This window comes from Alligator mississippiensis, chromosome 4, assembly GCF_030867095.1.
Source record: "Alligator mississippiensis isolate rAllMis1 chromosome 4, rAllMis1, whole genome shotgun sequence".
NCBI lineage: Eukaryota > Metazoa > Chordata > Crocodylia > Alligatoridae > Alligator > Alligator mississippiensis.
The window spans coordinates 4,845,851-4,901,405 of NC_081827.1; the positions used below are offsets into that span (position 1 = coordinate 4,845,851).

General features: G+C 54.8%; 1 protein-coding gene and 1 non-coding gene across 2 annotated transcripts; one reads left to right on the forward strand and one right to left on the reverse strand.

Annotated features, from left to right (window-relative positions):
- The first annotated feature begins 13,720 nt into the window (after positions 1–13,720).
- Positions 13,721–48,232, forward strand: TSPAN33 (tetraspanin 33). Its single transcript, XM_059725706.1, has 8 exons — positions 13,721–13,863; positions 38,010–38,067; positions 38,716–38,843; positions 39,997–40,071; positions 41,390–41,485; positions 42,811–42,939; positions 44,346–44,507; positions 45,123–48,232. Exons 1-8 carry the CDS (start codon positions 13,759–13,761, stop codon positions 45,222–45,224), a joined length of 855 nt encoding a protein of 284 aa, XP_059581689.1. The 5' UTR covers positions 13,721–13,758; the 3' UTR covers positions 45,225–48,232.
- On the reverse strand, positions 34,206–34,277 carry TRNAP-CGG (transfer RNA proline (anticodon CGG)). The gene has a single exon. It is a non-coding gene; the product is annotated as a tRNA-Pro (tRNA).
- Positions 48,233–55,555: the final 7,323 nt, after the last annotated feature.

Sequence of the window (55,555 nt, forward strand, 5' to 3'; positions counted from 1 at the left end):
ATTTACAACCGGTCATTTCTATTCAGGGCAGCAGTGGGTAAGTCAATTGACTTCATGACTCCTTGTCATCTCCCTGGTTCCTGCTAATCTCTCTCCCTTTTAATGGTCTTGATGCTCCACTATTCAAGCTATCCTTTCTTCAGCAGTTCTGCTCTCCATTAGCCCTTCTCTTCTATCTCGCAGCCCTGTAGACTGTTTCTAGCTCTAGCTGAAAACCGTAACTCAGGTTCAGCAATATTGACTCGGGTGTAGAAACAGCTGACAGTGAAGTATTGGCGGCACTATCAAGACACTCAAGAAGGTTAGATTTCTTTTTACCAGTTTGAAAAAGAGATGTATAGTTAACTGTGCCGACCCCAGGACTAATGACACAACATCTTTTGACTATTGTGACCATTTTTGTCTAGTTTCTTGCATTTCTTAACTTAATATATTAATCTAGCAAATGAGTTCACATCCCAATAAAGTTATACTTGCTTTTGCTTTTATCTTAAAGTTAAAACTAGAGTTCTGCCCCCTTAACATACTAGGAAAGCTTCTAGTTTCTCTTTAACTGGAGAGAAGTAGGTGTTGTATTTGATGTGATGATGATACACCAGCTATCTACACCCCCCCCCCTCTTCAAAGCCCTGGCTCTGTCCAGGACTGTGCCCGTAAACAGCACTTATGAGGGTGTCTTCTGGATCCCCCAGGGATGAGCTGACCTGAGCTCAGTAGAGACATTTCAACTGTACCCTAGGAAGCAGGACCCAGAGGGACAAGAGCCCAAGCACTGGCCCTGCAGATGTTCAAAGCCAGGATGGGGGCACTTTGGGTAGTTTTGATACTGTTCTCATCTCCCATTTGAATCAGATTGTTCCTTCTGCCCTCAAGTCTCTGTCTATACAACTCCCGACCCTTTAGGATCTAACCCCCAGCAGAAACCTCGCCCCTCACATACCAAGCACAAATGGCCCTTTTGGCAACTTAATGTTTCTGGGTGGTTTAAATGATCAGCTACTGCACAGCAATGCACATGTAGACACCTTACTGCGCAGTAACACTGTGTGTGTGGTCTGACTTGGGACTAACATTAGTCCCAAGTCAATTCACACACAGCATTAATGTACTTTAATGCCTGCACATGTAGATGCTGGCCTATTCCTGCTTACTGTGCAGTAACTTGCTGCACAGTAAATTTAAGCTGGCATAAATGCATGTGTAGACACCCCCAGTGGGTGCTTTCCAAAGGGGCTCCGGATAGTGGAAGAAGGCCTGTAGATGCCAGCGCTGTTCTATGAGTGACTTGCACTTGTCCCCTTTGGCTACTAGAGGGCGTAGGAGCTCAATTTTCCAGCCTTGCTGGACCGTGTGTGTGGTGGAGCATAGGGCGTCAGTGGAGAGAGTGACGCCGTGGCCAGTTTCTGCTCCCTGGTACCCGGCATTGATGTGCTGTGGTATCAAGGGGTTCCTGTGTCCTTGCCTCAGGCTTGGAGGCTGCCGCCACCAACATAGCCTGCGCCCTTTAAATAGAAATAAGAGCCAAGGAAATATTATTCTCCGGGCCTGGCTGCACCCCTGTTCCTCTAAAGGGGTGCAGCCTACGAGCAGCATGCAGGCAGATCAGATCCTCCAATACGTCTTCTCATGCCAAATCCATGTTGTAAACAGTCATGCTGCAGGTCTCCAAAAAGACCTGAGGTCAGGTTAAGGTGGTAGATCAGGGGGTTGTTTTCTCTGCCCTGGGTCTCTGAGCCTACTGTTACATCCAGGATATCGCCGAGTCTGCAGTGAGCACCTGGGTGTAGTGCCTCTGCCCACACCCTTCCCTTGGAGCCCAGTCGGAGACGCCAAGCCCCGTAGACCCTGCTGACTCGAGCCCTGGCTCAGGTGCCCCCAGGTCCCCAGTGGAGGGAACAGTCCTTTCCAGGGGCCAGTCAGCACCGTACGAAGCTGGGAGGACCCCTCACTGTCCCAGACATGCATACACACATGGGGATTTTGCAAGCAGTGTGCTCTTCTGCTGGTATCTGCTGGGGGGACTGGTCTGTGCCCCGGGGGGTGACAAGGGCTTGAGCCAGGATTGAATCCCCTTCCCCTCCAGCAGGCATCAGGGGTTGCGGCAAAGGGAGCCAAGCCCAAGGTAGGATGCAGCAGCCCCTCACGGCTTCCCCGAGGGACTAGGGAGGGGGCGGCTTGGATGGGGGAGCTGCAGGACCCGGAGGGAGCCGGCCCCGGGGAAGGCGCATTGCTTGGAGAGATGAGCGCAGCAAGGGTCCCAACCAGGGGGAGGCCCGTCTTTTTGCCAGGCGTGTCACAAAGTTAGCTCCGTGTCCTTCCCAAGTGCCACTCCAGTCCCCTTCCCCGTCTGACCTGCTGCTCCCTGCCCAATCTGCTACTCCGCTTCCTGTTTCCTGCTCTGTGCTCCCGACCTGCTTTACTGCTCTGCTTTCTGCTTCCTGTCCAGTCTGCCATTCTGCTTCTTGCCCCATGTTCTCCACTTGATCTGCCACTCCGCTTTCTGCTCCCTGTCCCATCTGCTACTCTTTCTGCTCCCTGCCTTCTCTGCTGCTCTGCTTTCTGCTTCCTGCCCTGTACTCCCTACCCAAGCTGCTGCTCTTTCTGATCCCTGCTTTCTGCTCCCTACCTGATCTGCTGCTCTGCTTCCCACACTGTACTCCCTACCCAATCTGTTGCTCTTTTTTTTTCCTTGCCCTATCCGCTCCTGTGCTGCCTGCCACCACTTCCCTGATCTGCCATCTGCCTCCCAAAGCTGGCAGCACCCCTCACAGTCCCAGACATGCGTGCACACATGGGGATTTTGCAAGCAGTGTGCTCTTCTATTGGTATCTGGTGGGGTAACATGTTTGTGCCCCAGGGGTGACAAGGGCTTGGGCCAGGATTGAATCCCCTTCCCCTCCAGCAGGCATCACAGGTTGCGGCAAAGGGACACAGGCCACCCCTGGTCCAGGTACTTGTAAAGCTGACTGAATGGGGTTTTTGCGGGCAGGCCCTGAGCAAAACACCCAGAGGCTTTCCTCAGGATCAGGTGACATGTGCACGGTGCTGTACAAATACACCTGACCCTGCCCTGCAGAGCCCAGGATGTAGCACCTGCCTGCTGCACCGTGCACTCCCCGATGCCCTCACTGCTCCCTCTGTCTTGCAGAGCTGCCCAGAGGCCACATCCTACCCCAAACCACGATCTGAGTGAGCAGGCACCTCCAGCATCAGGGCAGCCCATGAGGGACTGTGCTGGGCTCGACGAGGTGGAGAAGGTGCCCAGTCATTGACCTACACGTGCCAGCCAGTGGTCCCCTGGGAGCCCCTCACCTCCTTCATGCAAGTGGTGGAGAGCACCGAATCTGACCTGGTGGGTTGTTGGGGGGTGGGGAAGGGGTTAAACCTTCGCTCCCTGGAGACCCACGATCCCGTCACCAGATGGAAATAGATCCTCTCGGTAGTAACCAGATAACACCAGGCCGAATCTGCCTTCCCAAGCCACGTCCTGGGGTGCCCAGTGTGACTGGGACAGGATTAAGTGATCCATTTATCTGATGCCCCAGGCACTGCACGTGTGCACGCGTGCATGTGTGACAGGATCCAGTGCGAGAGTGCCTCCTTTGGAAAGTTGCTTTGGCATGTCTCTATTCATCGTGATCTCCAGAAAGACACCAAAATCCAGGTCTACAATGCAGCCGACCTCCCCATTCCCCTCTACGGATGTGAAACGTGGGCGTCTTATCCTCATCTCAAGAGCCTGGAGAAGTATCACCAATGATGCCTCCGGAAAATCCTCCAGGTTCAATGGGAAGATCGCTGCACAAACACCAGCATCCTTGCTGAAGCCAGTGTTAGCAGGATGGAGTTGGTGTTCCTCAAGCACCAGCTTCGCTGGACCGGACATTGCGTGTGGATGTCTGACTCTCAACTCCCAAAAGAAGCGCTCTATTTCCAGTTTAGTAGCGGCCTGAGATCTTGCAGCGGCCAGAGGAAATGCGATAGGGACACACTGAAGGCAGACCTCAAGAAAAGAGATGGTGACGTCAAAAGCTGGAAGGAGCTGGCTGCCGACAGACTCCAAAGGCACCGCAACCTCAACCAAGTGGCAGCCCACTTCGAGGGAAAGTGTCTTGCCCTCAAAGCAGAGAAGAGAGAGAGGAGGAAGGAAAAGGAGCGAAATACTGGCCGACAGGATTTGCAACTTCTGTTGCTCAAGAATTGGACTCTTAAGTCACCTCCGGTCTCATCCATGGGCCGGGGCAGAGATTATCCTTGAATGGAAGGATTGTCGCCGCGGCCGGGTATGTCACTGCTGCCCCAGCTGCAGGGATGCGTGTCGGTGCCAGGCCTGCCCCTGCTAGGCTGAGCTCTGTGCTAAAAACAGACCTTGCATTTCTCCCTGCCAGACAAAACCTTTTATCCTGGGACTTAAGGCTAAAACCAGACAACCGATTTAATGCGGCCCCTTGGTTAGCCTAGAAGGTGCAGATCTACCCTGCTTTTTGCTTGACTTCAGGCTAACAAAGCTAACAACACCCATCTGTAACAGTCCAGCAGTTGTTCGCGTCTGAGGCTGGATGCCACGTCAAGCCATTGGACGAAACGGGCCCCCCGATGGGTTCAGACACAGCCCGGCCCCTCTTCCCCGAGGCAGCCATGGAAAGGAGGCAACAGACCCATCCCAGGAGCCGCACACGGGTACCCATGGCTGTGGACATATGAACAGGCATGAATGAAAGGGACCTGTGTGCAGCCCCTAGTGTCAGTCTCATGGCAGCCTAGATCTGGAAGGGGCCTGAAGAGGCATCGAGTCCAGCTCCCATGCAAGCGCCACGGATGTATGTGACCACGGAGCAGCACCCCCACAACACCTACCTTCGGGCCCCTGGTTTGCTGGTTGGCGCCAGTGTTTTACACCCACAATCCCCTGCCCTCTCAGCAGCCCAGCCCACCTGGCCTGGGGTCTGGTGGCTTCACTTGCCCCCAGGCACCCCAGAGGCTGCCAGGACCTAGGTGAGACCAACCCTATCGGGATAATGACCAGGACAGGGCTCCCTGCAGGTCACTTCTAGCCTGCATGTCTTCCACGAGCTCCTGCCCCCACAGCCATGCCGTAGACCCCAAGCCTGGATGCAAGATGGTAAAGTCCCTCACCACCTCTGGGAGGGGGATGGAGACAGTGATGCCCTTCCCTCGTGGCTGCCATGGCGGGGGCAGGAGCCCTGCAGCAGGTGGCAGACGGGGCAGGTGGCCGATTTCTCTTTGTGAGGGTGATGCTCTTCCTCCATGGTGGCCACATCACTTTCTGCTGGCATGCCCAGCAATGGAGATTTCTGGTGCCAGTGGTTCTGCATGCTGGGGGGAGGCGAAACCAGAGAGCAGCAGGGAGGAGGAGATGACAGGGAGTGGGCACGCAAAGCTGGAGACTAGCAGGAGCTTGAGGGAGTCACAGCCAGATGCACAACCTCATCACTGCCCTGTGCTTTCTGCAGCTAGGGCAGGAAAGTCCCTTTCAGGCCCAAATTCTCCAAACACCTCCTGCTAATGGAGAAGAGGCAGAGAGAATTGCTGCTGATGTGCAGACACCCTGACAAAGACATGATGGGGAGAGAGCTGGTGGCTACTGCCCGTCTGTTTGGTTGGCCTGGCCTGGCAGTGCCAAAAGACCCGGGAAGCTGCACTGCTGCTCCGTATTGAGGGCAAGAGCCTGAATCAGAGCATTTAAAATAAGTCTCCCTTGGACGAAAAGAAATCAGGCGTTGAAGAGCTCGTGTCAGGTCAAGGTGTTTTTCACCATGGGTGGAAGCAGGGGCTGGTTTGATTTTGTCTCTGCTTCCTGACTTCTGAGCAGAGGACTGCTGCCAATAACCTGGCTCCCATCCTAGCTGAAGGGACCTTCTCTGGCTGATTTTTCCCAGAGAAGCAGCAAAGTGGGGAATCCTACCTAAGTATTCACGGGGTGAGACTCCAGGCAGGCTCCTTGGAGGTCCCCAGGCTCCCTGCCCTGGTAAGGAGGCGTTTAAGGTCAATGCTCCTCTTCACATGTAGCTGCATGTCACAGGCAGCTATAATGTGGTCCTGTGAGCAAACGCACCGTGGAGTGGGACCGTGCTAGCTGCAGGTAGTGCGGTGCAGGGAGTGCGAGCCTGACCCAGGGACACAGCTCTCGGGAGGAGAAAGCAAAGGGGCGGTAAAGCCAGCAGCCAGCTGTGCACAGGACCCCTGCCCCCATGCAGAGCCCACCTCCTGTCATCACCTCTGCCCACATCTGGCTCCAATCAGCTCCTGTAGTGCAGACCCAGTCTATCAAACACTGCACTCCCCTCCTGGGCACCCGGCCGTGCCGGCCAGCCACAGGCCTCCCAGCACCTCCCTCTATTCCCAGGACATCACAAGGCCTGCTGCTTTTGTAGTCAGGAGCCCTCGGCTCGGATGCACGCAGGGCAGCAGCTGTTCCCTCAGTGTAGAAATGGAGAGGGCCAAACTAGACAGGGGCATTTCCCCAAGTTCCTCTGACATAATGGAGGGCAGAGTCTGGCCCCATGTCCTTGACCCCATTGGGAACATGTGAGGCCAGGCTTCTCCAGGGTCATTGAGTCCAAGCCCCTGCCCTGATGCTTTAAAATCAACCTGCCCTGGACAGTTGCCCAGACACTGCTTCACCTGCGGCAGGTTCGGGTGCGATGTCTTGTGTCATGTCAGGGTTGATGGTAGTTTTATTAAGAGGTTAGATTGGTAGGGGATGGTTTGGACAGAAGTGATCCTGCCTCAGGCAGGGGGTTAGACTAGACGTGAACTCTGGAGATCCCTTCCAGCCCAATTTTTCTCTGATTTCTGTGATTTTTTTTTCCCTGTCTTGTATGGCAAGCTGGTGGGAGCACGAGAGAGCAGGCAGTTCCCCAAAGCAAGAGCAGAGGTGGGAGGAAAGAGTGTTCAAATACCCTATTTACTAGTATCCCCGTTTACTAGTATCCCCCATGCACCTTTTTCCTAAAAATCAGCCCTCCAAAATTGCGGTGCGTGTCTTAAGAGGGGAATCTGGTTTTCTCCACCAGAATAGAAGCATGGAGACACTGCGTTGAAGAATGGCTGCCCCTTGGTCTCTCGACCAGCAAGAAGGAGGGCAGAGACCAGTGTTAATCCTTTCACAGCCACTCTCATTTGAAAGAAGCCGAGGTGGAAAGAGAAGCTGGTAGCTGTTTTGCAACACAGGCTGTCCATGAAAAAGCCAGGTCTGGGCCATGGCTTTAGAAGCATCTTTTTTTGTCTACATCCTGCCTTCCAAAAAACAAGGCACACGTGACTTTTTGGGCACATGTGGTATGTGAGCAATTATGGCAGCTGCATTAGCTTGACTTCAAATGTCCTCTGCTTCATGCAGGATCAGGGTATAAGATGTCACTTGGCTAAGGGCAGTCATATTAAAGTTGGGGATTTTAGCACAAAATTCCCAGGGATGTTTCTACCAAGCCAGCAGCATCAGTGTAAATTCTTCACTAAAAGCCCCTGGCCTGCACATGTGGTCTAGAAACCGCGTAAAAGGAACCATTTTTTTTTCCAAGGGTTTTTTGCTGTTTCAGGGCTGACTGGCTGAGCAAACCTCGACCTGGTTGGCATTTGAGTTCCTGCTTAGCCTTTTCTTCAAATTTAATAAAAGAATAGTGAAGGGAAAGCTGCCCAAGATGCCAACGTCACCCGGCGTGTTTGCACAGAGCTGCAAAGGAAGAGCCGCGGGGTTTCAATTCCTTTTAGTGAAGCGTGCATTAGTATGTACACAGCTCCCTACTGCCACGGGAACCCAAACGGTTCCGCTTTATGTCAGCCCCTGGGCAACAGGAAGCAGAACTGGCCCGGGAAAAGACATTGAACTGACCTACTGGGACGCAGCGCCCACGCTGGCAGGCAAAGAAGAGGCAGACGCGGAGATGCCAGTCCTAGCAGTGTCACCACAAGCTTTGTGATGTTGCTCGTGTGTGTTGGAGGGGGGCGAAACATTTTTGAAAGCCCTGAAAAAGTCATGTTATTATGCCAGCAGCTCGCCTCTCTTTTTAAAACATTAAGTCCTAACCCTGTTGGCTGCAGATGAAAACCAGGAAACTGGATCCTTGATGTCTCTCGCACCGAAGGCTTTTAAAAAGAGCTCTGCCTTTCTCATGCTTTTTTCCTCCCCACTCCCTGAAATCTTATGAGTTTTAAGCTGCTCTCACAGCTTTTGGCTTCAGATCAGGGGCTCGCCGCGATGCAGAGACCTGCAGATTTTTTCAGAGTTCACATGACGATGCTATTCATAGCAAACTAAGAGCTGGGGTTTTTAGGCTGGGGTCCTGACTTGGAAAGCGTCACAGGAGAAGCAAATGGTGGTGGGAATAATGAAACCTTGAACCTTCAGATTGAGACACGCTCCAAAGGGCACTCCGGGCTGCTCCGCACACCCTGTGTACAAAGTCTCCCACCGCCTGGGTTTGTTACCTCATTGTTTTATAGTGCTGCACCAACCGATGCCCACGTGAGGCCAGGGCTGAGTCATTCCCATTATCTGGAGTGAAATTAAATCCTGCCATAACTGGTTTTCTTTCATTAACTTTTGAAGCACTTAAGAGCGCAGGATCCCTCCCTTGCATTCAGCCCGCTCTCTTCTCAAGCAGGGCCAGAGAGCCGGGGATGAATTCATTAGGCTGATTTGCCTGGTGCGTAGGGAGAGGAGAGGGGAAGATGAGGTGTGAGGCTGAACAGAAATGAATCAGCAAAAGGCAGTCTCCAAGCATGGCTGACGGCTCCTGTCTCGGACAAAATGATCGCGCCTGCTTTGATCTTTTCCGTTACATTTGGGACCATAAATCCAAGATTAATGGCTACAGATCTTCCATATTTCAGGCTTCACAGTCATTTGAGATGATGAGCCCGGCATTCATTACACACGGCATGGGAGAGACGTCGCTCGTCACCTGGGTCTAGGGTCCCGTGGCAGATTTTGTCCACCCCAGAGCTGCTCAGACAGAGCTCAGGGGTGCAGACAGCTGAAAGCGTCTGGCTCACCGAGACCTGCGTTCAGGATTCAGGCCTTCCCCTGCCAGGATGAATGCCAGTATCCTTGCTATAGCTGATGGTGATAGCAACAGCAATTGCTGTGGCAGATCAGATACTCCAGGGCAAGGGAACCTGGCTTTTCATTGCCTTGCGGTGTTATTTATATGAATACAAAATGCTCCCACCGGTGATTGAGAATGGAGATTTCAGAGCCAGTAGCATGGTGCATCCGTGAGAATGACAGCAGGCTTCCCAGACAAACATATACCCCTGGATAATTTACATCTGCTTTGCATACCAGTGGACATGGCACCAAGGCTGGTCACAGACAGACGGGCAGCTAGCCTGGGGTGGCTATATATACTAGGTAGCTACTACCCCATCTCACCCATAGTCAGCAGGGGAGCAGATTTGCCTTCAGCAAATAGTTACCCTTGGATGGATGCAGACAAATGACACTAAATCCAGGGTCACTTTCAGCAGTGGGTTTTTATTCCTCCAGGGGTAATTCTGTACTGAACTGGCTGACCTTATCCCAGGTTCGGGGTTTGGGTTGTTTGTCTGCTGCTGTCCTTACACCTGTAATGTGTGAACGTGGCATCTGGCCAGGGTGAGGCAGTAGAAAAAATATAGCCTAGAGAGATGGGTGAACAGCTAAGTGCTGTGCATTAGATTAATTGGGGAAAGCAACAGAAGAGGAAAGGACAAATGCAAAGCCTCTGTGAGAGAAGAGAGCACGGTGTGCTTGCTCTCTCGGTACCAAGCTGCTTTGGAAAGAGCGCCAGCTCTCCCCTTCCAACTGGTAGGAATGGAAAGACACCGTTACATCACTGCCTTCGGAGCCAGGTTGCTTTCTGTTGCTTGGGGTCTCAACTACAAACTCAGAGAAGCTGAGGTACCAACCCCAATATCAGAAAATGATGTGACCCTTTCCATTTTACTATATCCACCCACTTTCCTCTCCCCGTTATCCTATATGCAAATTCCCCCCCTACTCCCATAGTCACCCCCCCTGTTGCTGGCTGTGTTATCTAGCTGCAAACCAGGTGTGCTACGTGTGGCTACTCCAATCTAGCAAGAGCAACAAGGATCCCACGTGAATGACCTGATGGGTGTGTGGCCCACCACTGCTCCCTGATGGCTAGAAACAGACAGTTCAATGGTGTCTCATAGGCCCCATACTGTTAACAAGGGAAAAAGATTCTCCTTAGCTCCAGGGCCAGGTGAATAGTTAGAGGACGAAGATTTGATTTCTGTCCTTACGGCTGTAGTGAGAGTTCAGGTGACCAGGCTGGACAGCACAGTGACAACTGCTAAGCCCTAGGCCAGTGCTTCTCAACTCTTTTAGACTCAAGGTTACCCCGTAGACACAAGCCTCCCCTCCCCCTGGAAAATGCCAGCTCTGAGCTTTCACCCAGTTTTTGGCCTTGAAAAAATAACAGAGCAATTCTTCTGTTGGAAAGAACTCAGACAGCCCATAGCAGGGCAAATGGGTTTGATATTTGGGATTCCTGTTGGAAGTATCTGGGTTTATCGGGTAAATTGTGTATAGGCTTTTGCACCTGGCAGCATCCTCAAAAGGCTCTCATGGCACCCCAATGCACTGCAACCCCCCGTTGGGAATCATTGCCTTGGCCAGGGGTATTGCTGTGGGGATGGATCAGGGCCAGGCCGTTGCCACACAGTTGGATCAGGGCTGTCGCACTATTTCCATAATAAAGAATGAGAGAAGGGAGGTGCAGGGAGCACAGCATTCACTGTGTTTTATAGGTTCCCTGGGAAATGGTCTGGAACGCTTTAGAAACCCTTAGATTACTTTATCTTAGTGGCTCAAGCATCAACACTGATTAACTCACCTGGCTCCCAGCCCTGCAGAGTTTATTTGTAATTGGAATATTTGAATGAACCATGACTTCCTGAATCCCTCTGCCATGTTTGCGGCCGCTGCCCTTGAAGCCGGACGAAGATCACACCCTTGTTTATCGTAGTTTTGTAGCATAAATCCTTCTGCTACTTCCTGCACTCAGGAGCTGAGATGCAGGCACCCCAAACTGCTAGCAGCACCCTGAAAAGGATGTCATGGCTCTTTTTGATTCTTTGCTGGTTCTCCAAAGCACAATATTCCCCGCGGTGGCAACTCCTTCCCCAGCTTTGGAAATTTGAGAGGTACCTGGTCCAGGGCAAGTGATGAGCCAGCTCCTGATTCTCCACTTAGTTCCACTAGTTTTATGCCTGTGTTACCCCTTGAACTGTACTGGAATGACTCTGATTTATGCTGGGTGAGTCTGTCTGTGTCCTTCCCTAAGAAGGATGTAGAAAGGACACAGAGGAATTGTAATAATCAGTGGTCACAGCAAACTTTCTGGCTGTCAACCTCCACGCACCGTGATCACAAGGATGTTTATGGTTGCTAACAGGCATCAAATGGGGTCTTGTACTCCATTAATACAGGTGGAAAAGGAGAATCTCTCCTGATCCTTCACAGGAGGATGAAGACAGGCATGGGAAGTCCATCAAATGGAGCAGACTGCAACTAAAAACATCCTCATCAGATGGGGAAGTACATAGATGTTTGAGGCAAAAAAACCCAGAACACCAAGTCAGAACTGGAAGAGAGAGCGACCAAATCTAGCACGGCAAGGCTGGGCCTGGGTCTCCATCTCATTTTCACACAGTTTCTTTCACAGTCATGTTGAAAGGTCTCCATTTGGCTCCCATAAAGAAGCAAAACAGGTTTGAAACCCTCCACTTGTTACTGGAACAGCCTTCTTATTTTGTAGCCAGTCCTAGTTTGGGCTGCATTCTAGCTTTTGACAAGATTAATTTGATGACAGAATAGTTAATCCCCTCATGTAGAAGAATAAAGAATAAATTGTCCCGAAGCCGGAAATCCTCTGATAGCTGGCACAACACGATGTATAAATGACTAAGTTAGTGTTTCCTGTCCTTTTTTCCTATATCATTTTATTGCAAGCCTCGCTACATCCAAGGTTGTTGTTAAAGCTTTAGCTCCTGGAGTCCTGTGATTGCATGAGGATTGCAGATTTCCTGGAAATATATTTCCAGCCCTCATGACCTTGAAAACATGAAGGCTGTCATAACAACCCCAAAGGTGCCATTTTAATAGACTCAGAGAGAAGAAGGGCCAGAAGGGACCTCCATAGGTCATCTAGTCCAACCCCCTCCTTGAGGGAGGATCATCCCTATCCAAACCATCCCATAGAAATCTAGCATCTAAACTCAAGGCTGACGGGCTGGGCAGCAGGTCTGCAGAAAAGGACCTGGGGGGGACAGGGGACAAGGAGCTGAACAGGAGCCAGCAGTGTGCCCTTGGTGCCAAGAAGGCTGCTGGCATCTGGGGCTGCATTGGCAGGAGTGTTTCCAGCAGATGGGGGGCAGTGATTGTTCCCCTCTATTCGGCACTGGGGAGGCCACATCTGGAGTCCTGTGTCCAGTTTTGGGTGCTGCACTATAGCTGTGGAGTACGGGAGCTCATCCAGTGCAACTCCCTGCTCAAAGCAGGACCATCGCCAGCTGTCATAACCCAGGCAAGGTTTTGTCTACTCAGGTCTTCAAAACCTCTGAGCATGGAGATCCCACCACCTCTCTGGGCAGTCTGCGTCCACTACAGAAAGGATGTGGACCCATGGGAGAGAGTCCAGTGGAGGGCAATGAAATGGTTCGAGGGCTGGGGGACGGGATTGGTGAGGAGAGGCGGAGAGAACTGGGCTGATTTGGTCTGGAGAAGAGAAGACCGAGGCGGGATTTCATAACAACCTTCAGCTCCATGAAGGGTGGTTTCAAAAAGCATGGAGCCGGGCTGGTCTCAGTGGGGGCAGATGACAGGACAAGGGGTAATGGGCTCCAGCTGCAGCGAGGGAAGTTGAGGTTGGATATTGGGAAGGATGTTCTCACTGGGACGGCGGGGAAGCACTGGAGCAGGCGACCCAGAGAGGTGGTGCAGTCTCCATCCTTGGAGGTGTTTAAGCCCCAGCCTTACAAAGCCTTGGCTGGGGTGATGCAGCTGAGGCTGGTGCTGCTTGGAGCAGGGGTTGGGCTGGACGTGACCTCCCCTCCATCCCTCCTGCGACTCTAACACGCTGGCTGCGGAACAGTTTGGAGCCCCTGTGAGATCTCGGCGGGTGACAGGCAGGTCCCCGGCCCGGGAGTGCCCGCGGGGCTGCCCGGGGCCAGGGCAGGGCTGACTCCTGCGCCCCGGCTTCTCGTCCGCTGCAGCCCCCACCCACGATGCTGCGGGGCTGCGGCTGAACCCCTCCCGCGTGGATTCGGATGCCAGATGTGTATGGGCCGGTTGGGCGGGGGTCGCCCTAGATGACCTCGAGCGGTGCCGTCTGCCCCGGCTTCTCGCAGTCTATGAACATGACACGTGTGGGGGTGCTGTCGTGTTTGCAAGCCCGTGGCTGGGAATGTGCGGCCAGGAAAGCTGCAGTCCTCACGCAATCACAGGACTAATGCTTTCACCGCCCCCTGGACGTGGCATCCTCTCAGCGGCCGGGCGAGGCAGCCGGGTGGAAAAGAGGAGCTGTGTCTTTAAGAACCGGCCCTTTTCCGAGCGAACAGGTGAGAGCCGAGCTGATACACAACGTTCGGAGCGGAATGGAGCGGCGGCCAATGGGGAGGCGGGCGGCGCGGGGCGGGCCAATGGGCGCGCGGCGCGGGGGAGGGGGCGGGGCCTGGCTGCTGTGCCCCGACGGGGCCGGGGTGCGGGCGCGGCGGGCCGGAGCTGCCATGGGGCGGCGGGGGGCCCGGCGGGCGGCCCCGCACGGGGAGGACTTCTCCTTCGTCAGCCCCGTGGTCAAGTACCTGCTCTTCTTCTTCAACATGCTCTTCTGGGTGAGCCGGGCTGGGCCGGGCCGGGTGGGGGGCGTCCGCCCGCGTGTCTGTCTGCCCCTCGGGGGCTGGGGCTCGCCCTGCATGCCGCCTGCCCGCGCGCTCCCCTCGGGCACCTGTTGCCAGGGGAGCGGGGTTGTTTCCCCCCCTCCAGGAGCCGGTGGGTGCTGGGGGGGGGTCTGCCCCACTGGGGAGATGTCGCCCCCCCCAGTGCTGTCTGCTTCCCGCGCTTTCCTGCGTCTGGGTGGGTGGCTCGGCTCCCTGCTTGCGCGTCCTGACGTTGGCGATGCGCGTGCTTCCATCTCAGCCTGGATTTTGCTTTGCTTCTAACCTGCATTGGGTCTGGGGTCAGCAGGGCTCGTGCCGCGCACCCGAGTGACCGAGAAAACGCGTGCAGGAGGTGCTGTGGGCGCAGCGCCGTGCCTCGCTTCAGTGCGGGGTCTCAGAATAACACCTGGAAGGGAGGTGCTGCTGTCTCCAACCTTGGAGGTGTTGAAGACCTGGGTAGACACAGCTTTGGTGGGGCAATGTAGTTGGGGGCTGGTCCTGCAGGGGTTGGACTAGATGTGACTCCCATGGTCTCTTCCAACCCTCGTTTTCTACGATATACGAGTCTACATAAAACACGTCCCAGCAGTGCTAGTTTAACGCGCTGAAAAGACTGGGAGAGCAGTGGGAAATCCCGATGGTGCAATCATAAATGTAGTTGCGTCGGTGTAAGCGGGAAGTCTCGTGTCATGTACAAACGCCCTCGGGCCGTTCCCCAGTCAGTCCGCCGTCTCCTTCTGTGGGGCCGTAGCAAACGCGGCAGTCTGGCCATGGTGCGAGCGCAGCTGGGACTCGGGAACAACAAACAGCGCTCTGTCTAAAGGGTTTGCTGCATCTTTGTGGAGGTTCAGACTTGGGTTTTGATTCCAGTGAAAAGAGAGGCACAAAGAAAGGAAGGAAATGGCTGTTGCATTTAGTAGCTGGAAGGACTCGTATGAACCTCGTGAAGGATGCGTCAGTGTTAAGGGTAGAGGATGTCCTTTGTGGGTGAATGAGCCTCGGCACCTCTTTTTCCTGGGTTATCTAAGCCGTGCTGCATCCCTTGAGACTGCAGGTGGGGTGGGCAGTCAGCAGTGACCTGCTGCACTTGTCTGAGCTGTGGATGTCTTTAGAGTTAAAAATAAATTAAGAAAAACCCTGTCCTTCCCACCCCAGACCTGTTCCTGTTCAGGGACAGCTGCTTAGGAGTCGCTTTCCGTGTTGGCGATCATGCTGCGTGTGTTTACTCAGGACAGCTTAGATTACAGGAAAAAATTGCAGGTTTTCTCCCCTGCTATCATCCCCTTCTTGCAGTGACAAGGCCGCTCTGTCTGCACTGAGTGTCCCCGTTTCCTTTGCACACAGACAGCTTCCTCTTGTTTTTGAGGCTGGCAGGAGAGACAGAGACCCGTTATTGTGGAAGGAAGAAGTGGTCGTCCAAACCAGCATGATCCTCGAGCCCGCTCCTTCCTCTTAACCGAACTGGTTCCCCATCTCAGGCGCCTGTTTAACGTGGGGCTGACTCTGCTGGGAGTGAGGCTGAGATCTGTGGCGGTGGAGGTGGCCAACGGCCTCGCTGAGACCCACCCCACAGGCACGGTCATGGGGCTGGGCGGGCAGTCCATCGTGCCAGGGGAACTTGATGCTTCGGCCTGTCCTTCTAGGCTTCTCAGCCTTTTGAGAGTCAAACACCCATGGCTAGACTGAAATTACCCCTTGGAAAACTTAGTTTTCACATGATTTCTGACTACAGAGCAATAATAGAGCAATTTTTCTGACTCAAAGAGCTCAGGGTGCTTTTGACACTCTGGATTCCTACAGGAAACCTCGGGGTCTGTCCTGTGAATCGTGTTTGCACGCCTAACTGTGCTAGCATTGCAGGGCACCCCTGAAAGGATCTCAAGGCACCGCAGGGTGGCCCACCCCTCTGGTTGAGAATCGCTGTTGTAGGCTCTTTGTAGACGAGCTCACTGGCATCAGTGCTGCTTCACCGTGGAGTGCTTTCGCTAGGTGATCAGACAGCAAAATGTCCCAGGAGGGATCTAGGGGCAGCAGGCAGGCAGATCTTCCTACCTGGCTTGACTGCCAAATGGTCCCCCTGTGTCTGTGCCGCCCCCTCCCCACCCCTCCAAACTCCCAGCGAACTTGTGACTCTCCTCTCTCTGCCCAGTGTGTGCCTGGGCATGGGGAGGGCTTCTCTTGAGTTATTCTTAGCACAGCTCGCCAGAGTCTCAGCTTGCCGAAGGGAAAAGAGCAGCTGTGATTAAGTTGTGGCTGGAAGCAGCAAAGCTCTGGAGAAGCAGAGAGGTTCCCGTCTCTGCGGACAGCTCTGCGCAGAGCTCTCACAGCGCATGCAGATGCAGGTGTGCCGGGATGCAGGTGACTCTGCCTGCTGCCAGTATGGGAACGGGGAGGCTTGCTGCCATCCACCTGGGTCCTCTCGCCCCCTGACGAGGGAGAGGTGCTGGGAAACCCTCGTCTCCACTGACAGCACTGGTCAGAAAGTGGCTCTGGGGTGGGCCTTGCTCACTGGAAATCAGGCTGAGACCCCCTTCTCCCCTCCTCTACCAAAGCAATTGCTGGTAACTGGGAAAACTGGAGTAAACTGGCTTTTACTTGCTCCCTGCAGTTAGCTGCTGTCCCTACTCCTCCAAAAGGGACCTCGCTGGGGTTGTTTATCCCAGTAAAATGCTGAGAAGAAGCAGCCCAAAACGCAGTGGTTGCAGTGGTTGGTCTGGGTGTGATTGAACGCGGTGTCTCTCATTGTGACAGTGACATTGAACCTGTGTAGAACAGGAACAAAGATGGGATGGGAACCGTGGCCTTGTTGTCCGCCTGGCATGCAGGGACTCCTCGCCCAGAGCGTCCAGGGAGCCGCTCTGGGGTCTCCTCGAGCCCTCTGCAGAGCTGTAGTCCTTGCTGTGGTCTGGTCTGGCCTGTACTGGCCCCTTCTGTGACTGACCCTGGTGGAAGGGATCCACACCACCCAAAAGAATTGGGGTGCTTCACCTCTTTGCATTCCCTCCTGCCCCGCTTGGACTGCTCCCCTCTGCTTGGGACCTCCCAGGACCCCATTCCTGGGCCCTGTGCTCTTTAGGTCATGATCTAGCAGTTGGAGTTTGGGGGGCTTGTGAGGCAGGAGGTGGAGGGGGCTATCATGGGGCTCCGCTGCTTTGATCCTGCCCCTCCTCTGCCCCAGGGAGGGTTTGTGGCAATCCTCTTTCACTGACTGCAGTGAAAAGGCTAGCTAAGCTTGTACCAGTGACCCCCAAACACACCAAGCTGCTTTGGCAATGGGTTAGGCATCTAGACGGCTGTGGCCAGCACAGCTCTCATAGATTTCATAGACATTTGGGCTGGAAGGGACCCCGGAGGATCATTGAGTCCAGCCCCTTGCCCCAGGGGCAGGAAGTCAGCAGGGGTCATAGGATCCCAGGAAGATGAGCATCCAAATGTGTCTTGAAGGTGTTCAAAGTGGGTGCTTGAACCACCTTCGGTGGCAAGCTATTCCAGACCTTGGGGGCTTAGACAGTAAAGAAGTTCTCCCTTATGTCCAGCCTGAATCAGTCATGGAGGAGTTTGTGACCGTTCGACCTTGTCATCCCTTGGGGCACTCTGGTGAACAGGCGTGCCCCCAGATCCTGGTGAACACCCCTGATAAACTTATAGTTGTCCACCAGATCGCCCCTGAGCCTGCACTTTTCCAGGCTGAAGAGTCCCAGGGCTCTCAGCCTCTCATCATACGGTCTGTTTTCTTAACCTCTGATCGTGCGCGTGGCTCTTCTCTGCACTCTCTCAAACTTCTCCATGTCCTTTTTGAATTGTGGAGCCCAAAACTGGACGCAGTACTCCAGCTGCGGCCTCACTAAGGCCGAGTACAGGGGGAGAATGACGTCCTGGGATTTGCTTGAGAAGCATCTATGGATGCAAGCCAGAGTTTTGCTCACTTTACTAGCCACAGCATTACACTGAAGGCTCGTGTTCGTCTTGTGGTCCATCATGACCCCCAAGTCCCTTTCGTCCATAGTGCTAACCAGCGTAGCACTGCCGAGCCTATAAGGATGCTGCAGGTTTTTCCTCCCAAGGTGGAGAACATTGCATTTTTCAGTGTTGAACACCATCAGATTCTCATCCTCCCATTTCCTGAGCCTGTCCAGGGCAGCCTGGATCGCCCCCCTGTCTTCTGGTGTGGATGCTTTACCCCAGAGTTTGGTGTCATCAGCGAACTTGGCCAGTCTGCTTCTGGCACCAATGTCCACATCATTAATGAAGATGTTAAATAATACAGGTCCAAGTACAGAGCCTTGGGGGACTCCACTGGTCCCCGCACACCACGACGATTGGCTCCCATCGTCACCACACTGTGTGTCCTGCCGCAGAGCCAATTCCCCAGTCAGTGGATCGTGGTGTAGTCGAGGCCGCAGTTAGCTAGTTTAACCAAGAGGTGATCATGGGATACGAGATCAAAGGCTTTTTTGAAGCCAAGATATACAGCATCAATCTCTTCCCCCTTGTCCAGGTAATAGGTCACCTGGTCGTAAAAGGAAATGACATTAGTCAAGCAAGACCTGCCCGCAACAAACTCATGCTGGGTATCCCTCAGGATATTGCCGTCAGCTAGTCTGTTAAGGATGGCCTCTTTGATAATCTTTCCAATCTCTGCCAGTTCATGCCGTGGCTTTTTCCATGCTTCCATCTAGCAAAACTTTTAAGCAGGGACAAAGCCCCCTAAATCCTTTCCCTGCTCACTGCCTTGCTTTCCCTGCCTGCAAAATGGGGGAGAGGAGGTGAGTAACCAGCCCCTGCCCAGAACATGGTGCCCTCCTGCTACATAGGGGCTCTGTTGGATGCAAGTATTGTCTTGGAGCTGGGTTATTGGAGAGAGGTATGTGCACTGGCTGCCGTGGGCCATCACCTTGAGGATGCACTGCTGGTACAGCCAGGAGGAGGGGGCAGGCGCGGGCAGGCTCCTGTCTCTGGATCGAGGGCAGGTGCCTTTGCTGTGTTTATTTCTCAGCCGACGTTGGACCCCTTTGGTCCCCTCTCCCTGATGCTTCTCCATGGCCTGATCTTGCTGTCACTGGCATTCCTGGCTGAGCCCGGGTTCGGTGCTGGCTCTGCCTAGATAGCTCTACTCATTTCAATCTAGCCCCTCTTTGGGAAGGCTGGTGGCCATCCAGCAGTGCCGGGGTAGCACGGAGCCCATGCTGTTTCTCCTCCCGAAGGGAACGAGTCCTCCATGAAACATGCCTGGGCTGAGAGGCACTCCCCTCCTAACCTGCTCCTTTTCCCACCCATCAGCTGGCAGGAGTTCCTCCTTACCTAGCTTATTGGCTTAGAGTTGGCCAACTTGCAGCATGCATGGCATGAGGGGCATGTGCAGCGACTGCGTGTGGCATGCACCAGATCAGGGAGAGGGTCAGGCAGCACGTGGCAGAAGGGCAGGAAGCAGACGGCAAAGCAGCAAATCAAGTTGGGGAAGGGGGGTTGGAGTGGCACTCGGAGAGGGTGTGGGGCTTAGTACACCTGCCAAAAGTTGGTTCCTACCTGTCACAGAATCACGGACAATGAGGGTGGGAAGGGACCTCAGGAGATCACATCTAGTCCGACCCCTGCTCAAAGGGGAACCAGCCCCAACTACATCATCCCAGCTGAGGCTCTGGTCTAGTTGTATCTTAACAGGCTCCAAGGATGGAGATCCCACAGCTTCTCTGTTCCAGTGCTTTACTACCCTCTTTGTGAGTTTTTTCCTCATATCTAACCTCAACTTCTCTTACTGCAACTTGAGCCTGTTGCTCCTTGTTCCGCAATCTGTCCCCACTGAGAGCAGTCCAGCTCCGTCCTCTTTGGATCTGCCCTTGAAGGCTGCTATTAAATCCCTCCTCAGTCTCCTCTTCTCCAGACTAAATCAGTCCAGTTCCCTCAGTCTTTCCTCATGGGTCACATCCTGCAGCTCCCAAACCACTTTTGTTGCGCTCCACTGGACTCTCTCCAGTTTGTCCACATCCTTTCTGTAGCAGGGGCTTAAAACTGGACACCGGACTCCAGATGTGGCCTCCCCAGTGCTGAATAGAGGGGAAGAATCGCTTCCCTTGACCTGCTGGCAACACTTCTACCTGTACAGTCCAGGATGCCGGTAGTCTTCTTGGTACCAAAGGCACACTGCTGGCTCCTGTTTGGCTTCTTGTCCCCTGTCACCCCAGGTCCTTGTCTGCAGAGCTGCTGCCCAGCCAGTCAGCCCCAGTCTGCACTGATGCATGGGATTGCTCTGTCCTAAGTGCAGGACTTTGCACTTGTTGAGCCTCACAACATTGCTTTTGGTCCAATCATCCAATTTGTTTAGGTCACTCTAAATCCTAGCCCTATCCTCCAGCATATCTACTACTTCCCCCAGCTTGGTGTCATCTGCAGACTTGCTGAGGGCGTACCCCATCACATCCTCCCAGTCGCTGATGTGGGGATGCAGTGCACCCTCAGCAAGTTTGCAGCCGAGGGGCAGGATTCTCACTTAGGGCGTGAGCAGTCCTGAGCTCGGCCCATCCTAGTTCTGCAGTTCCAGGTAAGACTAGATAACTTTTGGAAGTATCCTCCAACCAATGATTCAGTGGTGCATGTGAGCCCCAGCTACGATGTTCAAGTTCTCCGTCTGCCCCCCAGCGAAGCTACAGACAGATTTGGGGCATGCAGCAGCCTAGAGTGTCCCATTTGCTATGGTGAGTCTGCCTGACCTTCTCGCCTCCCTTCCGAGTCTCTGGAGTTTGCCCAGTCCGCTCCTGGCTTCTGCCAAGAAACTGACTCAGGAACCCTAGCAAAATTCAGAGCGTGTGAGCATGTGCGTGCACTTTTTTCCGTGTGGGAGATGCTGCAAAGGAGAGTATGGAGGAGAAAAAGCTCCTACCTAACTCCTACCTCCCCTGCCCTCCCCTGAGAAATGCCGTTAGCACATCCAAGCCAAGACCTGTCTGGCTCTTGGTGCCCAGCCGAGCTCCGTGTGCCATGTCATGCTGAGCTGCCCGTGTGCACAGTAATTACTGCTGGATGCATTATCTCGTTACCTGTTGGGCACTTTCTGTTGCAGCCGGTCTGATCTGCGGAGTCGAAGGCTTGATTATTATTATCTCCTTCCCAGATGAGCAGAACAGCGGAGAGGGTATGGCTCCGAGGGCTGCCCTTCCCTGCTCCACATCAGACACCGCAGACAAGAATTAAAGGGTTAAATCCCAGGCAGGTTCAGAGGTCATGCCAGTGGATGCGGCATTCATTTACCAGGAGAGGCAAGGCCATGCTGGCCAGGGGCTAAAGGAGGCTGGTATAGTAGGGCTGTGGCGTGTGATGATTTCTCTGTTCCCAGCAGGGGGAGTGGAGCAATCGCTGAGCCGGTGAATCCAAGCTTGCTTGTGCAGTTAATTGAATTGTAGTCCCTGGAGAACAGGGGTGTGCCCCAGTCTCAGGGCACTGATTATGGCCCTTTATAGCTGCTAAGCAGGGCTCCCAGCTGAACTTGGTAATGAGCTCAGTGCAGCGGCATTGCCCTCCCCTGGGGCCCTTGGAGGACTCTCCCTAGGAGCTCTTCAGGTGCAGCTGCTTCTCTGCCAGCCGGGTAACGAGATCCGCTCCCGGGAAAGCGAGCTCTGCAGAACTGCGCTGTGCAGCCAGGGCCTGATCCTGGCAGCATGGAGCATGGGCCTACACAAGGCTCCTGTTCTGCATAGCAAGGGGGGCAATCGTGTGCCTCGGAGAAGAGGTTTCCCCTAAGCCCTTGGCAGGAAGCAGCCGGAGGGGATGTATTTCGAGATGCAGGAGAGCGAAGTGGCTGCAGGGCAGAGCCTGCCCGGGTCTTTCCATGTGCTAGGGGTTGCCTGTAGCTCCGTGCCAAGTGCCCAGCTGCTCTCGTCCATGCCACGCTGACACGGAGGCCCTTCTGCAAAGGGGCTGTGCACTCGGTAAGAAGCTGAGCTCCTGCGGTGGGTTGTTTGGAGCTTGGAGGGACTAACCCAGGTGCACACAGAGACCTGCCTTGACAGCCCCTCCAATCTTCCCACCTCGGCAGGCTTCGGACTCTCGTATTTGTGCATCAGGATGGGGGAGGCTGGGAATGAACTCCCCGATCCGGAGGCTGTGGGCTGGTGTGGACATCGCTCTCTCCCCCATCCGTGGCTTTGTTTTGTGTAACGCACCTCTCCCCTCCCAAATGCCTTATTGCTCTCTAATGCCTGGCCATTTTCTGCTGTATTTCCAGCTCCTGGGTCATATTTTTGCATTGTGTTGGCTTCACTAAGTGCTGGGCACTATGCGAAGAGCTTGAAAAGTGCCATCGCTGCCCTGAAGGTGTTATCCTCTAGATCGGGGCGTCACACTGGTTTGGCCCCCAGCCGGATTTGGACTTGGGGGAGAAGGGGGCTCCTTTCCGGCTAGCCCCAGAAGCACCTCCAGTGGTGGGCTGAGCAGTGCTGGGAAACGTTGGAGTCGTCACAACCATTGTTTGCTCCCTGCCACTGACGTGCGTCTTCAACAAGGCCCCGTACCCTAGTGTCTGTCCCTCTAGGAGCCCTGCGGGTTGGATGGCATGGCTCCATAGGCTGGATCTGCCCCGCAGGCCACGTTTGACACCCCTGGTGTAGACAGACTTGCCAAAGCAAGCATGCTGCTTCCAAGCACGGTGCTATGTCCAGTATTGAGTAGATGTCCAGCTGGAGGGGGGTTGGGATTGAGGGGATTTTGGCTTCTCTGTTCCCTTGAGCCTCCTACAAAGACCCTCGGTGAGGGAAGGGGGTAAAATCGCAGCTGGCTGTGGTCACCATTTGGCCAAATGCTTTTGAAGCTCCTCTGGTCCTTGGGAGGGCCTTGAAGGGACCCGACTCTCCGAAAGTGCCTGGGACCCACTCTTTGCAAAGCCAGATGCCACTGGCATCTGAAGGGGGTTGTCCAAAATCATCGGGCCTCTCTGGCATCTTGACCTCCGGCTTCTTCATCCCTCGAGCTTCTCCGTGATGCTGGCGTGTTTAAGTTTCAGGTCCCAGAACAGCTGCCAATGCCACGGCTCCCCTGACCCCAGGGACAGGGAGAGTCAATTTGGGCCGGATCCAACAGTATTTATGAGATGGATTTTACCGCAGATGGAGGGGAGCGGGTCTCCAACGGCCCACCCTGTCAGTCGGCTTTAAATAGTTCCCAAGCCCCCAGACCCCTAAAGAAATGGTTTAGAAAGCAGAGCGGTCTTTGGCCAGAGAGCAGCTGATGGGAGCATGTCTCCTAGAGGATTTAAAGGTATAAAGTTCCTTCTCTCTCCACCACCCCCCCAGCCAGATGAGTTGACTTTCACTCCTCCAAACTGCAGATCAGCACCTGACACCTGTTCCCTCCTTAAATCCCTGTGGAGCAGTGGAGTTTCAGTGGCCTCCAGACCACGGGCTGATTCTCCATAGGGACAGACTTCTTCTAGGAGTAGATATGCTTTTGTGGAAAAAAAATTAAAAGTGGGGAAGGCAAACTGCACGTGAACATCTGAACTTGCGCCCAACAGCAAGGGACTAATTTGTTGCTGCCCATAGATCATAGGCTCGTAGAGCTGGAAGGGACCTTGTCTTCAACGAGCCTCCCGTCAAGGCAGGATCATCCCGGCCAACGGTCTGTGCAACCTGCCCTTGAAAATTGCCAAGCGTGGCGATTCCCACCCCTTCTCTAGGTGCCTGCTCCAATGCCTGGCCACCCTCAGAGTCAAAGTCCTTCCAGTCGCCAACCTAAATTCCCCCCGTTGCAGCTTGAGGCCGTAGCTCCTAGTCCTGGCCCACCCTGTCCTCGTACATCATGGCGCCCAGGCCTCTAATTCTTGTAGCTTTCTGCTGGACTCTTTCCGTCTGTCCACATCTCTCCGGTGCGGGACCCAAAACCGCGTGGACTCCAGGTGAGGCCTCACCGGTGCTGAGTAGATTGGAGGAATCTCTTCCTTGGATTTGCAAGCCACTTTCCTGCTAATACAACCTAGGGATATGCCGGGTCCTTAGTCCGCTGTAGCCCCCAGGTCTTTCTCTGCAGCACCGAAGCAAAGCCAGTCATTTCCTCGTTTGTATTTATGCATGTGATTATTCCATCCCAAATGCAGGATTTGGCAATTGTCCTTGTTGAATTTCATCCTCTAGTCTGTCCTTGTCATTTCCTGCCCTCCAGAGCATCTGAAACTCCACCCAGCTTGGTGCCACCCGCAGATTTGTGAAGCACACACTGCATCCCGTCATCCAAACCATTAACGAAGATGTTGAACAATGCCAGGCCCCTGGAAAACCGCACTCTTTACCTCCCCAAAGCTGGATGTGAGCCATTGAGGACTGCTCGTTGAGTGTAATGGTTCAACCAGTTATGTATCTACCTTGCGGGACCTTACAGGTCCTACTAAAATGACTGTTTCCTTAACTTGTTAATGAGACAGTGACAAAACGGCATGCCTCCCATCCGCTACCATGACCCCATCCATGGAGCCTGTCACTGCATCGTAGAAGGAAATCAGGTTGGCCAGGCACGACTTGCTTTGGAGAGTCCAGGTTGGCTGCTCTTGCAGACCCTGACTAGCCTAGTCTGGCTCGAAGCACAGCCTAAAATGCATAGCAAAGCAAATCCGACCTCCCCAGGATGCTGCGTGGGGTTGTGGATTCTGACTGCCGGAAGGGAAGATGCTGAAACTCTTCAATTTTATTTTAATTGGTTTTCTTTTAAAATAAAAGCCGGAGACTGCATTTCCCAGGCACTCATATGCATATCACAATGTTCCTCTTCTTCCTGCTGTGTCAAGGCTGTGACTAAATCGCTCTCTCCCGACCCCCTGCCTTTCCCCACACACATCTTGTCCTCTTCTGAGGGCTCTTATACTGCCGAAATCTCTCTGGCTTCCTCTTGAGAAGCCCTGACGTGCCTGTTTGTGTTCTCCCTGCCACCTCCAACCTCCTGCCAGCCTAGTTTCCTTGTATCTGTATTTTTTTTTTCTCCTGGACTCTCTAGTGTTACAAATTCTCCTCTGTGCACTCAGGCTGCCTAGGGAAGTAGGCTTTTTGCTCATGAAAGCTTATGCATTTCTGATTTTTTTTTTTTTTTATTTTATTTTTTTTTTGGTTAGTCTGTAAGGTGCGTCTCTACCCTGCCTTCTGCTGACTTCAGACAGCTCATAATTTGGCTCGTTTTGCTTGAAGGCAGATGTTTTCTCTACGTGGGTGGGAGCAGGAGAGGGCTTGCAGCCTGGGGGATCTGTGCCTTGTAGGAGACATAGTGATACTGCAGTCACCTCCCAAAGGAATTGGGGGTCCTATTTCTTCTGGTCTCCCCGGGACGTGTTTGGATTGGTACCCTGAAGAAAAGGGAGAGAGCCGGGTGTGTCCTGCATAGGGCGGGGTGCAATGGTGCAGCTTGAAATTGCAGCCGGGTTGACTTAGGTGAGATCTCTTGGAAAAACTTCTGTCCTCTTGCAGCCGGGAGGCAGCCTGGGGACACTGAGCAGCCTTCATCCCTGGGGATGCGTCCCTGGAGAGCATCGGGCAGGGATGGTTTAGGAGCTGCTTGCTGCAGGGGGTTAGGCCCCTGGATGCCCAGCACCCCTGCTGATCTTCCAGGAGGATGTGGCAAGTAGGAGGAGGGTGACTATGAAAGGCTCCTCAGCAGCTGCTATGAAATCCGGGCATTTCCCTGGACCAGCTTGACCTTGCTTCATGCTTGCATGACCTGCCCTATTGGGGGCAGCAGGCACCAGCCTGGACCGGTCCCTGGGACCATGTGTTGGATAGCTGCTAACTTGTCTTTAGCCAGAGGTGCCATTCACCTTCCTCGGTCTTTCTGCAGCCACGTTTGAGTCCCATATGTGGCTTTGGATGAAGGTAGCATCTTCTCAGCTGAGGGGGCAGGTGGAGGGCAGGGGAGGGGAAGCCGAGTGCACAGCGGGCACTGCAACCCAGGCAGTAGGGGCCAGCCGAAGCCCTTTGCCTGGTTGGTGTTGGTGCTTTAGTGCATGATTAGCCATTTTTTACCATATATTGTACTATAGCATGAAAGTGAGGCCTGGGTGCAGCCATCCAGAGCTGCGTGGGAACAGGGCAGCTGGCCTGCACGGGCTTGCTTGGCAGTCTGCGTATGTATAAATGCTGCCTCTTATCCCAGCCGTAGCTTTGCTGTGGTCCAGCGAGGCTGGAATTCCCTTACGACTCCCTTTGTCCACTGCAGAAAGGATGTGGACACATTGGAGAGAGTCCAGCGGAGGGTCATGAAAATGGTTCAGGGGCTGGGGCACAGGGCTGGTGAGGAGAGGCTGCAGGAATTGGGCTGATTTAGTGTGGAGAAGAGAAGACCGAGGGGGGGATTGAATAGCAGCCTTCAGCTCCCTGCAGGGGGGTTGCAAAGAGGATGGAGCTGGACTATCCTCAGTGGGGGACGAGGAGCAATGGGCTCAAGTTGCAGCAAGAGAGGTTTGGGTTGGACATTAGGAAAAACCTTCTCAGTAGGAGAGTGGTGAAGCACTGGAACAGTCTACCTGGACAGGTGGTGGGATCTCCATCCTTGGAGGTTTTGAAGGCCTGGGTAGACAAAGCCCTGGCTGGGATGATGTAGTTGGGGCTGGTCCTGCTTGGAGCAGGGGTTGGACTGGATGTGACCTCTTGAGCTCCCTCCCAACCCTCATTTTCTGTGATTTATCCCTGCTCCCCCTAATACAGACTAGCACTGCGGACTGGTAGTGAATCTGGCACTGTGGGCTGTTAATCCCCTCTCAGTGAGTCAGCAGAGATCCACTGCCCAGGGGTCTCTGGGACCTTTCTTGTGATTGCCCCTGGCTCAGAGCGGGCGCAGTGGCATGCCTTGGGCACTGTCTGCCATGCTGATGTCTGTGCACTGCATGCCTGCCCAGTGCACGGCTGGGCGAGAAGGCTGCAATGTGCTTGTGGCTGCTGGTGCATTTGAGCTGATGGTTGCAAATGGGGGAGCTTGGGAAGTTGGAGGGCGAAGAGGCAGGTGCAGATCGGCGCCCACCGCCTGTCTCGTGCAGGCCTGTTGAGGTGAGGGGATCGCTCTCCGTCTGTATGCAGGGCAGCCATGAAACAGCACGGTGGGGGTGGGTGTCGCTTCTCAGTGGGTTCCCAAGTAACTCCCTTCCGTGGATGACTTCCCCTCTCCTGCTGCCTCCGGAGAGCCCCGCTGCTCCTCCTGCCTCCGACGCAGTCGCTTGTAAACGAGGCCCTGCTGCCCACCCTGGGACTGACTTCATCCCTCCTCCTATTTGTCCATCTTTCGGGACCACGTTCACATGCTTCCCAGGCCATGCCTGTGCTAGGGAGGTCAGTGCTTTGGTTGCCGTCATAGCAGTCCACCTGCACCACTGTTAGAGCAGGGTTGAGCAAAATACAGCCCGTGGGCCACGTCCAACTCGCCAAGGGATTTTATCCAGCCTGCAGCAGGGCCCTTGGCCTCGCTTGGCCCAGCCACGGGATAGCTCGGGCCATGGCACATGTGGCCAGGCGTGCTGCCCCCAGGCACTCAGTGGGGTGGGGATGGTGCAACATCTGGACTCGGCTTCCCATGGCGGTGGCTCACTCTGCCTGGCTGCTGCTGCCAGACCCGGCCCCGCTACCCGGGCTGCTCTCCAGGGAGACTCCACTTGCCCGCTGCATCCAGCGCCCACAGCAGTGGGTGCAGAGCAGATGGGCCCAGGGCTGGACACGATCAAAAAAGGATCAGAGAGACCATTCTTGATAAACTGGCTGAAGGCAACATCCTGAGGGACAGCCAGCATGGGTTTGTTGCGGGTAGGTCTTGTCTGACCAATCTCATCTCCTTCTACGGCCAGGTGCCCTATCACCTGGACAAGGGAGAAGAGATTGATGTCATATATCTAGATTTTAAAACAGCTTTTGATTGGGTATCCCATGATCATGTCATGGAAAAATTGGCCACCTGCGGCCTCAGCTACATCACAGTCTGCTGGCTGGGGAATTGGCTCCGAGGTCGGAGAATGGTAGTTGATGGAAGTCAATCGTCGTGGTGTGCGGGGACCATTGGGGTCCCCCAAGGCTCTGTCCTTGGACCTGTACTATTCAACATCTTCATTAATGATGTGGACATTGGAGTCAGAAGTGAACTGACCAAGTTCACCGACAACACCAAACTTAGGGGTAAAGCATCCACACCTGAGGACAGGATGGTAATCCAGGCTGACCTGGACATGCTCTAAAAATGGGCAGACAAAAACCTGATGGCATTTAACACTGAAAAATGCAAGGCTCTCCACCTTGGGAAGAAAAACCTGCAGCATCCTTATAGACTCAGCAGTGCTACACTGGTTAGCACTACAGATGAAAGGGACTTGGGGGTCAGGATTGACCACAAGATGAACATGAGCCTGCCATGTGATGTTGCAGCTGGCAAAGCGAGCAAAATGCTGGCTTGCATCCATAGATGCTTCTCAAGCAAATCCCAGGATGTCATCCTCCCACTGTACTTGGTCTTGGTGAGGCCGCAGCTGGAGTACTGCATCCAGTTCTGGGCTTCACATCTTTTTTAAATTGTGGAGAAGCTCGAGAGAGTGCAGAGGAGAGCCCCGCGCATGATCAGAGGGTAGGAGAACAGCCCTTATGATGAGAGGCTGCAAGCCATGGGACTCTTCAGCCTGGAGAAGCGCAGGCTCAGGGGGGATCTGGTGGCTGCCTATAAGCACATCAGGGAGGTGTATCGGGATCTGGGGGAATGCCTGTTCACCAGGGCACCCCAAAGGATGACAAGGTCCAATGGTCACAAACTCCTCCAAGACCATTTCAGGTTGGACATAAGGAAAAACTTCTTTACTGTCCAAGCCCCCAAGGCCTGGAACAGACTCCCCCAGACGTGGTGCAAGCACCTTCTCTGGACTCCTTTAAGAGGCATTTGGACATTTATGTTGCTGGGATCCTTTGACCCCTGCTGACTTCCTGCCCCTGGGGATCTTCCGAGGTCCCTTCCAGCCCCGATGTCTATGAAATCTATGTAATGTCTATGAAACTGCCCTCCCCACAACCTGCAGCAGCTCACTAAAACCCCCTAAGTGGCCCTCCAGCCCCAATAATTGCCCACCCCTGTGCTAGGACACGACCCCTGTGAATGATGGTTGGGAGCTGGTGTCAAACCTGGAATCGCCCGCTGTCAAGGCACAGGCATTTTGTGTCTGAGCTATAAAGCCCAGCTTGGAGACTGAGGCTGTAGCAGGCTCTTCAGCCTCTCCACGTGGATCAGCTGCTGTCAAAGGAGACCACTGGGCTGAGTGGGCGCACGCTCCATCTCGGCGTGCACCCGGCCAGCTGTGGGGAGAAGCCTGCACGCAGTCCTAGTGTGCGGTAGGTTTGGGGTGCAGCCGGGTGCCTGGCTGAACAGGGGGCGAGGGCGTGAGAGAGGCTGGATTCCTCCATGTACAGCCCTGCAATGTGCACTGGGGTACAAACCCCGGGGCTGGGACCGGCTGCCAAATTGAATCATCGAAGCCTTGAAGATGTGCAGTGTTATTTTCACTCTGTATAAGAACAAAACCAAGAGTGGTTGCAACCTTGCGTGAGAAACGTCTCTGCCACCATCCTCCATAGCCTGGGGACTGCTCAGGGCACTGGCCAGGGGGCATGAGTCAGTCTTGCTCCTTTTTGATTCACAGCAGAGACTTTCAACCCAGGTCTCCCATGTCTCGAGTGAGTGCCCAGGCTCCCGGCGGCTGTTCTGATCCAATGTTCCCTCCCGCATCCAAGACCTTGCAGTGATTTGGGGACTTCCTATGTCCCGGGTGTTTTCACCAGCTGAGTGCAGCACCAAGAACTTTTATAGTTTGATTTGCTTTAAAGAGTTTCCTTGAGGCATTTCGACTTCTGCAAAATGGCCACCTGCAACTGCTGACAAATGGACTAGATCCTTTCTTTAAATGCCCTCCGGATCCACCTTCTTGTTCAGATCCTGGCTCAAAATTGACCTCGGTTGCATGGTCAAACCACCTCCATGAAAATGTTGTCAAGGAAGACAGGCCTGTAGGATTAGTGTGACGAAGACACCAGTTTCTTTGCTGAGGGCACACAAGGGAGTCATGTGGCTGCATCGCATCTGTCTGCCTTTGAGTCCCCAGCCAGAATGACCATGTACCCATTGACCCCTTGGGTCGACTGAGGCCAGCATCTGGCGTGAGTCCAGAGTGGGGCAGCTTCTGCCAGAGCAGCTCTCATAACACCCATCACCCCCGCTCCCCTCAGGGTCACACGGTTGTGAGGAGGCTGTGAGCATTATACAGTGTACATCTGTGGGGCATCTTGAATTCAAATTGCAGACTTCTCCAAGGAGGACCTTCATCTCTCTTCTGTGCTTTGCAGAGCTGAGCATGCAGGTGGGACCAAAACCATAAAAGAGATCTAAGAAGAATTTCATTTTCCTCTGCAAAAGTTCAGGATTGTTTCCCTGTTGCATAAGGAGCAGAGCCCAGCTTGAAGCACCAAGGTGGCATGAAACCCTCCACCTGTTACCCTCCTGAGACCTCCAAGCTGAGCTTTGGGGTACTGAGCTCTCCCTTGACCAGCCCCCCCCAGCTCCGGTGCTAGAAGCTGCAGTTGTTTCCGCGCAAGCCGGTTCAATGAGCCCATAAACCAAGGTCAGGTGCCTCTGGGTGCAAAGGCTGGCTCGCCCCCTCCTTGCATCAGGCCGCCGGGCTGAGCGATGTAGGGAGCAACTCGTCATCTGGCTAAACATGAACAGGGCGTGTGATCCAGGGAATAAACGTGGCAGTGCCAGTGGGAGCAGACCGAGACCCTGAGCCCCTCTGCATGTTTGTAGGGCTCTGACCTGCTCCTCTCTTGCATCTCTCCCTGTGCTTAGGGCTCTCTTGGAGGGACTCTTGCTAACTCTGCCTCCCTGGAGGAATACAGCCCCAGTAAGCGCTGGCGATGCTGTGCAAGTCCTGAGGGTGCTTGTAAAGAGGAAGGTGCTGGTGCATCCAGCATTGAGTTTTGATGCCTTGCTCTGTCAGAGGTGATGGGGATGTTGGCATGAGTCTCTTTTTAGGGGTAGGAGGTGTTTTGCAACAAGTTGGGCTGAGCCAGGCAGAGGACCAGTCCTCACCATGGATCACTTCTGTCTGCTGGGGAAGGGAAGGTCTCTGTGTAAGGAGCATGGGGGGGGGTTGCGGTTCACATCTTGCCCCCATTCCCCAGATATGGCCTGAAGCGGGTTTCTATGAGAAGCTTTGTGATATTTTTACGAGTAATAGTGCCGCTACTCGCTGAGTGGGAAGGGTTAACTTCTGCCCCGGATCCAGGGGAATTGGCATATAGGTTTTAGCCCTATTAGCCCGTCTGGCTGGGTGTGAATGCACCATTAAGCACTGCACGTCTGAGTGCAGCCTTCTCCAAGAGGCAATAGCCGCCTATTCGGGTGGAAACACTTGAAGGACAGTGGCTTGCTTGACTAGGGCTGGGAACAGCAAGGTCTCGGCTTCCCAACAAGGAGCAGAGAGTAGAAATTTCTCAGCGGGAAGGCAGAGCATCCAGAGCACCCTTGGGAGACCCCAAAGCCCCTGAACCAAGAGAAAGGACTTTTGCAAATCCATGGAGGAGGGAGCAGGAGACTGGAAGTGGGTTGGGCTTGGCTGCAGTAGCCTCCAGACCCTACCATCAGCTTTTTTGCTAATAAGCTCTGCTCTGCTTTTAAAAAGGCTGCCCTGCATCGCTGCAATTACAGCAGTGAAAAGCAGGTGCTGGCTCTGAGTTGAAGATGCCACAGGACACGTCAGCTCTTGGCTGGAGCCAGGGCACTGCTTCACAGCCCACGACGGTGCCACGAGCTGGACCCAGGCTCTTGCACGGCTGTGTTGAGTACTGAGCTGTTGGGAGTGGGTCTGAAGGCACTGCTGGGACAGTGCGCCTGGGAGGGGAAAAGGAGGCCATCTTCTCCCCAAGCCTGGGAGAACGGAGCCCTCGGGACTTGGACAGCATCGCTCGTCGTTACTTGGGCTGTCTGTCCTGCGAGGCACAACTTCCAAGCTGGATGTGAGGGAGTCTGTGCGCTACGGCGCTGCCCCTTCCTCCTCACGGCACACGGCTTGCTGTCAGCCACCTCGGGGCGGCCCCCGTCTCTACGGCCCGTGCCCGGTGTTTGGTCAGCTCAGCATCTGCCTCGCAGCCACCCCGCTGACTCGGCCCATATACAGCAGGGTGGCGAGGGGACTCACCGTTTTCACAATGCTCTCATGTTGTCCTCCTTCCCCCAGGTGTAGCATGATGCAGATGCCCTCTGTGGCAGTCTCATGGCCAAAGGGCGGCCGCAACACCCCCTGGTGACCTTGCAATTCCTGCCGGGCTCAGACCCTAAAGTTGTTCCCCCTAGATTGCTCGCTCGCTGCACCTTGTTCTTCTTAAAGGTTGATTAAGGGAGGCTGCCCACAGGCCTTAGAGTGAGCCTTCATCCTAACAATTCCCCATTGAGTATCTCCTGGACCCCCGCTAGTCTCAATCCAGCCCTCGGGACTGATGGGTCCCTCTCGGCCTGACTATGCCCTGTAGGACACCTATAGCCTTAAGGACGGGTTGCACGGCTCCCTTCCTCCCCTACACTACACCCCAAGCCTCACAGGTGTTATCAGTCTGATGTTCAGTTCACACACTTGGCCCCTTTCTCTGGGCTTCTGGACCCCGGTCTCACACACAGACCTTCTCAGCGTCATGGACCCTCGTCTGGCCCTTGCCCTGTCCCTGGACCCTCTGGTCCGACCATCTGCCAGTCCCTGGCTCCTGAGCCTCCAGGTCCCACAATCAGGTACTTGTCCTGCCTTTGGACCTTCTTGGGTCTCCCTGTCTCTCAGCCCTACTTGTCCCTGGACCCTCTGCTCACACTCCCAGCCCTTCCTGGGCCTGGGGTTTGTGGATCCCCAGGTCTTTGCATCCCCAGCTGGGCTGCTGGCCCTCCAAGTAAGCCTTGCCTGCCCTTGCAGGACTCTAGGCTAAACTACTAGGACTACTTAATAATGCACACCTGCCCTCTGGCAGGCACTCAAGCCTTCCCTAGGCTTAACATAAAACAGGGCCACCTGCCCATGTAACCAAGCCCTTCTCTGCCCCAGGTACCTTCCCTTGTTCCCTGCATTGCAGAGTTTCTCATTCAGAGCCACTGCCAGCTCAGGAGTCCTGCTGCTCGGCTCCCAGGAGCTCCTCACTCCATAGCTACTGGGGCAAGGCTAACTGACTATGGCCCATAGGGCACCTGTAGCCTTAAGGACAGATTGCATGGCTCTCTTCCTTCCCTACACCACGCCTCAAGCTTGGACCTTCATAGATGTCATAGATATTAGGGTTGGAAGGGACCTATCAGATCATCGAGTCCGACCCCCGGCAGGAATGAGTGCTGGGATCAGATGACCCATCCAGGTGTTTTCCAATCTCCTCTTAAACACCTCCAAGGAAGGGGACAGCACCACCTCCCTTGGAAGCTTATTCAATATTTTGGCAACCCTCACCATAAAGAATTTTTTCTGATGTCCGGTCTAAACTTGCTCTCCTTCAGTTTGTGGCCATTGCTTCTAGTGACCCCAGTGGGGGGTGCCCTGGTAGACATCATATCCCCTATTTCCTGCTGTCCCCCCCCCCATGAGTGTGTAGATGGCCACCAGATCTCCTCTCAGCCTCCTCTTGCGGAGCCTGAAGAGACTCAAGTCACTCAATCAGTCCACATGGGGGGTTTTCTGTAGTCCTTTAACCAGACGAGTGGCCCTCCTCTGAATCCACTCCAGGCCATCCCCATCCCTCCTGAAGTGTGCTGCCCAAAACTGGACACAGTACTCCAGCTGCAGCCTGACCGCTGTCGCATAGAGGGGAAGTGTCACCTCCCTGGACCTGTTTGTGATGCACCTACTTATGCAAGAAAGAGCACGGTTAGCTTTACTTGTTACCTCCTCACGCTGGTGATTCATGTTCATTTTGGAGTTGACTGCAACTCCGAGATCCCTCTCCTCAGTTGTGCTACTCGGAGTGGTCCATCCCAGAGGGGAGGAGTGTTGATTCTTCCTCCCCACATGCAACACGTGGCACTCATCCTTGTTAAACTGCATCCTATTCTGTTCAGCCCATTTCTCCAGTCTGTCTAAATCTGCCTTGCCATCTAGTTTGTGTACCTCCTCCAAGAGTTTGGTATCATCTGCAGACTTGGATAGGATGCCTTTTGCTCCCTTGTCCAAGTCACTGATAAAGATACTGAACAGTACTGGTCCCAGGACAGACTCCACTGCCCACATTTCTCCAGGTAGAAACCAACCAGTCCACCACCATTCTCTGGGCATAGTCCCATAAGCCAATTGAAAACTTGGGCTCGTCCGGGATTTGAACCCGGGACCTCTCGCACCCGAAGCGAGAATCATACCCCTAGACCAACGAGCCACTTGCATGTCAGAGTCAGCTGCTCCTGGCTGCCAGCACTTTGTGATAGATAAAGGGAGGGGGTGTGTGTATATTATATTTAAAAAAATACCCCTAGGAGAAGCTTGGGAGATGATGTTATCACTATGATGTTCAGTTCGCACACTTGGCCCCTTTCTCTGGGCTTCCCCGGTCTCGCTCTCGGGCCTGTGCAGGCTCTGGGCTTGTAAAACTCAAATCTGAGCTCTCTTCCGTTCAGGTGAGTCCCCCTTTGCCACCTGCAAAGGAGCAGGCATATCCCAGTGCCCTGCTACATCCTCTATGCTTTCCTCAGCATCTGGGGCTGGGAGGGTGAAAAGCATCTCCCACCCCTCATGTCCTTTCTCCCAGGGTTATTTTTTTTAATAAAATATATTTCTATATAAAGAGTTTTATATATATAATATATAATATATATATAATATCTATCATAAACTTTCCATCACACCTCTTAAACTGCATTAAGAAGCCTGCGTCCCCGTTACAATAGATGCGCTCACTCCCCTGTACACCCACCTCTGCCCTCCCCTAACCCACGCGCAGTCCCTTAGTCCAGGTCCCGATCGGGGGTGTACTTCCTCAGTTCATTCCCTGTCCCCGTCGTGGTCGCTGTCACTTCTGCTGATGCCCTTTCTCCCAGGGGGTGAAGGGCAGACCCTGACGCTGCCCCATTCTTGGGCTGCTCTCTGCATCCCGTGATCCCTTCGGTCACGGCTTGTCTGTCAGTTGAGTGAGCAAGGTCACGTGGCACCAAGGGGATTACAGCTGGCGATGAGCAGGGGGTACCAGGGCAGGGTATTTTGGTAGCAGAGGAGGGTCTCCTTCCCATCCCTGATTTTTGCTTCATGGGTATAATTTAGAGACATCCCCCTTGCTATGCATGGTTGCCAATTCATCCCCAAGCTTGCCACTCTGAGGAGCTCCTATGCAACCAAACTCCTGCTATGCGTGGCTGGCCTGTGGAGGGGGTGCAGTGGGGGCTATAGAAAGAAATGCCACTAACTCTAAGCTTGAGGTCCAAAGGCCCCAGGGCAGTGTGGAAGAGGCTGCTTGGCAGGTCTGTAGCTCCGATAGCCTTGGGAGAAGGCACTGGCAGGAGGCAAGGGTGGATTAGGGTGGGCTGTTTTGAGGAGGAAGCAGCATGAGCGTCCTCTCAGTGGCTGATGGGTCTCCCTGTCCGTCGAGGTAGGATGAGAAGCTGTGGGTTTAAACTGCAAGAAGACAAATTTGATTAAAACTATAAGCCAGACTTCCTGAGTATCCACAGGAAACAAGCTGCAAGGGGAAGCAGTGCAGTCTCCTTTTGGAGGTAGCTACAGAGGTCCGGATAGGCAGCTGTCGGGGTGACTTATGGTCTTCCTGCAGGGGACTGGACTAGATGGCCCTTGAGATACCTGCAGCCCTTGAAGTTTATGAGACGTGGTGACAGCAGTAACCGGAGTAATGTCAGAGGAGGGAAAACTCCAGATCTTCCTACATGTTGCTCTATGAAGAATAGGGAAAGGAAACTTTTTCATGGGGGAAGTTACAGTTTCGCACCCTCCCCAGGTTCGTAGAGTTGGAAAGGAGTCGATGCAGCTCGGGGCATGAGACTCTCCGCTCCCTTGTCGGGTGCATTAGGACTGGGCAGGATGGATGGGGACCAGATTTCCTGCCATCAAAAATGCTGCACTTCTAAAGCAGAGCAAAAAAACTCTGACACTTTCCACAACATGAAATTCAGGGAAAGACGTGGGTCGCATCCGTGAGCCTTTCCTCCCCGTTCTGACTCTGCTTCTGCATACACGTCGTGGCGAAGAGTGTGGAGAGGGAGGAACTGAGCTATTTCAGGTATAATTAATATGAAGAAATCAATCGGGTAAAATAACAACAAGCAACAATGATAACCGAATAAGCACAATCGGGTATGTGGAGCACGGACAAGCCAAATGTTCCTTTTCCAACAGAAAGAGCTGAGCAAAACGCGGCGTCCTTCTCCGAGGGCCCCAGCCTGTGTGGGCTTTTTGTAACGAGTCTTGTGCGACTGTGAAATGTCTTTCCTCCTGACAAGTCTGCATTGCTGGCAGGAAAGCTTGCACCAGCGCCGGGTGGAGGAGAGTTTGCAGGGAAAGGGACCTGGGGTCAGCCTGATTCCCGTGGCCGTACAGGCAACCCCGCACTGCTCGTCCGTCCAGTGGCCAGGACATGGTTGCACTAGGGTCTGCCTCTATGAAGAGCTGTTGCAAGGTCTGTGACATTGCCCAGCATTAACAGGGTCCCACTTTTGGGCTTGGCTGGGGTGGAGGCTTGGAGACTCACCTAGTCCTGGGGACAGCTCTTGCGTTTGGTCAGCAACATCCATTACCTTTGTGGCCCATCCTGCATGCTCCGATGCTGTGTGCATGCTAAAAGAGACCTTCAGGGGCACCTTTCATTAGCACTAAATTAACTTTAAAATGCTGCGTCCCTGCCTGGCAGGTCTTTGTGACCTGGCCCTGAGTGATGTACTGCTGGAAGCCGAAGCGCTGAATACGCCTAGCTAGACACCTTCTCCAGTCCTCTCTCCACACTCCCTTCCAGCTCCCAAAGCCAGGACTGCCCTGGTGACCCCGAAAGGTGCAGGGGCTGGTAGACTTTAGGGGCCGAGGTGTGGGGGTCAGGGTTATGTAGAGGTTGGGAGGCCATGGGAGTGCCTGTTGGAAGGACACTGGAAATAGAGCAGAGTCCCCTTCATCCTGAAGGGTTGCGAGGATGGACTCCTGGTAGTGGGGAGGGGAAGACCAACTTTCCCAAGAGTACGAGGAACTTGCGGTTGGATTGCACGGCTGATTTGTACCCTGAGTTGTGCGCGCTCCTGGCACCAGCTGCAAGGAGGTAAAGGCAGCAGGCCTGTGCCCACCTTCATGAGACCACAGTGAAGAAACTGGGATCTGAGCACCAAAAGCCTCCAAGAAGCAGAGGGTTTTTGAAGATCCACATGGATCTTCTTGGTCAGGAGGGGCTGGCCTGGGGTCTGAGCCTCCTTTTGCAGCGGGCTGTGGGAGGGGGTCCTTGGAGCCTGGCTGGTACTGACGGGGCAGCGCAGGAGGGGTGCGGGCTGGGCCCATCACGGCTGCCCCCTGCCTGGGGGAGAGGTGGGGTCTACTGCTCCGGGGTGGTTATTAGCAGCACCAAGTGGATCAGAGCTCCTGAAGGGCAAGGCTGCCCAAAATGCTGCTGTTGCATTGAGATGGTTTTATTTCCAGCAGGTGCTCTCAGATTTGCCTTGACAACCAAGTGATGGGAAATGATCCCTGTGTAACCTCTTCTCAATAGATGGACCCCACATACAGCTCCCAGTCTCCTCCAAGCACCACAGGGCAGTGCATCCCTGAGGGGCTGAGCCCCATTTATAATGCTTGGGTTTGCTCCCCGAAGCTGGGTCAGGACCCTGCAACAGGAGGGGAAACTGAGGATGAGACTGATGCAGGACATGGTGACTGCCTTGTGCATCCAGAGCCAGGGCTCCTACTTCTGTGCCTTGCCCTTGTTGCCTGCACACCCTTCAAAGGGAAGCTGCTTCATGGCAAGCAGGGCATGTGGGATTTGAACCCGTGCCTCAGCAAAGCAGAGGTTTCCTTGCCTGACTGCCAGCCCCTGAGCTGTCCCCAGTCCCTGGGCACCCACAGCTGTCATGACAAGGCTGCGTGGAAGAGCTGAGCAGCTGCTTGTCCTGACTCTCTCATGCCTTTGCAGATGATCTCGATGGTGATGGTGGCGGTGGGAGTCTACGCCCGGCTGATGAAGCACGCAGGTGAGGCAATGGCACTGTTTCTCCACCCCACCGCAGCTGCCTTTAAAAGCTGAGGCAGGGACTCTGTCTTGCTGGGAGGGGAGAGGACGGAGGAATTTCCCTGCCCCAAAGTCAAGGTCTGTGCGGGAAGAGCAATCCTTGTCTCTGGCTCTGGGACTGGAAGGAAGCAATGGGGACACAAGCCTCAGTGGTGGGGAGCGTGGCCCATTTCGTGTGCTGCCACCATACGTGGAGGAGTTGCTGTTCATGTCCAGGGTAAAGGGGCTCTGGCTGGGGTCACCTTAATCACTGCTGTGAAAAGCAGGCCTGGGTGACTTGTGCATCACCCAGGGAACTGCTGCTTGGGGGCTGTGTGGACTCCTGGTGCCCGGTCCCTGCTAATCCCCCTTCCTTAGGCCAACAAGCTTGAGGGAGCCCAGTAGCACCCGCATCTAGCTGGCTGTGTGGACACAGGCAGGCATCCTGCTCCCTTCTGCTGGAGGGGGAGGGAAGGGGATGCCATTAGTAACAGGTTGCGGGGATCACCTCTCTGGATCTGTAGCTGGTGGGGAGGGGAGGCTGCCTCTGGCTCTGGTAGCTGGGAAGGGGCCCGGTAGGAAGGGACCAAAGGCTCCACATGCTCACACGATGTCTCTTCCTCTCTGCTAGAGGCAGCCATGGCCTGCCTCGCCGTGGACCCCGCCATCCTGCTCATCGTGGTCGGTGTCCTGATGTTCCTCATTACCTTCTGTGGCTGCATCGGCTCCCTGCGAGAGAACATCTGCCTGCTGCAGACGGTGAGGGCCTGCGGGCATGGGGCGGACACCAGGCTGGGTGGGGAGGTCTAGGACTGGCAGGACTGCTCGGTGCCCCTGGAGAGCAGGCATAGGCAAGGGTCTCTGCACAGTCTGCACCTTGGATGTGAGACCTCCTCCCCATGGACAGCGAGGTGGTTGCCCGGTGGCTACAGCCAGGAGAGGAGTGAGGACAGCTCAGGGGGTCTCCCTCTCACACAGCCCCCTGGGAGTCAGTTGAGCTTTTCCGCCTGCAGCAAGTGACCTCCCCCTGGGATGCAGGGCTGGGGTCTCACTGCTGTCTACATCCTTCTACCCCAGTGGGTATCATCTTTGCTGGCCCACCATCGGGGTTTGGCGCGGCCAGGTCTGGGATGAAGGAGTGCGCCTCCCTCTAGCGGCCAGCACTAGGAGAGAGATGCCATGTACCAGTGCCGTGCCCCTGTGCCCTGTTTGTGGTACCTCTTTCCCCAAGGAAAGCACCTCCAAGGGCACTGGCGAGGGGGGAAGGGGAATTCTTCATTCCTTGCAGATGAAGGTTAAGGGCTCATGGACAGATCGATGTATTTGTAGTGATTCCTTTTGCAACAGGAATGGGCTGGACCCTGGAGCTTTTGCCAGCCTCACAGGGCAGTCATCTGCATGCGTGTGATAGCACAGGTGCAGGTGATGCTCATCAACCTGTCGGGGCAGCTGCTCAGGAGATGGGGTGCTCCTGCCTGAGATGCTGCCCAGGGCAGGGCATGGGATGCCGTGCTGTTCCAGGCTCCCTTTTCCAACTAAGATGTAGGCTCAGAGCGCTTGCAGTGAGCAAAGGCTCTGCCATACTTTTCCTGAGAGTGGCATATTACCTGAGCACCTATGACACCCTTGCTGCCTCTGTACTTGCCTGCAGCTCCAAAACATGACTATGTCCCAGTCCTTTGCCCTGTTCCACCCCAGGGGTGGCTGCATTTCTGTGCAGGGTGACACGGCTGGGGGATAAGGATCTGTAGAGTACAAAGCATTGGAGGAGCATGGTGTGAGTGCCCAGAGACCCTCTCCATCATGCTCCTCGCACCCCTGCAGCACCAGCCTAACTGTGTTAACAAACACTGCATTGCTTCCTCTACTGTGGCAATCTGCTGATGGGGATTCGTCTTTCCCACACCCACAGTTCTCCGTGTGCCTGACCATCGTCTTCCTCCTGCAGCTGGCAGCTGGAGTGCTGGGCTTCGTCTTCTCTGATAAGGTAGTTACAGATTTGTGGGGTGGAGGACATGCTGTCTTTTGGGGGCTGCGCTGAGTGGCTGGGCCCCAGCCCCGCATGGTTTGTCTTTGTCTCTGTCTCTGGTTGAGTGCTTTTCAAGCATCAAGAAAGACAGTGCGTATAATGAGAGAGCCTTTAATCCCTGTCGGCTGGCTGATCGGACTGGCGAGTGGGGAGGGAAGTGCACAAGGGTTACCTATCTGAAGTGTGCACAACACTGGTCTTTTCATTGAACACCTATAGAAAACAGTTAGATTTTAACAGTCACATAAGAAACCCAATTGCCAGCTACCACACAAGTACCCTATTTCACAGCCTTGGCATGCATACATATTACTTGTCCTCTTATTGTTGAACCTCTTTTCAAACCTCCTTGTTTTCCTGGAAGATGTCACTCGACATTGTTGTCATTTGACATCTTCCAGGTGTGACCTGCAAAGTCTTGAAAACTCCCGGCTCACTGTGTTTCTGGCAGTCCAGTGGAGCCAGGTGCAGGAAGGAGGGGTGGTGGGAAATTTAGAAACAGAGATCCTGTCAAACTAAGAGGAAAGGAGGCCTCCTAGAAGCTGTGGCTTTGTTGAGCCAAGGTTGTGCTGAAGGCTTAGCAAGACCACAGGGGCACAGGGCATCTTAGCCCGTCCACTGGGCTGGGGGCAGGGGAAAGGAGGCATCAGGAACAGCGAAGCTGAGCCATGGAGCGCTTGGGAGCTGGCTTGGCTGATTCAATAGCCCCCTTCCTTTTTGGAGCCTGGGTTTTATGACAGAAGGTGTTCTGCTTGGGGACAGATGATTAATGGCACTGTTCAGAAAACCACTGTGCAGAGTCTGGGCTCCTGAACTGGCATGGACAGAAAGAGCTTTTCCATCTCTCACGGTATCTGGATGACCACACTGCTTTGGGCCAAAGTTTTCCCTGCTGTGGGACTGAGTGACCCGAGTCGCCCAGACCCATGTAGAGCAAGGGGACTGGAGAGTAGGACTGCCCAGCTGGTCTTGCTGTCCAAGCCATGCCTGCCTGAGGGCTTGGTCCCAGCCCCAGCCACCTCTGTGTGGCTCTGCCAGCTTCTGGGATGCCTCCCTGAGTATTGAGTGCCCCCATCAGGGTTGGGGGCTGTACAGGGCAGTTTAGTGAATGGGATTCAGGAAACAGAGGTCTACCACTGTGTGACCACAGGCCTTAGTTTCCCGGGGGGGCGAGGGGGGGGTTTGAACCAACCAGGGAGTCCAAAGAGCTTGGATGCTGCCACGTGAGTACCAGGTCAGGAAGGGTCCCGCTAGCATGTCCTTGTTGGCCCTGCAGGCCCGCGGGAAGGTGAGCGAGATCATCAACAACGCCATCGTGCATTACCGGGACGACCTGGACCTGCAGAACCTCATCGACTTCGGACAGAAGGAGGTGAGTCTGGCTGTAAGAGCCAGGGCACATGCCCCCCCGAGCAGGTCCTGGACATGTCCAGTGCGGGTGGCTGGAGACCCTACTGCTGCAGAGGCAGCTGGCCCTGGGCTTGTGGGTGGCTCAGTGGTTCTCAGCCAGGGTGCTGGGGTGCCCCAGGATCCCTTTGAGTGTTGTGGGGTGCTGCACAAACAGTATTAGCACTGTCAGGTGGTCAGGCACCCACACGTGGTTCACAGGATGAACCCAGAGATTTCAAATAGGAATGCAGAGCATCACAAACTTCCTGACCCGTCATGAGCTTACGCAGTTCTTTGCAACAGAAGAATCACTCTGTTATTTTTCCATAGGAAAGTAAGAGTGAAAGTGAGTTGGCGTTTCTGAGGGGTGTCTTGAGTCTCAAAAAGGTTGAGAACCACTGGAGTAAATGGTTCTTTCTCCTTTCCTGGTGCCCCCACAGCCTGCCTGTTGTAGTCCAGTATAGCCAACTCCAGGCACCTCCTTAGCTGCTCACACACGTGTGCTGACACACTGCTTTGCACTCCTGCAGCCCCTGTGTGCTCCTGCCCCTGTGCTAACGCTGCATCTGGAGCCTAGATCAACTCCCACCCCTCTGTTGAGCCCATATTCACCTCTTGCCTCTCCCATGCTGTCTGTTGGCAATGAAGGTTCAAAGCTGGGGGCTGGAGGCAGCGTGACTGTCACTAGGGAAATGCAACCTCTCCATACTCCTTGTCTTTGTCCTTCACTGCTAACCTTGATCCTATCCGCACTGCAAGCAGACTGGAATTCAAATGACAGGAGCTTTGAGGATAAGGGAAACTTTTTTTCAATCAAGGAGACTACTAACTTCTGTGAAAATGTATGGGACTGTTTTCCATCAAGGAGTGAAGTGCTGTTCACTGCACTGCCAACCTGTGGGTCTTTGTGCCTGGGTGGTTTCTACCGGTGGGTTTTGTTGTGTTTATATAGGACCTATTCAAAGCTAAGTCTTGGATCTAGACTGCAAAGGTCTGCCAGCGAAGCAAAGTTAGGAGTGCAACTAAGATCCCCACCTGCCAGCTGAGAGCTCTTAGCAGAGCCCTTGGAGCAGGCAGCAAGGCTGGCAGTGCTGCTGCCAAGCTAACGATGCTTGTGTGGGGAGGTGGCACAGCTATAAAGCATCCTGCCGCTATGCGAGGGCTCTGCTGACAGAGCTATGGTGGCAGAGCCTCTAGTGTAGACAGTCACCCGTTCCAGTAAGCCTGGGCTCTTTCAGAGGCCGAAGCCCGCTGAGATGTCCCTGCTGTCCTCTCACCCGCTGCCCGCTTTGTGCTGTCCCGTTGCAGTTCAGTTGCTGCGGGGGAATCTCCTACAAGGACTGGTCCCAAAACATGTACTTCAACTGCACTGCCGACAACCCGAGCAGGGAGCGCTGCTCTGTGCCTTACTCCTGCTGCCTGCGCACTGCTGACGAGGTAAGCGCAGCCCCGCCATCCCAGGGGTCCCAGCACCGCCTGCATCCTCCTCCTGCCCTGTGCTGAGAGCCAAGGAAGCTTGTACCCCTAGTAGCTGTGGGAGGGGGAGATGGCTCCCTTCCCCCTAAATCTGGGGCATGGCAGGGAAGCTGTGTACACAATGCCCCACACTGTGGGCAGCTTTATTTTATCTCAATTGGACCACGGTTCGATTCCCAGACACGCACATAACTACAGCCATCGGGGCACCAAACGTCTGGACTCAGTCTGGTCTTTTGTCTCGCTGGTCTAAAGCGGGGGGTGGAAGGTCTGGGCAACCTCCGCTCTATTGTGATCTTTACCCTTTGAACCTTACCCCTGCCGCAGGCTTGGCCCTGAAGACTCTGCAGCGAGTTACACCGGGGTGCGGCCGCCAGGGGGCACTTGGAGCCCAGCTGCTTCTCCAGGACGGGCTGGCTGCAGAGCCCCTGTCCTGAGTGGGGTCAGCCGTGGCGGCTGCAGGGGAGGTGACTGAGGGTGCTCTGTACTGGATGGTATGGTGCTAACTTCTCCTGGCTGAGAGGGGGGCAGTCCAGGGGGTGCTGCTTCCCTGGGGCTGACAGTTTCTAAACCAGTGATTCTCCACTGGGGTCCCTTGAGACCCTTTCGAGGGTGCCGTGGGGTGCCACGCAGTGTTAGCACTTGTGATGCATGCAGATATAAGTCACTAGATAAACCCCGAGGTTTCCAGTAGGTTTCGAAACACGCTGACCCCCCCCTTGCCACCTTTCTGGGTTCTTTGCAACAGAAGAATTGCTCTGTTATTTTTCTGTAGTCAAGAAACAAGTGAAAGCCAAGAGCCAGGATTTTCCAAGGAGGGCTCTTGAGTCCAGTGAGGTTGGAAACCATTGGTCTAGGCCCTAGAAAGAGGGGTACTGGGTCATCGGTCCTGAGTGATAAGACCCAGGGAGTCCTCAGGGAACGTCCTGCCATAATGAGCAGGCCAGGACCTGCAAGGCACCAGCCCTGCCCTCGCCAGGAGCCTTAGAGAAGCAGCTGCTGGGAAGCAGCGTGGTCTTAGCTCCCACCCTGAAGATGGCTGCTGTGTAGATCAGGTGTCCCCTATAACCCACCTGGTGCATGGCAGCTACCGCTGTCCCCATCCCGGAGCCTGCACTAGTGATGGGGAGGCCTGGGGGACTCAGACGGTGGAGCATCGGCATCCGTGCAAATCTGCTACTAACAGGGAATCTGCTCCCTGAGGAAGCCGTGACTCTGTGGCCCTTCCTTTCCTTCTGGAAGAGGCAGCAGGAGTGTCTGCCTACGAACAGCTCTGTGCAGGGGACCCATGATCCCATGGCTGTGTGGGGGACTCGGGTCTCTCCCAAGTCTCTCTCTAATTGCTCCTGGGTCTCACCCGCACCCAGGCTGTCATCAACACCATGTGTGGCCAGGGCATGCAGGCCATGAACTACCTGGAGGCCAGCAAATTCATCTATACCAATGGCTGCATCGACAAGTTGGTCAACTGGATCCACAGTAACCTCTTCCTGCTGGGAGGCATCGCGCTGGGCCTGGCTATTCCACAGGTACCGCGTCCAACCCCGTCTCCCCACCCCCCTGCTCACCGGGTTGGGGGTCCTGAGGTCACCACCTATGCCTCGGAGCAAAGGGAACACGTGCCAAGGGGCCAGTCCTTTAGCTAGGAGGTCCCCTGGACCAAAACCAAACTGACCCCCCCTTTAGATTTGGAGCCAGGGACTGGGGCTGGAAGATGTGGATACCCCTGTATGTTCCCACCACCCAGAGCACCCAGAATTGGATCCCCCAGCCCTGGCTCTGGCAGGAGGAGCCCACTGAACTGGGCTGGGGGCTCCAGATGGAGCAGTGGCCCTTGGGGTGCATGGGAGAGAGGGGAAGCAGCCAGGGATTGTGGACTGGGGCTGTGTGTGCAGATCTGGGTTATTGGGCAGGGCACGGCCCTCGCCAGCTCCAGCATGGGCCACAAGTGTCCACAGGGTGGGCAGAGCTTTCTGCCTGGCCCAGCCTCAGCACAGGGGAGTCCCCTGGTTGGCCAGCCAGCGTCTGAAGGCAGCCATGTCTCGTCACAGCCCTGTGGCCGGCTCTGGTCCCTGGGTAAGCCGGAGCTGCTGCACTGCCCAGGATTTGCAGCGGGTTCACAGTGCTCTCTCCTCTCCATGCAGCTCGTGGGAATCCTGCTGTCCCAGATCCTCATCAACCAGATCAAGGACCAGGTCAAGCTGCAGCTCTACAACCAGCAGCACCGAGCGGACCCTTGGTACTGAGCACCCCCAGCCCAGGGGGAGCCCCTCTTTCCTATGGAGGGGGCTGGGTGTGCAGTCCTGGAAGAAGAGGAGCCCTGCCTTTCCCTCCCAGCCACTCATGCTGCCCTGCAGGGCCGTGGGGGGATGTGGGGAAGCAAAGGGTCCCCTGACCAGGAGAAAGAGGCTGCTACGTCTCAGGAATCCTGTCACCTCCTTGCCCACGTGATTTGGACCCTGATCTTGCCAGGAGCTTTTTTTTCGAGCAAAGGTTTCCCAAGCCCCATCTCAGATCGCATCAGGACTTGTTAGCAGCATCTTTCCCGAGGAAGCCACGCGTCGGAGGAGCCTGCTTCAGCGGGTAGAGAGTCCCAATGGGTAGAGAAGGGGGATGGAGCCATGTCGGGGTACGCTCCTTTCCCCCTGCGGGGTTCTGGCTAGGGGCTTTGCCCTCCTCCAGGCCCCAGGCCTGGTCACTGTATAAACCTACAGATTTGGAACCAGAGTGGGATTAACACTCCCACCCCCGGGCCTCTGCAGAGAGCTTTGCTGATGCTGTTTAAATGTGTCAAAGTCGGGGAGGTGTCTGAACCAAAGCTAAGCAAGGAAGGGACAGAGGATCATAGAAAATGAGGGTTGGAAGAGACCTCAGGAGGTCGTCTAGTCCAATCCCCTGCTCAAAGCAGGACCATCCCCAGTGGAGTATGTCAAATCCTAGGTCCTCCCCGCCCAGAGCCAGGTTGATGGAAAGCCCAGCAGTTTCTGTAGCCTGCAGCATGCAAGGAAGTGATGGAGCCACCATTCAGTCCAGCCACCTTGGACTCCACAGCTTGAATGATGAGGTACCGCTCACAGCTGGACTACTGGAGGGCATGGGCCTTTGCCACAAGCCTAGAGCAGGAATTGAATTCGTGCCTTTGTGGGGCATAGCAGGATGCCCGCACCACTTTACCACTGTGCACCGAGGAAGGATGGGAGCTTATAAAGTGCTGGGTGAGGCTGGGCTGGCGGGGGGAGGGCAGGAATGGGCCCAGTGCCTCTTAGCCCAGGGATGATGGAGGCTGGCACTTGTCCCCGTGCGTTGAGGAAGGTGCCGACTCCCTGCATTTCCTGCTGCGGCAGGTCTCGGAGCTGGGCCCAGCATCCGGGGGTCTCTGTGTGCTCCCCCGAGAAGCCCTGGTGTCGGGAGGAGCTGATGATTTCTGGTGCAGGGGGGTTGCCTGGGGGGGCAGCTGCTGCATTACATTGTGGAAGGGACCTCCAGAGGTCACATCCAGTCCAGCCCCTGCTCAGGGCAGGATCAGCTGTGGCTAAACCATCCCCAGCCAGTGTTTGTCCAACCTGCTCTTGACATTTTCCAAGGATGGAGGCTTCACCACCTCTCTAGGTGCCTGTTCCAATGTTTGACCGCCCTCCAAGTCAAAAGGTTCCCCATCTCCAACCTAAATTTGCCCTGCAGCAGCTTGATACCATTGCTCCTAGTCCTGTCCCCTGCAGCCATAGAGAAAAGCCCATCTCCATCCTCTCTATCATCAACCTTCAGAGATTTGAAGGCCATGATCAAATCCCTCCTTGGGCTTCTCTTCTCCAGACTAGATCACCCTAGTTCTTCCCTCATCTGTCCTGCCTCCCAGGCTCCTAATAATTTTTGTTGCTCTTTCCAAACTCCACGTCCTTCTTGACACACGGGGCCTAAAACTTGGAGCAGTGCTCCACTTTGGGAGGTTTGAAGCAAAAATGTCCCTCCCTTGATATTTTGATGCCTTTGTCTCTCCTGGCATGTGGAATTCGGGGTCCCAGATGCTCAGCCGTGGAGGACTTCCCCAGTCCATGTGCCTTCAGCAAGGTGATAGGAGCCACCTAAAAATGCTGAGCCTTTGTTTGCTGAACAAAGATTGGGTCTCCTTCCATGCTATTTAAACCGTCCAGTACTGTTCTCCACGGCCCCCTCTGTGTTCCCAGATGGATCCATTTGCAGGAGCCCTTGGGTTTGGAGCTTGAGTTAAAGTCTTGCCTTGGAGTCGATACTGGTTACCTGCACCTCTCTGCACCCCCAGGGTGTAAATGGCAGCGCTTGGCTGGCCATAATTTATCCAAGTGCACGTGCCTTGACCCCTGCTGTTGGAGATGCCCCCACCCGACTTCCAAAGAGAAAGTGGAAGGGATCAGCCGTGTCGCATCTTGCATGGGTTTGGCTTGACTGGGCAGGATGTGGCTGGGGAATAGGAATAAAATACACCAGGGTCCCTCTCTCCATAAGGTTTTCCATGTCCACCCTGCTGGGTGATCCATCTACCTCCTGCAAAGCCACAGGGCATTGGATCCTGGAGAGGCTGCCCAGTGCAATGGCTTCTCTCAGGCCAGGCTGGGGTCTTCACCCTCTGGAGCCTTCGGTCCAGGCTCTGACTCTCTGAAAGAGGCTCCAGCCCAACCTGAAGTGACGCCCGGCCGTGGAGAGTCCTGGGGAGGTTCGACCAAGAAGACCACAAGTTGGGACCTTGTCACCCTTGACTCCAAACCAGAGGGGTTGGTTGCACTTTGGGAGGGCCCTGCAGTGTGATGGTACCAGGTTGACCTGCAAACGGGAAGGTGCTAGGGCTTGGGCTGCTTTTTTTTCCCTACTTGGGATGGGTTTTATCAAGAAAAAATGGATTGTCTTGGGGAAAAAAACCTGCTTCAGAGGGTCAATGGGAAGTTATAAGCATTGCTCTTCTCCTTGAAGACCTGCAGGTGAGCCACGAGATCCATAGGCTGTGCTGGCAAGTCCGGCCGCCCCTGCCCCGTGGGCACCCTATGCCCCTAAGGAGAAGGAGCTCTCTCCAGCAAAGAGGAGGCCATCACTGCCTTCTTCCCACCTGGGTGTTTTTTTCTTTTTTTTTAAACTCCTTCCTTGTGCCAGAGGAAGGAGTGGGCAGAGACTAACCTGCTTTGTGGGTGTCTGTATGTAACGCGTGGGGTCTGTCTTTGTCTGTGGAATTAATTCGTGTTTCCCTTTCGGCTTCAGTGGAGAATAAAAGCAAATTTGGGCTTGAGCTGGAATGGCCTGTTCTTCCGTCTCTGTTCCCGGGATAATCCCGAGCGCGCGGACACGTGGAGGACGGACTGGTGGGAAGAGGCATCGCTGCCCCTCTTGGAGAGGATCGGCACTCTTCATCTGTGTGTCCTCAGCCCTCCATTGCTAATGGAGATTCTCCTTGAGTTTGTACAGTCCCGGCTCTGTTTCGGGAAGGGAAGCCTCTGCAGGGCTCTCTGACTGCTCAAGGCTGCTGTCTTGGTTCCCACAAAACTGCATGGGTGCAGCTGGTTGCATGTTACACGAGCAAGTCCTCCTCTATCTCCTTGATGGTCGTGCTAGGAAGAGGGGCTGTGCCTGTAGCTGGATAGCTTCCTACCAGACCCCCTTGTTAAATTGCTCATTGCCCCGGTTTTGCTAGCACTTGCATCTGTCCTGCCAACTCGGGTGCCAGGTGGAGACGCGATGTGACCTGAGCAAACTGAAGCTTTGTGTGGGATCAGCCCTTGTTGGAGCTGCCGGCGTAGGGATGGGACTTAGCACCAGGCTGGCTCGAGCTGCAGCCCCGTGGTCGAGTCCTGCAGTCCTTGCAGTGCGCCGTCTTTGCATGTATCGGCATCCTCCGTCCCGGGAAGTCGCAGCAGCAATGGGCTGCTCTCTGCTTGTGGCACATTTGGCCAATGTCAGGTGGGGTCAGAGACATCACTGTATTTTGGGGCTCTTATTTCAGGTTCAGCAAGGCTCAAACAGTGCCCACCCCTCACCCTGACGTAGGCTGCAGTGGAGAAGGGATGGGAAGATGCATGTGAGGGGGAGATCCCAATTAAGTGCCCTTTGGGCTCGAGGTAGGTGAGATGCCAGGTTGCTGAGCAGCCAGAGGCCAGTCCGGATCCTCAGACACGGTCCTCCCATGCTTTGCATCCTCAGTGCCAGGCTTTGTGGCCGGGACAGGACCGTGCTCATCGGCTCCTCTCTGGCCAGCCGCTTTGCCCGTGGCCTGTATTGGCAGCACGGTCTCACTGCTGTGCGCCAGCGTGGCGCTCCCCTGGGCCGTCCCCTGCTAGCCCCCCGGCTGCACAGGGTGCTGCGAACGGCCCTCCTCCCCGAGCGCGCGGCATCTGTCTGACACATGAGCCACGGCACGGATTTTGGCGAGGGCCGAGAAAGGCAATTTCATCATAACTTTTTTTCCCCCCCTCCTTTTCCCCCTTCTTCTGAAAGCAGGATTGAGCAGGCGTTGGGGCCTGGAGGTGAGATCACTCCTCCGTGCCCCTGGGTGTTTGGAAGAGGCCTCAGTCCTTAATCCCCCTGCCCCCCTTTCCTGGGCTCTGACGTGAATGTGGGTGGGTTTTTCCTCCTCTGGCTCCCGGTTTGCTGGGAAAGGCAGGGAAGATTTTGCTGTGGGCTGGAGCTGGCAGCATCAGGCTGTGTGTGTGTGGTCCTCCTGCGTGTCTCCTCTCCTCTCCTCTCCCCCGCCCACCCCTGCTCCCTCCGTGCAGCTCCCCGGCCATGTTTCGGCTCCGCTGGCGGGGACCAGCAGCTCCGGCGCCTTGGGGTATCCAGCCGGCCTGGCCCCAAAGCAGGAAAGCTCAGTGAGGAGCCTCTGCCAGCTGGAGCCAGATGAAAACAGTCCCTGGGCGAGCGGCAGAGGGCTTGGGAGTGGAGGAGCCCAGTCCTAAATATGTGTGCACGTGTGTACGTGTGTGTGTGTGTGCGCGTGTGTGTGTCTCAGGGAAAGTCCACGTCAGGCTTGCATCTCCTCCTCCCCTGTTGAGCTCAGGGCGGGGGCTCAGCCCGGAGATCTGGGTTTGGGTGTTGCTTCCTGGCGTTGCAGTAGCACTTTCCCTCTTGGGATGGCAGGTGGGGCGAGCGCCCTGCTTTGCTCCGTGTGGCTCTGACCCCCCTGCCGCGGGTACCGGAGCAGGAGAAAAGAGGCCTGGGTGCTCTGGTAGGCATCGAGCACCTCTAAAAAGCCAAGCCCACCCATTCCTGCTCCAACCCCTTCTTCGTCCCACCTAGCCCACCATCCTGTCTGCATCTTGGGGTCTCTAGGCTGCTTCTGGGCTAAAAAATCATCCCGCCGTGCACCATAACCAACCAGCCTTTGCAGCAGGGTGTTGCAGGGGAGCTGGCAGGCTCTTTGTTGGTCATTTTGGGGTAAGGGCTTTGCACCCCTGGGGAAGCCCCGTCTGAGTCCTGGTCCCAGCAGCAGCGCTTGGAGAGAGACTAAAGCAGGCACACGGCTAAAAGCACTTTCCGGGAGGCCTGTGTCTGAGGCCGAGGCTTGGCTGAAGGACATCTGGAGCTGGACAGCAAGGAGACGCAGCCCAGGGGTTGCAGTGTCTCTGGTGAAAGCCTCTCTCTAATAAGGGTGCTAGACTGGCACAGACTGCCCCAATCCCAAAGGGTCAGGTCCTACCCCCTTTTGGGCGTCTGAATGAAACCCTCTCGTCCCGCCACCCTGCTCCAGCTCTGGAGAGGAGGGAGGGCAGGTGGAGCTGCTGCATTTTGCATTGTTACCATCCAAGGGAAGGCGTGCCGCAAAAGTAGCCTGGTTTTTCAGGGATTGGAGCAGGGTGGAATAGGATCTCGCTTTAAATCCCCAAGTGCCCAAAGCACTTCAAAGCACCACTTACAATCCAGCCCAAGGCCCTGCCGCTCCAGCCAGCTGGGATGGAGACAGGGAGAAGCAAAGCGGCTTGTCCAGCATCACGCAGCAAGTGGACCCCTGAACTTGGACCAGACCCAGAGTCCTAGGCCAGGACCTTGGGCCCTGACACGTCTTGATCTGTAAGTGAGAACTGCTGTATTGCTTAACCAAATACACACATTCAGAGCTATTGCAGTGTCAGCGAGGAGGGACAGAAACTCCCACCCCTACACTTTACAGGAACGGGGGGTGGGTGTGACACCCCTTATAGCGAATGCTCTTTTTTTTGGTATTTAAAAATAAATGAAAAACCCCGGCTGGCACAAAGCAAGCCAGCATCCTTCCATCCTGCGCGCAGGACTAGAGCGATGCCACAGGGGCTTTCTAGGTTAAGAAGGGAAGAAGTCCCCCCCTGCCCTTTCTGCCTGGAAGCAGCTGCATCTGTGTATATTTAAATGCTTGCAAATGATTTAAAAATTGTATTTTATTTTATTTTTAGGCCCGACCACAGAAGCCCAGCTGTGGAGTCCTGGCAGACTGACCCGCGAGTGTAAACAGGCTCGACATCATGTTTTGGCTCCTGCCAATCATGGAAGAAACTCGAGGCCAGTTGATTGTGGAAGAAACACCCGCCCCTTACACCCAAGGAAACCAACCTATGGGGATGCGTCTTGTCCCAGGTGAGCCGTATATACCATACGCACACGCGTGCACACACATATAAACTTTATATTGATATTGATTTGTGTGCATGTGTGTGTGTGTACATTTGTGTGTGCATATATATGTGTATGTATTTGTATGTACAGACACACATTGGCTGTCTGAAGAGAGAGGATTTCTTAGGGTGATCTCTTTTATAGGAAGAACTGCACAGCTGGGGTAGACTTAGACAAGCTTTTGAATGCAACGCAGTCTTCATCAGGTCTGAGCGGTGCAAGCCAAGCCCGGCATAGTAAAGAACAATTGCTGGCCCTGGGGAGAGACAAATTGCTGGGGGTAGCTTTAGCAGTAGAAAAGAAGCTGTGGACAGAGGTCAAGGCCCATCAGAAGGCAGGTGGGTCATTCTCACCTTTCTAGCGTGGAAAGAATTTGGGAGTCAGGTAGATTTTAATGTGCCACAAAACCAATAACAATATTAAATCCTTGGTTTTTACTGTCTGGACAGTCTGGATTTTTGTTCTCAAGTTTGCCTTTGAAAGGTGTAACATAGATTTCCCTGGAGTAGGAGGACGGTGAGGTCGGAGAAGGAGCAGTTGTTCTGTGAGAAGTGTGCTCCTAATGGTGTATGTACATCTTTGCTCTCTATATTTTTTTCTGTGCAAGTCTTAGTAACATGACTGGGGGAACTGGGGCACCTCTCAGCTGGGGGAACTGGGCTGATTTAGTCTGGAGAAGAGAAGACCGAGGGGATTGAATAGCAGCCTTCAACTCCCTGCAGGGGGCTGCAAAGATGGAGCTGGACTGATCTCAGTGGGGGCAGATGACAGGACAAGGAGCAATGGGCACATTTACACATGCTCCATGGGGGGCGGCACTTTAATTAGAGCAGCTTTTGGAGTTGCTCTAATTAAAGCGCCACCGTGTCTTGTGTATTAGTATCCCCATGCTTAAAAATGGCGCTGAGGACACTTGAATGAGAGCTTTAGTTCAAGCACCCCCGCTGTCATTTTTAAGCACAGGGATGCTGATACCTGAGACTCAGGAGCCTGCTGAGGTGCAGTAGTTGCCACACTCCTGCAGACTGAATTAATTGAGACTCAATTAATTGAGTCTGCTCCGACCTGCTGGGATTCCTGTACATCAGAGCAGCCTCCGTGCTCGTGTATAGGTACCCCATGGTCTCAAGTTGCAGCAAAAGATGTTTAGGTTGGATATTAGGAAAAACTTTCTAACCAGGAGAGTAGTAAAACATTGGAACAAGTCACCCAGAGAGGTGGTGGAGTCTCCATCCTTCGAGGTTTTAAGGCCCAAGTAGACCAAGCCTTGGCTGGGATGATGTATTTGGGGTTGGTCCTGCTTGGAGCAGGGGGTTGGACTGGATGTGACCTCCCGAGGTCCCTTCACACCCTCATTTTCTGTGATCTTCGTGCATAGTTACTGTTTCATCTCACCCACATAGTTGCCGTGAGGACACTTGATGCATTGGATCCAGCGTATCGCTTTTTGGGAAAGGCGTGTGTAGGAACCGTGGATCCTGATGAGTTGGTTATGGGGTGGTGATAGCAGTGGCAGTGGAGATGCGCTGACAGGTGAACCCTTCTTGCTAAGGCAAGGCTGTGTCGCCCTTGATGTCTCTTGGGCATGCTGATGGTGAGTTAGGCAAGGTTGGGAGTTGTTTGAAAGCCAGGAGCAGAAGGGCTGGGAATATTTCCTTCAAGGGCTGATGTTTGCCTGAAAAGCAGACTTGCTGTTGCTGGGAGAGCCCCACCAAGGAACGGGCCGGGATATGGCCCACATTCTCCATGCAAACGGACAAGCTGGTCCACAAGCCATTCCCTGTCGCTGCAAACTTCTGGCTTGCTGGGGTGAGGAAGCGCTGGGACCTAGATTTGGTTTGGGGACGGTATAATCAGGCTCCCGCCACCCCCAGCTCTGCTTTTCTCTTTGCAGCATCCAAGAAGCCAGGAGTAACCAGCCTCCGCTTGTGTGCGGCTGGAGAGGAGCCCCAGCACTAAGTGCTTGGATAAGGTTTTGGAGGGCTGCAGCTGGAGTTGCACAGCTGGATGGGAAATGCAGAAAGGACGTGCACCTTGCACTGGTGGGGAAAAACAAGGGTTGCCTTGGTGTCTGCCTCCCAGCCCCCACCGGGACGGGGCTGGCTTCTGCCTGTAAAGAGCTGGAAACAGACAAAAGAAAATCCTCTTTTGTCCTTTCCCTGGGCATTTGCTGCTCCTCAGTTACCTTGGGGGGGGGGTGTTAGGAAGGGGGGGAGCACTGGGGATTTAATCACTATGTGCATCTGCTTGCTTCTAGGGCAGTGATAAAACATCTGTGCCCCCTTCAATCTGAGCGCTGGGGCAGGAGAAGGGGGTGCACTCGGGCTAGGAAAAGAGTGGGAATTAAAAATTGGGTAGAAATAGCCAGTGACCAAGGAGGAATCGGCCAATGGTGGATTCCCATGAGAGAGGACTGGAGGGGTTGATAGTCTGATGTCCGTACAGCGCCTGGCACTCAGGGCTCAGCTCCCTGACTGGTACTCTCTTGGGATTTCTGGACCGGCACTAAGTTCAGTGCTCATCCAGACTCCCCGTAAAAAGCTTATTAGTGATCCATGGTTTAAAACTCGACAAAAACACCTTTCACATTCAAGCTGTGCTGGCCATGTGTATGATGCAACCAAAAACCAACCCTTTCTTTGCCAAGCTGGGCCAGGATCCACCACCGGGATCCACTCCTTCCTCCCAGAACAATTTGCTGTGTCCGCAGTGGAGGATCGGCCTCCTCTGTCGTCTCCAGACTCACCGATGACTCCCCCAGGTACTGGAAGACCATCGTCCTCCTATCGAGGGGCTGCCAACGATGCCGACTCCCAAAGTTATGCAAAGGGCCTGTCTGTCCAGGCTCCCCATCGGAGTCGGTCCTGCAGGGAAAGGCTGGGACCTCGAGCTGGACAAAAGCGGCGGTGGACAGAAAATCTCTTACCATTGCTCTGCCCCGTGTTTCTCCAGAGAGGAGCAGGTCTCCTGTGAGCTCCTGCTGGGACCATATAGTTGGGGTCAGGAGGGAATTGTACCCCATGGTCGGACTAGTCCAGACTGGGGGGGTATTTGTCTTCTTCTGTAGCAGGGGCACGGCCTCTGCTTGGGATTTCTTGAGTGTCCATCACCAACCTGTTACAGGAGCAGGACGCTGGCTGCGGTGGTCCCCCTGCTTCACCGGGGCAGGGGGAGGGGATGTCTTGTGTTTTGTCTCGGGGTTGCTGGTCGTTTTACTAAGAGATGATAACCACGATGGGTTCGGACAGGCCTGATGCTGCCTTAGGCAGGGGGGTGGACTAGATGCGACCCCTGGACCTCCCTCCCCGCCTGACTTTTATTTTCCCTCTGATGGGGTGACACTATCCTTGGGGGCAGGGAGGAGTTTTAGACGCTGCGGTCAGATTTACACAGCCTTGTGGGGTGGGGGGGGCTCTGCCTTCCTCTGTCGCAGGGACGCTGCTCTGCCTGGGGTCTCTCCATCTCCAGCTTACAGTAACACGGCAGCAGGACATGACTGCGGGAAACTTTCTCACTCCGCGAGTTTCCACTCCAGCGCTGTAGGGCGGGAAGAGAAGTCTCCATCCTTGGAGGTTTTGAAGACGGGGTAGACAAAGCTGCAGCTGGGACGGTGTAGGCGGAGCAGGGGGGCTGCACTGGATGGGATCTCCGACTCTCTGCTTGGCTGCCCTGGTCCCCCCACCCCGCGAGTGCCCGTGCCCGCGGGGCTTGCAGGCTGGGTCCCCGCCCGGGGCTCCGTCCCCCTCCTGCCGCCGGGCCGGGCCGGGCTCCCTCCCCGCGGAGGGCGGGCGGAGGCGGAGGCGGAGGCAGGCGGCCCTGCCCGCTCGGCTGCTCCGGCCCCGCATTCCTGAGCGCGCCGCGAGCGCAACAAAGGAGCGCGGGGCGCGGGCCGGACCGGGACCGGGGCCGGGGCCGGCCGGGCCCCGCTTCCCCGCCCCGCACCCGGCACCCCGCACTTGGCGGAGCTGCGGGG

Excerpts from the sequence above, each read along its gene's own strand:
- TSPAN33 (XM_059725706.1), top strand. The coding sequence starts at position 13,759 with ATGGGGCGGCGGGGGGCCCGGCGGGCGGCCCCGCACGGGGAGGACTTC. Across the intron at positions 38,068-38,715 it reads CCGGCTGATGAAGCACGCAG|AGGCAGCCATGGCCTGCCTC; the intron begins GTGAGGCAATGG and ends CCTCTCTGCTAG. Across the intron at positions 42,940-44,345 it reads GCCTGCGCACTGCTGACGAG|GCTGTCATCAACACCATGTG; the intron begins GTAAGCGCAGCC and ends ACCCGCACCCAG.